This window comes from Gymnoscopelus microlampas, assembly GCF_963454915.1.
Source record: "Gymnoscopelus microlampas genome assembly, chromosome: 21".
Classification (NCBI taxonomy): domain Eukaryota; kingdom Metazoa; phylum Chordata; class Actinopteri; order Myctophiformes; family Myctophidae; genus Gymnoscopelus; species Gymnoscopelus microlampas.
This window is the reverse complement of record NC_139958.1, coordinates 43,905,236-43,977,324: the sequence shown is the minus strand read 5'-3', so window position 1 is coordinate 43,977,324 and position 72,089 is coordinate 43,905,236. Positions and strand designations below refer to the sequence as shown.

General features: G+C 41.9%; 1 protein-coding gene across 1 annotated transcript; it reads right to left on the bottom strand.

Annotated features, from left to right (window-relative positions):
* Positions 1-27,067: 27,067 nt before the first annotated feature.
* LOC311038258 (3-hydroxy-3-methylglutaryl-coenzyme A reductase-like) lies at positions 27,068-58,907 on the bottom strand. Its single transcript, XM_084047657.1, has 21 exons — positions 58,786-58,907; positions 55,739-55,932; positions 54,701-54,812; positions 54,291-54,378; positions 53,813-53,897; positions 52,094-52,199; positions 49,463-49,569; positions 48,571-48,690; positions 45,736-45,872; positions 44,753-44,886; positions 43,943-44,176; positions 42,947-43,053; positions 41,856-42,050; positions 40,716-40,874; positions 39,138-39,295; positions 37,109-37,214; positions 36,107-36,277; positions 35,054-35,194; positions 31,729-31,887; positions 30,201-30,355; positions 27,068-28,624 (listed from the first exon to the last, which is right to left on the bottom strand). Exons 2-21 carry the CDS (start codon positions 55,898-55,900, stop codon positions 28,588-28,590), a joined length of 2,673 nt encoding a protein of 890 aa, XP_083903783.1. The 5' UTR covers positions 55,901-55,932; positions 58,786-58,907; the 3' UTR covers positions 27,068-28,587.
* Positions 58,908-72,089: the final 13,182 nt, after the last annotated feature.

Sequence of the window (72,089 nt, the reverse complement as noted above, 5' to 3'; positions counted from 1 at the left end):
GTTTATATAGACATCTAATTCTATATTCATGACATCATAGTGATGTCATGAATAGTAACATAGTGATGTCATGAATAGTGACCAATCAGAACGTTGACGGACCTGACCAATCAGAACGTTGACGGACCTGACCAATCAGAACCTTGGCGAGCCTGACCAATCAGAACGTTGACGCAAAAGCCAGGTATACCTAAAGGTATAGAGCGGCTAGCGCCGCTAAAAAAACATTAAGTCCCCGAGGGCGTTTAGAGGTCATTCACTAAACAAACCCTATGACACAAGACTTGACCTTTTGTTTGACCTCGTCTCTCTGGTGATGACGTTGCACGTTGGCGATGACATCACATGTCGGTGATGACATTGCACGTCGATGCTGATGGAGGGACGAGGCAAACCGATTTTGTGTTTCGTGTTTGTATCTCTGCTAGAGTCGTCGCAGCGTAGTGAATTAGGTTTAATTGCTGCTGATACGATGCAGCATGAATAATGACATTTATTGACATGTATTTATAAGGTCAACATCCGTTTCACAAAAGCACCACTAGGGGGCCTGTGTCCACAGAAAGCATTGCTTTGCTGTGATCGGACATCTTGTCATCTGCGTTATTAGCACACGTAGCTTAAACAACATAAACATGGGACTTCTCATGGTTGTGGTAAAGATTGAATGGCGGTGAATGAGCGGGTTGTCAGACACAGCCAGGAGGATTGACATTGACGAGCAACGTTCCTCCAAAAGTTGAACCATTTTTCCGCTTGAAGCGTGCAGAGCTCTCTGTCAAAAAACACTGGACAATGACAGCGCTGAAATTAATCTTTACCAACACATGGCAGAAAGTCTTTGCCGTATCGTTGCTGTCTGGCAGAAACCTCCGTATATTAACTTTTCGTAAATTGACGCCTGACTTGATCATACTACGGCGTCACGCAAAAGCATCAAAAGTAGCAGATCTACAAGCTCGAAACGACGCCTTTTGAGCTTGTAGATCTGCTACTTTTGATGTTTTTGAATTTGACTCCTGAAAAGTCCCGACAGAGACGCTATTAGAAACGCATGGCAGAAAGGAGCCGGCAGCTCAAAGAAGCGCTTTCTGTGGACAATGTTCCGTTACAAATGCAAATAAATGGACCTCGTATGCCTTAACAACACTTCCGTGACTAAGCAATCAATGGGACCGATTTTGAGAATTGAAAGTGGCTTAACTTCTCTCAGGAAGCTCTGAGAAAGTTCCCCTTTCATGACTTTTCCTAAATATATGTTTCAAACCATCTCCGTTTTTTTTTTTTTTTTTTAACTCATTATAAATATGAAATACATACCATGTATCCCATCCCAGCCGTTTTATTTCGGCTAAATTGATCGCTCTCCCCCTCTCTCCCCCTCCCTAGAGCACTTTACACCTCGAGACCCCCCACAGAGAAGCCCGCCGAGCGGCCGTAGAGAGCAGACTCTGCTGTGGCTGCAAGTTGCCATGTTGCCATGTCTGCTTATTCTAAGCGACTTTGGGCTTGTTTTTCCACGTCTTTCTATTATTATTATAATGATATATATAATTACATTATAATGGTAATAATTTTCTACTCCACTACAGCTCAGAGGCAAATCTTGTACTTTTACTCCACTACAATTATTTGAAAACTTTAGTTACTTTGCAGATATAAATATATTTTCATACTTGTTTATATTAGAGCTCCATGTCCTTTCGTAATTTTTTTTTTATTAGGTGAATATTTATATAGAAAGGTCTAACCAGGGACTGGGGTTGCAAATTAGCCTCGGCTATAAACCCCACAATGGTTTCATGTCTCACTGTTTTGTCAGGGCACAACGCATGCAGTAACATTTTCATAGACCTGACTGCTTATTTCTCTCGCAAAATGTGGCAACCCAATGCTGCGCCAACAGATCCGATCTACAAGCAGAGGGCTCGTCAGCCAGCGACTGTTTTATGTTTGTAGATCAGATATTTAGCGCAGGAGTAGCAGGAATGAGCACATTTGTGGAACATAGCGATGTGTTCACTTGTTACGCTGACAGGCAGGAGGAGAGGAGACGTTTCTGTCAGCGTGGACAGCTGATAGAATGAGAGCTTTACGCTCAGACAATAATGTGAATATTATATAATATAATATTGGTTTGTCAAGAGATATCCATGTGTTTTGAACAATGGAGATAGTCACGTAATTAGACAGTGGCTTCAGCGTTCATATAGGCTCCATGTTTCACTGAAGAGTTTAATGTGACGCTACAGATTGCACTGTTTTATACGCTTTTTTAAAATAAAGATTTTACATACAGAATCTGCAGTTACCATTACATTTTATAATACTATTTTATATATATATATATACACTACATTACTATTTTATAATGTTTGTGTCTGCCTACAACAACAACATTATGTGGGTTCACTGACTGAGCAGAGTGCAATTGAGATGTTAATGGCTATTTAGAAGACAATGGAACCCCCCACGGTTTGGGGGAGAAGCTGTGAGCTAGTCTGGAGCACAGAGGTGAGACAGTAGCCAATAGGATAGCCTTATTTGGGGATCAAAATGATCGTATTTCAGGCTGTGTAGGGGGTAATGAAACCTCAGTCATGCTAGTGTTAAGCCCGCTATCTACTAAATGTTGCGCGACGTGTCAACCTTTTTTTCCTCTAACGCCGTGGCGCCTGTAAGATCCACCTGTTGAAGATCTCGCTAACCCGCTGGAATGTTTGAAATATTTACCTTTTTTTTTTATTTGACTTTTATAATGGAAGCAAATGGCAGTGGGATCGGTCTGACACCAATGACCAAATATGGAGTTATAGGTCACGGATGAATGATGTCACAGGCTGATCACATGACGTCCCAGATCGCCACGGAAACCACGTCGTTATCAAATCTTTTTTTTTGGTTGATTGACACCTCCCACGGCGATTTGTCGCCGAAGCACGAAGCCTCATTTATACTTTGTGGTACGACGGTGTCACTCGCCGAAAAACGAATTGATAGTTGAGTTACTTTTGGTGAGTGATACCGTTGTGCGCCAAAGTATAAACTCGTCTTCGTTCGGGCTTTTGAGACTAAAACAGGAAGAGAGAATTCTATTTTGGATTCATTGGGAGAATAATGTAAAAATGGTTAGGGAAGTGCCTAATGGCCTGGCTGCTAGCACATGTTCTTATTTGTTTGAGTTACTTTTACATGTTCCAATTCAAGCGGACGGTTCTATTGGCCGAGACTGTTGCCGGGTGCGTGCCTCTCGAATTATTTAGTGGCGCCGTATTCACTGTTTGTCTTTCAGGCTCTTGTATATCTTCGCTGTCGGGTGGAAACCTTGTATGTCCAAAACCTTACATTTTCAGGAAAAAAAGAAGAAAAAATCGCACCCTGTGTGAAGGAAGCGGTGCCTTTGATGAGTGGCCTCCTGGTGGCACTATAATAGGGCGGGGCGGGGCTTCAGCAATTAATGCTCGTCCCTATTGGTGGTGTAAGTCCACATACCAAATTTGGACTTGGTGGCATGCTGCAAACTGGAGTTATAGCTGTTTAAAGGCAGTGGCCTCCTGGTGGCGCTATAATAGGGCGGGCGGGGCTTCAGCAATCAATGCTCGTCCCTATTGGTGGTCTAAGTCCACATACCAAATTTGGACTTGCTGGCATGCTGCGAACTGGAGTTATAGCTGTTTAAAGCCCGTGCTGAAACGGACAAACAGACAAACGGACATACGGACATACGGACATACGGACGGACATAGTCAAAGGTAGAGCGGCTGGCACCGCTAAAAATAACCTATGTTCCAATGAATCCAATGCAGTTATTATTTAGTCACAAGCTGCTATTAATGCTTTTCACTGGTTCAATATTTATAATACGTATAGTCAAACTTAACCGCTTTAACTTTCAGAGCTAAAATAGCAGATCTATAATCTTGCAGATTTGCTGTTTCTGCTACGTTTTCTTGACCCTAAAAGTTGAGATATGGAGATACAAGGTTTCTGCATAACAGTGACAATATGATGTCAACATTAATATTAATGCATATCATTATAATGACATAATATTATGTCATTATAATACCATTATAATGTCATTATAGGTAAGCATTTTCAAACACAAAATGGCTGCTTTAAGCCAGATGATAAGTGGCAAGAGGCCAGGCCATTTCACCTAAATCAAACATGTTTACTAGAAAGTTGTTGTTTTTTTTGTTTGTTTAGCATATTCATTGGAACTGAATGTAAATCGATGTCATTAGACATTTTGTAAATAAGATGCTGAATGACAGTTCTTTTACCCTGTTCAGAAAGAAAATAAAATCAATTAATTTTAATTGGTCTGTCTTCCCCACACCAGTTACATTAAAAAAAAAACGTTCTTTCTAGAATCAGAATCAGAATCATGGACGTTTATTGTCACATCACAGGTTTACAAAGTAAAAAAGTCGGTGAAATTAGTTTTCTTACATTAGTTATTTCCATAGAAAGAAGGGGGGGGGGCAAGTGGGAAGGGAGATCAAACAAGAGAACAAAAAAAAGTTATCTACATATTTACACTAGTACCTGAGATAAGATGTGAAAAGCTGCGCAAGTATAGCAGCATTGTATACTGTGCATGATATACTTATGGACCTTAGTTGAGGTGCTTAGAAAAAAAACACATTAAAAGACAATGGGATTAAGGTGCAAAATGTCAGTGCGTGTCGACTGCATAATCCACATAAAGTAGACTGACACTGGTATAATCCGCAAGTAGTTCCATGAGGAACTACTTGCGAAGGAAAAGTCACTTGTACCTGGTGTAATCCACAGGTGGGTCCAAGGAAGAGCTAAATCCAAGTCATTTTGGCCCTGGTATAATCCACAGGTGTGTTCAAAGAAGAGCAAAAGGTCCGATACCAGCTACACAGTACCGCCTATCATCAGGCTGCTGAATGAGGCTCATGCCTAATTCAGCAGTCTGACAGCAGCCGGATTAAAACTGTTCCAGAACCTGGTGGTGCTGCGGTAGGCCCCCTTGCTCGGTCTTGGTCGTTGTAGGGGTTTGAACAGTTTGTGGCTTGGGTGGTGCTTGTCCTTGATGCGCTTGGCTTTGACTACACACCGCTTTTTGTACAGTTCCTGGAGCGCTGGGAGCTCGCCTCCCATTATGCGCTCTGCTGATCGTACTACTCGCTGTAGGCTGATCTTTTCTCGGGCAGTACAGTTCCCATACCAGGCCGTAACACAGCCTGATAGGACGCCTTCAACCGAGCTGTTGTAATACAGTCTGAGGATGCGGTGTCCTAGTCCGAACTTCTTCAGGCGGCGGAGGCAGTACAGTCGCTGCTGAGCCTTTCTACCAATTATTCACCCCATGAAGCCTTGAAATATTTATTTTTAAAATAAAAAATATGTTACATTCCTGATCCAAAATGTCTATTTCTCTACTATAATTGAAGCCTGGCCCCAGCCAACCTGTATGTATGCGTACTTCATTGAACAGCAGTTGTCCAATTCTCTTCAAACTTGCCACAAAAATCGCTCATGGCTCTGGCATGACAACCAGAGTGTTTCTACAAGCTCACAAGGCGTTGCATCGCAACACCTTGTAGATATCCTATGTTTTCTACTTTTGTGCAACACTACCTCATGACCAAGTAGGGCTTCATTTACAAAGACCAGCGCTGGTGTAGGGCTGGTGTAGCGCCCAGGATCACTTAAGAAATTGGCACCGGGTGAAAAAAATAAATAAAAATACTACATTTTTACATGAACTAGTGATTTACTATCTGATAGATGAGACAAAACACTATACATTAATATACCGGATCCCACACACCAAATAAACACTCCACATGTGTACAGACTATAAGAGTAAGTAAATAATAAAGAACCAGAAAGGAAAAAAATCACAAATATTACTGATGAATAAATGACGTGAATAAACATATCAAATAAATCAATGTTCTGACAATGATTATGTTTGATATCATCACTGTCAGGTGGAAACCTTGTATATCTAAAACTGTTGCTTTTCAAGAAATGTAAAAAAAAGAAAAAGAAAGAATGAACCTGTGTTCTAATCCAATGTAGTTATTATTTAGTCAGAGGCTTTTGTTAATACTTTTGGTTCAACATTTATTTTTCTTTTTTTCCCCAAAAATAGCCGCTCTACAAGCTCACAGCTTGTAGATCTACTATTTTTGCTACTTTTGTGTGATATAGTATGTTGAGGTCTAGAACCTCAATGTGACTCTCCTGGATAGAAGTTTACTGATTTAAGCATTAATATTGTGACATGTATTCATGACATGATTTGTATTTTTTTTAATGAATTCTTTCATTATTGTATTGTTTTATTTTCTGTCTCTTCTCTTATCTGTGAACATAAGCAGTCAAGTCTTTCAAGTTCTTGAATAATTACTTAATTATAATGACTTAATAATTAATTCCATAATGCTTATGTACATTTTAGCTACTTTTAATGAATATACTATTAGTAGTTTTATGAGATTGTTGGCAGTTATATAGTACATTTCATCATGATTGCATATGATTCTTGATTTGATAATTGGTGTTATTATTTGTGTTATTCATCTGACTTCAAATCTATGAATCATCTTCATCTCTCACACTCATCACATCAAGCTGGCTGGGAACTTCACTTCCATATCCTGAAGAGGAGGCTATTGGTCCATGACGTCCCTTAAGCAACCAATCATAGACATTGTCAGGTGACCAGAAGTATGAACTTGCTTCAGATGGTGTTCCACCACTCACTGCATCACAAGACAACACACAACAAGATACGTATTATTAGTAGTAGTAATAAGGGTAACAATAATAATAATAATAATAATAATAATAATAATAGTGCGTGCATGCGTGTGTGCGTGTGTGTGTTTGTAATTTAATAGGGAGGTAATTCAATATGCAATATTACTGAAATTAATCTTTATTAAAGTCTAGGTCACTATTTTTCAAGTGTCTTTTTATGAGTTTATCTGATGAAGTAATATTACATTTAGAAAAGTCACTGTAAAACAACGATCACATTGTAAGTGTGTTATCAGATCAATTATATTTTATATACTCACTACTTGGAGGAGTCCAGTCATTGCTCTTTCTTCTTCTCTTGACAGCTGGCAGGGTTGGTTCTTCTGGCTCCTTCACCACAAACTCCAACACCTTCTCTATCATCTCCTCCTCTCTCCTCCTCCATTCCTCCTCTCTCCTCCTCCCTTCCTCCTCTCTCCTCCTCCCTTCCTCCTCTGTCTTCTTGAATTCTTCTTCTCGTCGGTTCCATTCTTCAGCAGTAAATGCTGGCTCTCCAGACAGTCTTTCTAACAGTGTCTTCTGTCTTGTCTCATGTCCCTCCCTGAGGCGTCCTGTGTCTCTGACAGACCCGTCTTCTCTTGAGTCTGAAGGTACAAAATGTCCTCTGTTCCTCGTCACCATGTCTTCTACTTTCTCCATCAGCTCTTTTACTTCTGAGATGTCCCGGTTGAAGCAGTGCAGAACATGGTACCTGTACCCACATTTCTCCAGGATCCACCTCAGAGGTTCTCCTTCAGACTCTATGTACTCCTCAACACGTCTCTCTCCCAGCCAGTATCCCATTGTGAACAGAACCAGAGTGTGTCTCCAGACTCTGTCCCCCAGCAGCTCCATGTGTTCCTCCACTGATCTCCTGTCAGCTTCAGAGAAACTGGACATGACAGGAACATTCAACAGGACAGCATGGGGTCCAGGATAACACAGAGTCACACCGTGTAGAAGGACATCTTTGATCTTCTGTGATGGAGGTGTAGTAGACCAGTCTGGACAGATCACCACACTGACATTTCTGTCAGCAACTCGTCTCTCTTGTCTGACACATTCTGTCTGTTTAGTATTTAAAATTAGGTTAGTTACAATAATCAATACATGTGACTTAGGAGGTTTTAAGCTAAACCATGATTTAAACGACAATTCTCTCCAAATAAAGACCCCCCCTCCTCCCCCAAACTTTGTCTAATAGCACCACAGTAACATGAATTAAATAAACTCTATTGAACTATATAGACTTATTAAACCTAACTATATCTGAAGATGTTTAATAATTATGACCAGTGTAGAGCTAAAATATGGAAGTAAGACCACGGACAGGGACGTGCAGAGGGTGTTGAAAAGGGGCACTTTTGGACGTATTTTTACTATTTTTTTTTTACATTTCTAAACCAAAAAAATAGTAGATCTACAAGTTCACAACGCCGAACGTTGTGAGCTTGTAGATCGGCTATTTTCTTAAAAAAAAAAAAAAAAAAATCATAATTTTTATCCCGCGATTTTTGTAACCCATTTTTTTCACCCGGTGCCAATTTCCTAAGTGATCCTGGGCGCTACACCAGCGCTACACCAGTCCCCCATAGCCAGGGAGGCCAGGGCCGAGCTCATGCTTCCTTCAGTGCATGAGAGCCAACTGACCTTCTTGTCACCTGACAGGGGGGAGTTTCCCTGGTTGGACGTAGCGCGTGGAAGGAACACGTTATTCCAACCAGTTCCCTTCCCCTCCATCAGGCGCCCCGGCTGTCATGGGGGAGGCGGTATAGCGACCTGGATTACTACATGATTTTGTGAGGGTATTAACTACCCTAGGAGACACGGGGAGAACATGCAAACTCCACACAGAGTAGGCCCTTTTGACAACCCCACCCTGGGTATGGGCGCTGATGACGCGGAGGAGAAGACACGCCCCCAGCGCCCACAGTGTCCCTGGCGGGAATCGAACCCAGGACCTTCTAGCTGTGAGGCGACAGCGCTACCGACTGCGCCACCGTGCCCCCAGATCGGCTATTTTCATGTGTGACACAGCACTCAACTATGTATAATCTCATCAAGCCTTTACTGGAGATATGGCATATGGCATTGACATCTGCTTACACAGAGGACAATTCTTTCAACAAACAATGCTGCATTCAAGTTCAGGAGAGTTTGGAAAAGGCAATTCTCTTGAATGCTGCCTTTGAGTACGGCATGGAGAGAGAGGGTGTTTATTTCACCAAATGTTAACTGTCTACCATATATAACATGAAATCCATATAATATTACTCACCATGCTTCCTCTAAACACATTCTCCTGCAGTATTACACCTCCAGCAAAGGTCCTCGTACCCTGGTCTCCTCCAACCAACATCAGCTCCACATCTGGTAGACTCTGATTTTCTCCTGACACACAAACTCTACATTAGTTCACTATTTCACTATTTAAGGACTGGATTCAGAGATTAAGCTACAGTATATTAATTATTACATTAATTCTGGCTGAATTGACCACAGTATAACTAACGTATTGCTCACATGGTATTATATTGTATGTTCTCATATGATCAATTATGTAAATGTGTTAAAAAATAAGTAATTAATGCCTGGAATATGTAAATCGTTTTGTCATTAAATCAGTTATAACATCAAACTTAAATTTTACAGCAGCCTTCATATCGCTGCTGTCGGGCAGAAACGTTTTATCTCCATATTTCAGATTTTTCATGTATTTTTCCATAAATGTAATGCCCTACTTCATACAAGAGTATCGCAACCAAGTACCAAAAATAGCCGATCTACAAGCTCAGAACGTGTCTTATCGTGACACGTTGTGAGCTTTTAAAGGTAGGTGTCGCCCATTATTGACGGACACAGGTACTCACTATAAACAAACCTACACAACACCTACAGAACTACCATTTGTGGTGTCAGGTTACACATTATGGGTGGGCCGATATAAACACACAGATATTTCATCTCCATATATACAGTACGCTCTATACCAGGTGTTATGCCCGGTTTGCATCAGTAATGATTAATGATTATGATTGATAACTAATGATTAATGTCTGACCATGTGACTTTTGCTACACTGTGACCTTTTTACCCCCTGTATGTACTTGGCCGTCCTAGCCTCCTTATTCATTTATTTTTTTTAGCTTTTTTATATGAACTTACCTTTATGTAACTTAATTACATTTTTCCCTCAAGCTCTCAACTCCTTGCACTGCAAGGCGTTGTGAGCTTGAAGATCGGTTTGATTACTGTTGAGTGAGAAAACAATGTTACACATTAAGCTAATAATCTGGGGACCCCCACACATAATTTGGGGACCGGCCTCCAATTTGGGAACCACTGCTCTAATCTACAAGTGTTGTTATTTTATCAGTTTAATAATTTACCAGCCAGACTGACTGACTGACTGACTGACTGACTGACTGACTGACTGACTGACTGATTTTATAATCATCACCTTCAAACAGAGCTTTCAGAACAGTTCTCTGTCTGTGTGTCTTGGTCATCAATGCCTCTATGTTCCTCTTCCTCTCTGACAACTTCTCTGCAACATCGCCATCAACTTCATAGTGTCCACCTCTGTTTCCTGTCACCATCTGTTCTATCTTCTCCAGCAGCTGTGTGACCTGAGTGTCATCTCTCTTATTGTTGAAGACATGATACCTGTTGCCACATTTGTCAACAAGCCAGCGGAGGTCTTCCCCTCCAGCCTCAATGTGCTGCTCAATGCTTCTGTCTCCCAGACGGTCTCCATGGGTGAACAGTACTATAGTGTGACTCCACACGCTCTGTGACAGAAGTGACATGTGTTCCTCTACTGCTACTCGCTGTGCTTTGGTGAATGCTTTATGAAGAGGAACTGTCAGAAGAACAGCATGTGGTCCAGGAGGACAGAGACACACACTGTTCTGGATATCCAGTTTGTCCATCTCTGGAGTGTCCTGTAGTGATCTATATATCCAGCCTGGTGAGTCCACCACTGTCAGATGTGTCCCTGCTACTTCACCATGTCTTATCTCGCACTGCGCTGACTTTGGAAATCCAGTTTTAAAAACACTTCCTCCCAGAATGGTGTTTCCTGCTGAACTCTTTCCAGACCAAAACCCTCCCAACAACACAATCCTGAGGTAAGCCATTCCTGTCACATTGAAAACATTGTTTAGTCACAACAACAACAACAACAACAATTATAATTGTAATATTATTATTATTATTATTATTTTTTTTTTTTTTTTTCTTTTTTTTTTCTTTCAGAAATCTTGGTCTGGCCTTGGCCTGGCTATAGGAGTAGAAACTGTTCCAGAGTCCACTGGTTCGAGACCTGATGATTTTGTACTGGTTAACAGTCCATTGTACAATACAGTAATCTGTACTTCCATCATTTACTATAATCTCATATGATCTACCTATAAAACACATCTGTCATTTCATTGAATTAGATTTCTAATATAGTTGCTGTTAGGCAGAAACCTTGTACTGTATCTACGTATTTCAACTTGTATGTTCCCTTTTTATGCCCTTCCTCATGATACAAGATGCACATCATGCAACATTAGCGAAAATATCCGCTCTACAAGCTCACAAAGCATTGCATTGTGACAATTTGTGAGCTTAGATCTGCTATTTTAGCCACATTTGACAAACCTGAAAGTGGTGACATCTGCCTGTGGGTTTTATAAATATTGAACAAATGAAAAGTATTAACAAGAGCTTGTGACTAAATAATAATTACATTGGATCCATTTGGAACATAGGTTCTGTTTTCGTTTTTTCGTTCTTTTTTTTTTTTTACATACAAGGTTTCCACCAACAGCGACAATAGTATAGTCAGATCAGTGCTTACCTTATTAGTGTTTAGTTTGTCTTTGAAGAAACAAGTCCAGACTCTATAAGCTTCGTCCTCCAGTGTCAACATGTACGACTGACAAGTGATTCCTGTAAATGAACAACATTGTGTAATCATTAACCTGCTGTAAGGAAGGATTCTGGACTAAAGTCCACAGACTTTATTGTTTTATATCAGAGAGCTGGAGAGAGGCTGATATCACAAAACCATAACGCACTTAAAAAGAGAAGTGCATTCTTCCTGCATTTGGATTGTATGCTTATTTTTATTGACCTTTCTTTAGTCAGGGAAGACCGTTGAGAGCAACTCAGGTCACCCTGATCACAACATTCAAAACAATATAATTTAAAATAAACTAGAAAAAGTGCTCCTCGGAGCACAGGTCTCCGCCAGGTCAGGTACGTTATTGTGGCCTCCTGGTGGCGCTATAATAAGATTAGACCTGCTGGTGGCGCTATAACTGGTCAATGTGAAAAGGGTGGCATTTCTTCCTCTGCCTAGTGGGAATGTGCGTGTGAAATTTCACGAAAATCGCACACTGTGTTCATGATTTGAGACATTTTGTTCAAAACGGACCAATCCTGCAAACTTTGGCCAACCTTAGCCAATGAGGATGGAATATGGAAAATCGGACAGATCCATGTTGATCACATGACTATAGAGATAATGTGTACCGATTTGCATGACGTTGGGATAAAATCTGTAGGCGGAGTAAATGGATTTTGCACAAATCAGCCTCCTGGTGGCGCTATAGCAGGGCTATGTGAAAAATTTGGGGCAGAGGTTCTGAATTGGCATCCAGGGAGTGTGTGTGCACAGTTTAGGAGCGAGCAGGCCAACGGTGCCGGAGATTAGCTGGTCACAGACAGATGGACGGACGGACGGACGGACAGGACAGGACAGGACGGACATACTCTCTCGCCATGCCTTACGGCCTGGCGGAGACAATAAATAAAGTGCAATACATATAAAGAACAAGATTAGAAAAAACATCACAAATGCAGATGAATAAGGGCTACGCAAAGCATATACAGTTCTTATGTAATGCATATATATATTAGGCCTGTCAAAGTTTCAAATTCCTTTTAACGCAACTCTTTTGGGGCTCCACTAGGTCGCATCATGCATTGACTGTTATGAAGATAGAGGAGAGGCACTTCGCCCACACGCGCGCGGAGCACTTCATGCAAGTAACCAGAGAGTGGAACATTGAACATAAAGTCAGCACGCTGACAACCGACATGATCACAGCGGCCAGGGTATATTATGGGTATATTATGCCTTGCACCGCACATAACCTCCGATGAGCCATCACAGCAGGGACGTGCACAGCTAGACTCTAGGTGGACTCTAGGTCTAGAGCACCTGCCCTTTTCCCTCTTGACCAGAAGTGCCCTTGACCTCAGAGTTACTACAGGGGGTCTGCCAAATCGTTATGTGAAATGATTTTTCTTTTTACCATAACCACTCGAAACCTAGCATCCTATTTCTGAGGAGAACTTTAGCCAAAAATAGCAGATCTACAAGCTCACAACGCCTCGCGCTGTGGGCTTGTAGATCGGCTATTTTTGGCAAAGAGGTATAGGCGTAGAGGGAAAAAAAAGCAGACCAAGTAAACAAAAATATATATAATCTTAGACACAATTTTATACAATATAGAAGTGGTCCCTGCTTCATCTCTCTCTCAGCTAGGGGGTCCTTGGCCTGAAAACGTTGAAGACCCCTTGTTTACAGTATGTAGCCCATGGTGACATCGATCAATTCTGGATTACGTAAAAGCTTCTAATAACAATTCCCCAAAGTGTGCGTTGCAATTTTCTTCTATAAATCTCACACTACTAAGGCAGCCGGCGGTTCCGCGCGCCGCGCAAGGTGCCCTTTTTTTTTACTTGAGCACCTGCCCCTCAAAACGTCTGTGCACGCCACTGCATCACATGTCTCTACAAAGCAGTCCATTTGATAACGCATTGGCCAAATGCAGAAAGGTAGTGGGCCAAGCACAGCCCACCAAATGCAGCAGAGCTGAGCAGCAGCAAGTTGCACTTAGAAAAAAGAACGAGTCACTCACACAGGACGTGTCAACTATGGAACAGCACCCTGGAGATGATCAGGCGTGTTCTGAGAGATCAAGAACCACTGAGAGATGCCCTGGCCCTACATGCAACCAAGGTCACTATGCCGACAACGGCTGAGAAAGGGGGGTGGGAGTGTGTGTGTGTGTGTGTGTGTGTGTGTGTGTGTGTGTGTGTGTGTGTGTGTGCGTGTGCGTGTGCGTGTGCGTGTGCGTGCGTGTGCGCGTGCGTGCGTGCGTGCGTGCGTGCGAGCGAGTGGGTGGGTGGGTGAGTCCTCAGCCCTTAAATGGGTGAATGCAACAAGTTCCTAACTTGAATGTTTGTAAGGTGTGTGTTTGTAATTTCAAGGAGGTAATGTAATGTATTATTACTGAAATGAATCTTTATTAGAGTCTAGGTCAATATTTTTCAAGTCTTTATCTGATGAAGTAATGTTACATTTATGGAGCGTTCACACGGGCAGATTAAAAGATACAAAGATACAAAAATACACTGCATCTTTGTCGCTGTGTTGCTTTGTATCTGTGTTGCTCAGCGCGGTCGCTGACGTCATCAAACGTGCGGACATAGGAGCTACAGTTGTAGCTTTGTATCTTTGTATCTGGAAGTTGAACCCCGCTCAACTTGAATTTGTAGCTTTGCATCTTTGTCGCTAGAGCTACAGCTACAAACGTCGGATGTATCTTTACATCTTCATGTCGCTGGTTTCCATTGAAAATGAATGGTACCACCTATCTTTTAATCTGCCCGTGTGAACGCACCATTAGAAAAGTCACTGTAAGAAAAACGATCACATTGAAATGTTATTTTTAGTTTTATCAGATATCAATTACATATATTTATACTCACTGCTTGGAGGTGAGAGTGTGAGAGAGAGTGGGTGGGCGAGTCCTCAGCCCTTAAATGGCTGAATTATTGCAGGAATTATTACATACTGTAACTGAACTTCTAGTATGAGAGAAGTTTGTTTGCTGCTCAGTGGTGCTGCCAGCCTTGTGTCATCTATCGCGAGTCATGGAGGTCTCTGAGGATTAAGTATGCCAGAGCCCCTGCAACTAACACGGCTTATCAGACCATGTGGAGCGTGTTTAGTGTGTGCTGCGTCAGCCATGATGCCATTCCAGAGTTTTCCATTTTTTTTGCAGTCATTGTTGGATGCAGGTGCTTCTACTCGCAAATACTGTACTTTTACTCCACTACAATTATTTGAAAAATAGTTACTAGTTACTTGCAGATATACATTATTACATTATAAAACATATATTAACTACGTTAGCCCTTATACCTAGGGTATTTGAAAATAGACGATCTACAAGCTCAAAACGTGAGTACTTTTTACACCACTTTTACACCACCGCCATCTTTGCGCGTCATGATGATGGGCCAGAGGGTGGTTCCCACTTGGGACCTCGGCTTGGTGCTGTCGGCGCTTTTTCAGCCGCCCTTTGAGCCCCTGGACTCTATTTCCCTTGGGCATCTTTCATAGAAGGTGGCCTTCCTGTTGGCTATCACCTCACTAAGAGGGTCAGTGAACTTCATGCGCTCTCTGTGAGTGCAGAGTGTTTTCGGATGGGTCCTGACAGGATGTGTGTCAACCCGCGGCGCGGGTGGGTCAAGTCAGACCCCTCTTTTCTGCCAAAGGTTCTGTCCTCCGAACATGTGAACCGGCCTTTGCACTTATCGGCCTACATCCCTCCCTCGGGTGAGGGTGATGTAGGTGGTGCCCGCAGTGACTTGTGCCCTGTAAGGGCCTTGGACACTTATGTCTCACGGACGCAAGCGATCAGGCAGGCTGATTGGCTTTTTGTCTGCTGTGGTGAAACGGTTCTGGGTCAGAAACTTTCTGCACAGAGACTCTTGCATTGGCTTGTTGATTCCAGCGACGCCCCCAGCCGTGGTACACCCCTGCATACGGAGTAATCTGCATCGGAGTCTACATCGGATGCCTCCTCCGCGGAGAGATATAACATATTGGAGTGATCCAATCACTCACATAACCGTGGTTACATACCGTCACCTTCCTAAACTAATGGCCTAAGTCATTTTTTGAGGAAAATTATATTTTTGCCTAAGTCAGCTCATGACACTGGCCACTAGTGTTGCGCGGGTTGACCCATAACCCGCGGGACCCGCGGGTCAACCCGCGGCGCGGGTGGGTCAAGTCAGAATTTCGGAGGCAATTATGCGGGCTGCGGGTGAGCGGGTCAGCCGCTCTCTCACGCAAAAAAAAAAAAAAAAAATCACATGCTCTTGTTTTGTCTTTATTCCTAATAAGAATAAGAATAATGACAATAAACAGTTTGAATACACTTGGGGATTATTTTCGAACCATGATTTTACAGAATAAAAAAAAAATTGCGGGTCGCGGGGCGGGTTGAGCCATAGATTTATATATGGGTTCGTGGGGCAGGTTGAGGCGGGTTGGGTTCCGTTGCGGGTTGGGGCGGGGCGGGTCATGGAAAAACCCGACCCGCGCATCACTACTGGCCACCTCTGGTAAAATCGCCTATCTCCTAATTGAAAAGGATCATGCTGTTCCTTCCCCTTTTAGTAAAATGGCCTATCTCCCTAGTTTGACTTAGGCCAAAATAGGCTTTATTTTTTAGCCTAAGTCGCATGGTTTTGTGACTTAGGCCCAAAACATTGCCAAATGATTTTGACTTAGGCCAAAATCCTTAACACATATACACTACACCAAATATACACGTAGCATAAATAAGCAGTAGGTACGTACATGACACGAGGTTAGGTGCAACAAGTAGCAGCACAACAGCTGCTAGTGGTCATAAACAAACAGGAGAGATAAAGTCTTGTGAAGAAGTGAGAGGATTCATAGTTTCCTCAGATGCATAAGCGGCGGGTGAGCCTGACAATAGGCTCTATGCACAGCAAGCAACCATATTGGAAAGAAATTGGGCCTCTTCTTACTTCCTTCACAGGTGTTACCAATGATACTAATGAAGGCTCTGTTCCATTTTGGTCATGGTGCTGATATTGTGCATGTTAGCTCACTAGAAACTCCATTTTGGTTCCCAAATGGCCCCTTATGGTGGGTGTGTAACTCTGAGAGTGTACAAATGGAACCAAATGGACCCGTAAGGGTCCATTTGGTTCCATGTGTACACTCTCAGAGTTATGGGGGTCCTTGAAAATAAGACAACCACTATGCCACACTAAATGGAACTGAGCCTTAATTAGTATCATTGGTAACACCTGTAAAGGAAGTAAGGAAGGGGCCCAATTCATTCCCAATATGGCTGCTGTGCATCGAGCCTATTGGGAAGGCTAGGAGATCTGGTTTGAGTCCGGGGGGGTCGGCCGCGCACGGGCGCCGAAATAGTGCAATTTTTCGTTTTTTGGTTAATTCATTTCGGTTTTAGGGTTAGGATTAGGTTAGGGATATGTTATTTAATTCTTATGTTTGCCTGATTTTACTGATTTATTGAAATTAACTAAATAATGCTGCGCACATGTATTATAATATATCATTTGCACAATTCCCAGAATTTCCCAGCATAACATTTGGGAAGGTTTAGCCTACCCTAGCCTTCATTACCCTCCGCCTATGCTCAGATGGAAGACTCAGGGTCCATTCTCTGCATTCTTTCACAACATACACACAACGTAGTATGACGTTTCTCTTAGCTATGTTTATTTTTGTCTCCGCCAGGAGACATTGTTTTCCCTTTCCGTCAGCCAAGCTAACATTGGTCAAGCCTCACGTGACACGTGACAATACGGTGAAATAGTGTGATCTGATTGGCTAGTGACGTATAGTGGCCTATAAATACATGTGTCACTTTGAAAGAGTCTTAGCCACTTTCAAAGTGAGGTAAGACAGGAATAATCATGAAATGGCTGAGAAATGGCGGATACTGTAACAATTGGATAGGACACTTACACAGACAGGACAGATAGGACACTTACACAGACAGGACGGATAGGACACTTACATAGACAGGACGGATACGACACTTATACAGACAGGACGGATAGGACACTTATACAGACAGGACGGATAGGACACTTATATAGACAGGACGGATATGACAATTATACAGACGGATAGGACACTTGTGTCATGGTAAATGGTGCATTTTATATAGCGCTTCTATCCGACGCGCTTTACATTGATTTTGCCATTAACCCATTCACACACACAGTCATACACCGATGGCGGAGGAAACCATGCAAGGCACCAACCTGCTCACCGGGAGCAATTAGGGGTTCAGCGTCTTCCTCAAGGACACATCGACACTAACTCTAGGGGAGCACCCCAGCCCGGGATCGAACTGGGAACCTTGCGGTTTTCCAGTTCACTCTACCCGGCCACTCTACCCTTGAGCCACTGCCGCCCCGTCATGTTACTATGACACAGTAACATGTTCTATTTTTTTGTAAGAATTAGAACATAAGAATTAGAACATTCCCAACATAAGTCTGCTGGCGCGGAGACTTGTGCTCCGAGGAGCACTTTTTCTAGTTTTCTTATTTTTTTTACTCCACTGCTATGTCTGTAAAGTATTATCATTTTTAACATATTGTGCTTTTAACTGTCCTGGATATTCTTGGGGATTGAGGGTGGGGGGATAGTGGAAGGGGATTTTATCTATTTGATAGAATCAGAATCAGTGATGTCATTACTGCTTTGGATCTGTTTTGGCCTTTAAGTGTATCCTTTATGTGCAGTATTATTGGTTGAACTCAGATCACTCAGATGTGAAGGCTTTTTCATTAATTTGCTTTACAATTGTATTTTAACTATTGAAATAATAATTTGAGACACCACTATGTATGCTCGTCCATGGCTTTTGTTTGTTATTGAAAATCTGAATACAAATAAATTCATACATTGAAGTTTGTGACTGTTTTGAAATTAACCTGGGCAGATACACTATTTCTCAGTAAAACTGGTCAGCATTCCTGCTTGTTGTCTCCGCCAGGCCAAAAGGCATGGGGAGAGTACGTTTTACCCCCTGTCCGTCCGTGTGTCTGTCCGTCCGTCAGTGGCGTTCCCAGGATTAAAATTTAGGTCAGGAGAGATTCCCCCCCCCCCCTCTATTACCCCCCCAAAAAAAATTAAACTCAATCGAAAACCGGCGAAAGTGGCCGTTTTCAAGATGTTTTGGCCATTATCTCTGGAACAGAAGGTCCAATCTGCTCAGTTCAAAGCTTGTTGGATGCGTGACTTTGAGGACAAAGCATGCAATGACACCTTTTCGGGTTATTAGGGTTTTTTAGGTGAGGCGAGATCTTAGTTGGGCAGGCGACCGCCTGCCCTGCCTCTACAGTGGGTACACCACTGCCGTCCGTCCGTCCGTCCGAGGAAGAAATGCCACCCTTTTCACATTGGACTATTATAGCGCCACCAGGAGGCCACAATAACCTACCTGACCTGGCGGAGACCTGTGCTCCGAGGAGCACTTTTTCTAGTTCCTTGTGTTGTTTCATTGTCAAGATGTGAAAGAAAGGATATTTTACACTGCCAACAAAAGACTATGTTGCTCTGTAGTAAAAATGTGATGCATTTGTATGTAACATTGTTATGATCAAGAAAGGCACATTATGATGCAGTCAGCCCTAAGCTTTTGTCATAATATATATAAAATATGGTCCCCTTTGAACAGTTTGGACATCCCTGTTGTAAATGAAGAACATTGTGTAATCATTAAACTGTTGTAAGGAATGATTGTGGACTAAAGTCCACATCCTTTATTGTTTTATATCAGAGAGCTGTCAGTAGAAAATTACCATGTGGTTACATCGGAATCAGAATCTTATTGTTTTCAGGTATAAATCAGTGGGTGAAACTAGTTTTTGTGCAAGCTCCATGTTTTGTTGTTTTCAGTAAAGAAAGAAAGGGGGGCAGAGAGAGGGAGATTGAGGAAGGGAAAAACTGAATAAGAAATGTAGTTGTCAAGAAAAGAAAAGAAAAGATGTCTACATATAGCATAAATAAACAGGGTATGGGGTGGACATAAGGTACAAAAAGTAGCAGCACAAGAGCAGCCAGTGGTCATAGATACAGAGAAAGTCTTGTGAAGAAGTGAGAGGATTCATAGTTTCCTCAGAAGTTCTGGTCAGGTTCATGTTGATGGTTTTCAACATTTTCGATATTTTTCAAAAACGTTCAAAAATAGCAGATGTATAAGCTGTACAAGATGTACAAGCTCGCAGCGCGTCACTTCTTGCCGCGCTGCGAGCTTGTAGATCTGCTACTTTTTAATAGCCAACATAATATAAATGGATAAAAGTAAATACATGATTGTGACGCTATATATACTTTTGCCAGGTTTATGGCAAGAAAATCCACATCCACCTGAACTTTTATAGATATCTATTGTTGGCACTAATGTTCAATGACAACTGAAAGAATAGTCACATATATTACTGTTTAGAGTAAGACCTTTTACAGTGATCTGTAAAAAGTTGTGTTTCAGCTAAATGTTTATAAAGGCCAAAAAATGTACATAAGTGGTAGATAAGTGGCAAGAGGCCATTTCACCTAAATCAATGTTTTTTGTCACCATATTTCCTCTGAACTGAATGTAATGTCATTAGACAGTTTGTAAACAACATGCAGACACGTTCTTTTACCCCGCTTAGAAAGAAAAATAATATTTCCCCCACTTCAGATACATAGACGAGACTCATACATGTGAAAGTCATAAGGATTTATTAAATAGAATAGGAATATCATATATGGACTTAAATAGTTTCCAGTATTTATTTAAGGCCACTTGTGAGCTATCTCGGCTAGTTCAGTTAAGTCATTAATATGGCTTTGATTTTCCATTTGCAATCACAGAAGCAGCAGCACACAATGTGAAATCTCTGATAGCTTGGCCAACGTTGAGTTACTATAAATTAGTGTTTCTCAACCTGTGGGTTCATTTTACATCAATAATGTTGAAAACATTTCATGGTATGGTTGTCATTGTGATACCAATGAGGCGCAGTTTACGGAGCTAGTTCAGGCCAGGCAACTCAGGGATTGGGCCATCCGACCAGGTGACTAGTCACATGCATTTTTCTCCTGGTCGGTGGGTTATAAGCATTGCTCTGCCTACCTGTTCATTCTAGTTGCGCTCTTCTGCTGGGCTGACGTGCCGACGCTGCTGCTGCTCTGTTGCTGAGATCTGCTGGATCTGCTGCCTTTGCTTGCTACGTATGCTGCTACCATGAATAGTCTCATCCCACCACCTCCCCGGCATCCACCTGTAGGTTCTGTTTCTAGATCCCCGTGGGGGTCTTTATTCACTCCCTGTAAATGCTATTTGGCATGTAACATTTATTAAAATGTTATTCTTACAGGGAGTGAATGGATTCAGAGACCTGACGCCAAACTATGCTTCTTCATGCTTCCTATATCTATGCTCAAGCTTGCTTAATAAATATATATTCTAATCCAATCCAATTGTTGTCTGACTGAAATAAATTAAAGTATGTTAGTTCCACTCATTCAAGCCGGCAATAGAAATCAAATAAAAATGCTCTGAAAATGCCCGCGAACGCTTTTGAGACGTTCAAGTGGGCCCTGATCCAGAAAAGGTCGAGAAACACTGCTATAAAATTAAATGAAAAAATAAACAACGCCATGTTAATAAGAGTTAAGATGACAGGTACCTGAAACATCAGATTTTTAAACCCCAAAACAAACAAACACATCACAGTAGTTTGATATGAGTTGTAGACTGATCTCCTTCAGTGCATTGATGCTGTGACAATGACATTGATATGATAAAATACATTCCGGAGTGAATCATCATCATATCCGTCTCACAGTTACACAAATGTAGCAGTTTTACGTCTCAAACGGGTCTGAAAAGTTTAAAACTCCTTCCTCTTTTGACAGAATAACAAACACATGGTCTGCAGGAGTAGCGTTTATATCTACTGGACGTGCTAACCACTTTCAAAATGGCGTCTCTATTCTGGGCATGTCATTATAGGCAAAACAAAAATAGTGAAAATAGCCGATGTCACAAGCACGAAACGCTTCACGACGCTTTGTGAGCTTGTAGATTGGCTGTTTTTAACATTTCTTTGAAAATAGGGCGGTGAGTGGTTAAAAGGCTTTTGTTATTGGTCTTAAATAGGCTCTATGCACAGCAGCCATATTTGAAAGAAATTGGGCCTCTTCTTACTTCCTTCACAGGTGTTACCAATGATGCTAAATAATGAAGGCACAGTTCGATTCTGCTCAGCGTGCTGATATCGTGCATGTTGGCTCACTAGAAACACTCCATTTTGGTTCCCAAATGGCCCCTTATGGTGAGTGTGTAACTCTGAGAGTGTACAAATGGAACCAAATGGTTCCGGGTCCATTTGGTTCCATTTGTACACTCTCAGAGTTATGGGGGTCCTTTGAAATAAGGCAACCACTATGCCACACTAGATGGAACAGAGCCTTAATTAGTATCATTGGTAACACCTGTGAAGGAAGTAATTCATTCCCAATATGGCTGCTGCATAGAGCCCATTAACCCCTTCCTGGTGGATTCGTAGTTCAAGACACAATTATGACAGAACATTTTCTAAATGTTGTCCTAATCATCGTGACATTACCTTGATGTCACGGTGCAGACTCATTGCAACGATTATGCGACGAAAACAAACGACTCACGCCGACAAAGAAACCATGAGTTTGAATATTTTCAACCCATTAAGACCGGGAACGCATCTGTGTAACCACTTTATCCACATTTTATACTTTGGCTATTCAAAAATAGCAGATCTACAAGCTCATGTAGCTATGAGCTTTTAGTTTTGTTCCAGGGACCCCCCAGAAGCAAAAATTTGACTTATAATTGTTCTGTTTAAAAATACATGTATTCAAAGATTTGCACTCATTTTCACTTTTTCAAAAATAGCAGATCTACAAGCTCATAGCTATGAGCTTGTAGATCTGCTATTTTTTGAATAGCCAAAGACATTTAAAAATGACACAGATTCTTTCCCGGTCTTAAAGGGTTAACCATCATATTTCTTGGCAAGGTTTTCTCCAGCCAAGCAGCTCTGCTGTCCTTTCAAAATGTCTGTGAACCAAAAACATTTCAGCCTCCCTGACCCAGTCACTGGATTCTGCTGTTGTAGTTAGGGGACTGCCATGGTTCACTGTTGTATCCTGTAGCCTGATGTTCAGAACACACCAATACATTTCAAGGACCCCCATGAAGTTATAGACCTGTAATGGTCCATGTGGAACCCACCCACTCCTCCCTTTGAGAACCACTGGAATACACCATACGCTGTATCCTGATGTTTGGTACGGTACGGCAGGACTGAAAGCCGGTTTAAACTCCCAGGATGCATCACTGTCACGTCTTGGATGTTTCCGGCAGGTTGACTTTAGATCTGACAGGAAAAAAATAAAGGTGAAACTCACTGCGTAATCATGTACATTGAACAAAAGGATTGCTTTAAATGGGGTCTATGTGACTTTTTTTGTTATTTATTTCGTTTTGATAGAATAAATGTTGCATATCTCTATATTCTGATGGTAATCATTAATTAAGACCGGGAACGCATCTATGTCATTTTAAGATTTATTTTTTGCTATTCAACAAATAGCAGATCTACAAGCTCATAGAGCTTGTATATCTTGTATAGCTTGTATTTTCTCCCTAATTTCAGTGGTTATGTCACTCTATATCACCTCCCCGTCCAGCTTCCCTCGCCCCGAACACGGGACAATTGTGTTCATATACTAGACACTCGTCAAAGCCGGATACACCGCGGTGGATTTGAACCCAAGACCTCTGCGGTGATGGGCAGCTACTTCACCACTGCACCACCCCTTGAAGAAAAATACATTGTCACGTCGGGATACCAATTTCAAGATAGAAGTGAAATTGGAAGTGATGGTAAAGAAATGAATGAAACCGACGAATGATCTTTGTGGGGTTCTCTCTTCCTATTGGATCAAATTGGTATCCCGACTTACAAATGTATTTTCCGTTTACTAAAGCGCCGTCTCTCCAGCACTTTAGTAACAGTTACTGAACAAACACTGTATAGCAATGATTACTATCACAATATAAAGCTTTACCTTTTAACCCATTTAGACCGGGAACGCATCTGTGTCATTTTATGATGTCTTTGGGCTGTTTTTCGAAAAGAATCTTGAAAGTGTGTGCAAAATCTAAATACTGAATCAAGCAACTTAAAAACTGTCCAGGGTGTTCTCAAAAGCTAGAGTAGACGTTAAAATGACCCCAAACATGTTTGAAAGTGAAATATCAATGTGTATGGTAGAGGAGGACACCTACTGGTTGATAAGTAGTACTGCCTCAAGCTCATAGTACCCAATAATAACTCCCCCTGGCCAAGCGTATGTTTTATATAAAAAACATACAGAGTACAGCTTTAGAGCAGCATATAGTTGTATTGTTGTGTAGTCTTGTACCTCTTTGACCACACTGGCAGGTATGGTGGCCTCACACACCACAGACCTCCCGCGGCCCAGAATCCAGTTCATGGCTGTAGGCTTCTTATCCGTACAGTAATTCCCACTGACTGATAGGACCTCCATGACTGGGAAACGCTCCTTCAGTGTCGACACAGCCTTCTCTGTTCACAGCCTTCTCACAGCCTTCTCTGTTCCCTGGAACACACAAGGTATATATATATATATATATATATATATATATATATATATATATATATATATTTGGACGAATGTTCAAGATTTTTATAAAGAATAGCAGATCTACAAGCTCATAGTGCGGCACTCGGTGCCGCGCTATGAGCTTGTATATCTGCTATTTTTGAATAGCCCAAAGAAATCTTAAAATGACACAAATGCATTCCCAGTTTTAATGGGTTATTGTATTGGAAATACAGACCCAACAGACCACACGTGACAGAAACACAAGATTCCGGGTTTTCATAAAACACTAGCAGGCTTAACACTGGGCTCAGATTACAGCACGTTTAAAATATTAAACGATATGGAAATCTGGTTGCATCACACATTACAGAGTAATCTTATAGATCATCTTAAACATGCACTACAATCATTCAAAAATAATGGGGCATCATCACACACTTGTATTCAAGTAGCACTTCACCCATTTTCAACCTTATCTTGATCAGATATAAACCAGTGGTTTTCAACCTTTTTCATGCCAAAGACCCCTAAATTGATATAAATTTGGCCGCAGACCCCCATCTGAAAATGTTTTGTGCCAGGGACCCCCATAAGGGAAGATGTGTGATCAAAATTCTACAAAATTCTTCAAACACTTTCAAGATTTTTCGTAAAATGTTCAAAAATAGCAGATCTACAAGCGCGCAGCCCTTAAGGACCACTCGTGGTCCCCGGACCACTGGTTGAAAACCACTGACATAAACTGTTCCGTTGGGGACCCCCTGTATCCCTCTCAAGGACATTGAAAAACCACTGATGTAGAATGGGTGCAGTGCAGGTTGCTTTGTGAAAGGCCTGATTTATCCTGGGATGCACTGTGTCTCTCTGTGCACAACTGTAGTCCCCGGGTTTGATTGGCTCGGCAGCAGAATTGAAACAGGAATCTGACGTTTCTCGTTCAAATCTGCTACCGAGCCAATCAAAACAAAGCTATGGGGAAATGAACCGGAACACAAAAAAAACAGGACAGTTATGCACAATCTATAGCAGATCTACAAGCTTTCCTTAGAGTCTGTAGCAGATCTGCACGCTCACAGGCTTACCTTAGAGAACATGGTCATGCCTATGAGTTGGGAGGAGCCATCACATTTCCATGAGGTTCCGTCACATCTGAGAAGTGATTCCTGTAAATGAAGAACACTCCTCTTTCTGGCTGCTGCTCTGAAGAAGGACGTCACAGCATGTCAGAGTGTTTGGTCTCTGTTCACCTGTTTATTGTGAGCAACTGGTGGGGAGAGGCAACAACACGTGCATGTCAAACTCTGCAGAGGAACAGAAACAACATATCGTTGCTCAACCAGTCCAACAGGAAGGAAGAGCAACATCACATGCACACATCTTAACCACAAGGCAGCATAGTTCCCCCAGAGGAGAGAGTTGTTGTTCAACAAAAGTGTTACTACGAAAATAAGAGAATAAAACAATATATCTCAACAGTACATTATGATCAATTATCTATTTTGATAAACTTCATATAAAAGAAAATATTGTCGCTGTCGGGCAGAAACCAGCTAACTCAATTGTACAGCTTTTATTATTTTTTTCATAAATCAACGTGATTGAACACCCTTTACGTCTGTGTGTTGGTTAAAACAAAATTGAACCAATGAAAAGTATTAAAAAGCACTTCTGATAAAACTGTCAACCAAACCAGCTAACTCCACTCATTCAAGCCGGAACACAATCGATTGATCAATACAAATAAAATAAAAATGCACTGAAAATGCACGCATGCACGGCCCACGTCCATGTTGACGCTTTTTGTTAAAACAAATTGAAAAATAAACAAGGCCGTGTTGATAGAGTTGAGATGACAGGTACCTGAAACATCAGATTTTAACCCATTAAGACCGATAAAGAATCTGTGTCATTTTTTTTATTTCTTTGGGCTATTAAAAAAATGGCAGATATACAAGCTCATAGCACGGCACTATGAGCTTGTAGATCTGCTATTTTTTGAAAAAATCTTTGAATATATATATTTTTAAAGCAAACATTTGTAACTCAAATCTTTGCTTCTGGGGGGTCCCTGGGACAACATATCTCTGCTGTCCGGCAGCAACCAGCTAACTCCAAAATGTTCATTTTTCAGGAAATGACAAAAAAAAAAGTGGAGTTAGGAGGTTTTGTTCATCATAGATAAGAACAGCTGAATGGACCTCCAAGCTCACAATGAGGTTGGAGGTCAAAAGGGGGTGGAGCCTTGAGTCAGCTAAACCAGCTAACTTAATGGCCCTGATTTATGGAAAAAATGCAAAAGCGGAAAAATGGAGTTAGCTGGTTCCTGCCGGACAGCAACGATTTGAGATGGGGGTCGTCGGCCAAATATATATAGCATAATTTTGGGGGTCCTTGACATGAAAAGGTTTGAGAACCACTGATATCAACTACTTTTTCTGGGGTTATGGCAAGAAAATCCACATCCACCTGAAGTTTAAAAGATAGCTAATGATGCCACTAATGTTCAATGACAACTGAAAGAATAGTCACATAGACCAAGTCATCTTTTAAAGAACAGACATGTAGATAAGTAGCAAGAGAGCATTTCACCTAAATCAATGTTTTTTTGTCACCATATTCCCTCTGAACGGAATGTATGTCATTAGACGGTATATAAATAACATGCTGACACGTTCTTTTACCCCGTTTAGAAAGAAAAATATTTCCCCCACTTGAGATACATAGACGAGACTCATACATGTGAAAGTCATAAGGATTTATTAAATAGAATAAGAACATCATTAGACATTGACTTAAATAGTTTCCAGTATTTATTTAAGGCCACTTGTGAGCTATCTCCTTAATGGAAAACACAGGACTTTGTACATTTTAATGTCATAGTTCAGTTAAGTCATTGATATGGCTTTGATTTTCCATTTGCACTCACAGAAGCAGCAGCACACAATGTGAAATCTCTGATAGCTTGGCCAACGTTGAGTTACTATAAATCAGTGTTTCTCAACCTGTGGGTTCATTTTACATAAATAATGTTGAAAACATTTCATGGTATTTTTTCATTGTGATACCAATAAATTAAAGTATTCTATGTTAGTTCCACTCATTCAAGCCGGAACACAATCAAGAAGAAATAAAAATAAAAATAATAAAAATGCTCTGAAAATGCCCGCGAACGCTTTTGAGAACGTTCAAGTGGGCCCTGATCCAGAAAAGGTTGAGAAACACTGCTTTAAATGAAATTAAAAAATAAACAAGGCCATGTTAATAAGAGTTAAGATGACAGGTACCTGAAATATCAGATTTTAAACCCCAAAACAAACAAACAAACGCATCACAGTAGTTTGATATGAGTTGTAGACTGATCTCCTTCAGTGCATTGATGCTGTGACAATGACATTGATATGATAAAATACATTCCGGAGTAAATCATCATCATATCCCTCTCAAGAGTTACACAAATGTAGCAGTTTCGCGTCTCAAACGGGTCTGAAAAGTTCCTCCTTCCTCTTTTGACAGAATAACAAACACACGGTCTGCAGGAGTAGCGTTTATATCTACTGGACGTGCTAACCACTTTCAAAATGGCGTCTCTATTTTGGGCATGTCATTATAACAAAAATAGTGAAACTAGCCGATGTTACAAGCACGCAACGCTTCACGTCGCTTTGTGAGCTTGTAGATTGGCTGTTTTTAACATTTCTTTGAAAATAGGGCTTAAGTGGTTAAAAGGCTCTTTGATGTTGGTCTTAAATTATCCCCTTCCTGGTGGATTCGTAGTTCAAGACACAATTATGACAGAACATTTTCAAAATGTTGTCCTAATCATCATGACATTACCTTGATGTCACGGTGCAGACACATTGCAACGATTATGCAACGAAAACAAATGACTCACGCCGACAAAGAAACCATAAATTTGAATATTTTTAACCATCATATTTCTTGGCAGGGTTTCCTCAAGCCAAGCAGCTCTGCTGTCCTTTCAAAATGTCTGTGAACCAAAAACATTTCAGCCTCCCTGACCCAGTCACTGGATTCTGCTGTAGTTAGGGGACTGCCATGGTTCACTGTTTTATCCTGTATCCTGATGTTCAGAATACACCAATACATTTCAAGGACCCCCATAAAGTTATAGACCTGTAATGGTCCATGTGGAACCCACCCCACCCCCCTTTGAGAACCACTGGAATACACCATACGCTGTATCCTGATGTTCGGTACGGTACGGCAGGACTGAAAGCCGTTCAAACTCCCAGGATGCATCACTGTCGTCACGTCTTGGTTGTTTCCGGCAGGTTGACTTTAGATCTGACAGGGGGAAAAAAAGGTGAAACTCACTGCATAATCATGCACATTGAACAAAAGGATTGCTTTAAATGGGGTCTAAGTGACTTTTTTGTTATTTATTTAGTTCTGATAAAATAAGTGTTACATTTCTCTTTCTGATAGGGTCTCCCTGCCCCCAGCCCGTAGGAGTATGTGCAGTGACAAGTATCACCCTCCCCCCAGCTTCCCTCCCCTGAACTCGGGCCCAATTGTGTTCATATTATGACACTCGTCTAATAGAGACACACGGCCGGAAGCGGAAGGCCTACAAATTCACGCCCACTTTTGAGACAGCGCCGCTACTCGAAGTTCGTTAGAACGATGAACTGCAGCTGCCAATGCAATCTTTATGAGAGGCATTGTAAAATACCGTAATTTCACTGGTTAACTACTGAGGCTGTAGCGATTTTTTTTGTGTTCTAATAAACTGTCCCATTTGTTTAATTTATCCTTTTTAATGTCCCATATCTGTCATCTCGATATACTACCCACAATATACTATAATATACTCCATCAGTGTGTCAAAAGTTCTAGCTTCTGAAATCTAGAGTTTAAGTGGTCGCATGGTATATACACTACGTCACGGACGCGTCCCTTGAGGTTTTCAATACCCAGAAAACCGGCGAAAGTAGCCGTTTTCAATATGTTTTGGTTATTATCTCTGGAACAAAAGGTCCAATCTGCTCGGTCCAAAGATTGTTGGATGGCGTTGAGGACATTAAGCACGCAATGAGCATGCATTTTCGGGTTGTTAGGGGAGGCAAGATCTTGGTTGGGCAGGCGACCGCCTGTCCTACCTCTACAGTGGGTACGCCACTGGTCGGCGCTCGGCGCTCGTAAAGACAGTGCTGTCACTGAAATGTGACAACTTGTCTGTCTGCCGTTTACCCTCTGCTGTGTTAACATTATGGATAACTCGTTAAAGTGGCAAATTAAATGTGAAACACATCAACTATTAAGAAAAAAAGAAGATATGTTGACAAAGACACTCCATACATTTGGAAACATATTTTTATTTAAATCAATATCGTCTCCAGTTAATGTAGGAATATTTTAAAAGTAGCCTAACTCTCATATCCTCTCATAGGGAATGCATTGGCAGCTGCAGTTCATAGTTCTCACGGACCTCGAGTAGCGGCGCTGTCTCAAAAGTGGGTGTGCAATTTGTAGTTCCCGTGTCTATGGATGCGTCTAACTTCCAATACCAACCAAGTCCTCTGCGGTGGTGGGCAGCTACTTTACCACTGCGCCACCCGAGCAACCCTTGTAGAAAATACATCGTCACGTTGGGATACCAATTTCCAGATGAACAAGTGACATTGAATAATCTTTGTGGGGCTCTCTCTTCTGATTGGATCAAATTGGTATCCCAACTTACACATGTATTTTCCGTTTACCAAAGTGCTGTCTCTATCGGCACTTTAGTAAGAGTTACTGAACAAACACTATAGCAATGATTACTACCACAATATAGAGCTTTAGCATTTAAACAAAGACACGTTTCTGTCCTAGTTTACAAATATTATCACTGTGATGTCATTCTAATAAGACTACATACCTGTTATGGGTCATGTGACTCTGCACCAGGTGACCGGCCGCCAGAGCAGCCATGAGTGACAGCTCTCCTGCAAGCACCGCCCCACAGACCACGCTGGCCAATCGCCTGGCATTCCTGCCTGGGTGATCCTGGACGCTGCCCTGGACACCCAGCATCTAAATACACACAATCAAAGGTCTTATTTGTAGGGCTGGGATCCGGAAACCGGAAGGAACCGGATCCAACAGTGAGGAGGAACCGGAATCGGTTCCGTCACATTTTGGAACCGTTTCCAGAACCTGGTTTTATCACACCGTCAGAGCTGGTGTGTGGACTTCATGTCTGTTATACAATTACAATTATTTTTTATTTCAATGACCACCATAATTCTTAGCCCCTACGTAACCTCTCCCTCCGCTGTATAGAGTACTGAAGTCCTGACGTGACTCGCTCATCCCCTGGGTTGCAGAAGTAATTTCTCTATGGAGATTAACATTGGGTCATCTTAGAATCGTCTCATATAAGAATTGTGGTCCAAAAATAAACACACTGTCCCAGCGATATTGTCAGGGAGGAGGTTCTGTATCATTTATGATAGTCAGTCACTCATATTTGATAAAGTCTATTTCTGGCGAAAATGTAACTAATTCAGCCGCAGTAACATTACCACTTTCTCACCGTCAGTTGATGCTTCATATCCATAAGAGTCAAACTCATTTGCTTATTTTTGGAGCACAGTTCTTATTTGACGCGATATTAAACAAGTCTATGGGGATTCTGAATGGGGGAAATAAACCGCAACCCAGGTAGGATGAGTAAATTACGTCAGACTTCCGTGGTCTATAGCTCCGAGATGAGGTTCCTCGTTTCCCTCTGCCGTTTGAGCAGGACATTGTCGCACATTTTCCACTTTATTGTTTCTTACCCCTTTCTGCACATCGTATCCAAAAAGTAAAGCTTTTCCGCCATTCTCTCAGATGTTTTAAGTTCTAGCGCGCCATAAAAGCTATCAAACGAGTTGAAGAAAGTATTTAATTTGTCTCAGTCCTCATCCGTTTACATGTTTTTAAGACATTGCGCAAGAGTTGCGCCCGTAGAGATAACATTACTGATTCCCCTACTGGTCAAATGTTGAATTGCATCTTCTAATGCAAAATATTATGGAACCGACTGAGGACCGAGGCAAATTAAATACTTTCTTCAACTCGTTGGATAGATTTTATGGTGCGCTAGAACTTAAAACATCTGAGAGAATGGCGGAAAAGCTTTACTTTTTGGATACGATGTGCAGAAAGGGGTAAGAAACATGTAAAGTGGAAAAGGTGCGACAATGTCCTGCTGAAACGGCAGAGGGAAACGAGGAACCTCATCTCTGAGCTATACAGCGGAGAGAGAGGTTCCGTCGGAGCTACATAACTCTGAGAGTGTACAAATGGAACCAAATGGTGCCAGATGCTGGCTTCTATTGAATCCAAATGACTTAAATCAGTCGTGGTGACCGAGAACTGTAATCCATAGGGAGTAGCAGTAGTAGTAGTAGTAGTAGTACCCGTAGACAGGCTTGTTGAGGTGGTAGATTAGTTCCTCCTCCCACAGTTCCCAGTTCTATAGAAGGCATGGTACAGCTGATGTATAGATCCTCTCCCTGAGGACCTGTGGCTTCCATCTGCGTGATGCAGTTAGAAGATCCTACCGTCTGAGCGGCATCCTGGATGACAAACACACAATATGATTCATTATCAATAGATGTTTACATCTAAGTTCTACGCAGTGGTGGAAGAAGTACTCAGATATCTTTACTTGAGTAAAAGTAGCAATACCACAATATGAACATACTCTGTTACAAGTAAAAGGCCTGTGTTCAAAATGTAAAAGTACAAAAGTATTGGCATCAAAATGTACTTAAAGTACCAAAAGTAAAAGTACTAATGTTTGAAAATAGCAGCTCACAACGTGTCGCGATACGACGCGTTGTGAGTTTGTAGATCGGCTATTTTCAAATAGCCTTGGTATAAAATAGGGCTAAAGTGGTTAATGTATGTTTTATAATATAGTCATTTATATCTACAAAGTAAAGTACAAAGCTAAAACAAATCCTCTCCATCCCCTCCGTGTCCCAGGGGAGATACATTTCTGGCCCTCAACACATTTCTATATCGCCTGAACAACGGGACGCTCAAGCCCCGATAGCTGTACTGTGTATTATTGAGTATTTGAATAATAGGCTCTATGCACAGCAGCCATATTATCACTTCCTTCACAGGTGTTACCAATGATACTAATGAAGGCTCTGTTCCATTTAGTGTAGCACAGTGGTCCTCAGATATTTCAATTTCCAAGACCCCCATAACTCTGAGAGTGTACAAGTGGAACCAAATGGACCCGTACACTCTCAGAGTTACACACCCGTAAGGGGCCATTTGGAAACCCCTTAAGGAACTATGAGGGTCCCTGGACACAAATTTTAGACCCACTCACTGGTGTAGCAGAGTGTTTCCAGTGAGCCAACATGCACAATATCAGCACCCTGACTCTGTTTGACCAGAATGGAACAGAGCCTTCATTAGTATCATTGGTAACACCTGTGAATGTCTTCACAATATGGCTGCTGTGCATAGAGCCTATTGAAAACAACCTCGGTCCTAAGCCCACTAGTTCCAAACCTTAAACCCACTGTTAGAAACCTAGGTGTCACTTTTGACCCAGACCTCAACATCCAACACCACGTCAAGAAGGTCGTTCAATCCTCATTCTATCACCTCAGCAATCTATCAAAAATTCAATCATTCCTGATCATCTCCGATCTGACAAATGTTGTTCATGCCTTCATCTTCTCGCGCCTAGACCAGGGGTCTTCAACGTTTTCAGAAGAAGGACCCCCTAGCTGAGAGAGCGATGAAGCAGGGACCCCCTACTCTATATTGTATAAAATTGTGTTTCAGATTAAAGTTATTTTTTTACTTAGTCTGTTCTTTTTTCCCTCTACACCTATACCTCTTAGATAGCCGATCTACAAGCTCTCAACGCCTCGCAGCGTGAGGCGTTGAGAGCTTGTAGATCTGCTATTTTTGGCTAATTTTCCCCTCAGAAAAGGAATTCTATGGTTCAAGTGGTTAATGTAAAAAACTAAATACTATCACACAAAGATTTGGCAGACCCCCTATAGTAGGCCTGAGGCCCGGACCCCCTGTTGAAGACCCCTGGCCTAGACTATTGTAATTCTCTGTACACCTGCCTCTCAAAAAAAAAATACATCCACTTCAACTGGTTCAGAATGCGGCGGCCCGTCTTTTAACAACACATTGAGTGCCAGAGGTTTTTTAAAACAGGGTTCAGCCAGTGCCAGTGTTTTTTTTTACAGTTTATTGGCTATCTTTTTAGAGCTGTAGAAGCCTCCACGAGGACCCGGATGTGAACAAACAGTGTCTGGGCGATGGCCAAGGGTCCCATCTAACGACTGGAACAATAACATTTCTAACGCAATCCACCATTGCAGAGAGATCGCCCGTCAAAAATGGCTTGTTTTGACCACAAAAAAATATATTATTATTTTTTTTGTTGAAAAAACGTAATATTACATTTATGGCACTTCAGGGGTGTATTTGCAAAAACGTAATATTACATTTTTGGCACTCAATGTGTTGTAAACTTGTAAAGATTTGTATCATATCACACCCATTTTAGCATCCCTCCATTGGCTGCCAGTTGAGTTTAGAATCAGTTTTAAAATTGTACTCATTACATGTAAGCCCAGGCTAGGTTGCCACTGTCGCAAAATTGCTTGCTCAGGGTGGGACTGTCGGGTCTCTTCTCTACATGTAAAGTGTCTTGAGACAACTTGTTGTGATTTGAAACTTTAATAAAATTGAATTGGTCTAGCCCCAACCTATATCTCGGACCTACTCCTCCACTACGTGCCTGCACAGCACGTAGTCTGAGATCCTCAAACAAAGAACTTCTGGCCATTCCAAAAGATCAGTTAAATACAAAAGGTCGCATGGCCTTTGCCTTCAGAGCCCCTACCCTTTGGAATGCCCTGCCCCTGGAGATCAGGCTCACTGAGTCTGTGGCAGTGTTGATTTCGTCTATGACTATGACGAAAAATGTTCGTCGACTACCTTTTTTCACCGATCAAAACAAAATAAAAACGAAGCTACGATGACTAAAACTAAGACTACATATATTGACAATTTCGTCAACAAATAAAAACTAGACTGAAATGTTAGTGAGGGATCTAGTGGAGAAGAGATCCAGTAGAACTAAAAGACAAGTCATTTTATGTTTGGTTGCGCTAGGGTGTTGCGCTCTGAAAATAGCAGATCGGCTATTTTCAGCACGCAACCAAGTGTAAAATCATCCATTACGACGACATCAAGGCACCGCCAAAATACATTTCAGTTGACTAAATCAACTGTAGATTTAGTCGACTAAAATGTTATGTAATTTAGTCGACTATAACTAGACAAAAACTAAAACATTTCTGTTGACAAAAATTTGACTAAAACTAAAATGGAAATTTATTCAAAAAATTAAATCAAAATTTGCTGTCAAAATCAACACAGGTGACTCTGTCCCCTGGTTTAAAACCCACTTTTGAAGATTAGCTTTTAATGCCCATTCCTAGTCAATGATTCTAGTAATCTAGTCCATCTCCGCTGGTCCTGCACCGGTATGAAAGTGGCATGTACGTGTATGCATTTCTCCATTGTTTTCTGCATTGTTTTGAATCTTTCTTTTGTACTATTTTGAGTGTTATCTTTTGCCGTTTTCTTTGTAAAGCACTTTGTAACCCAGTTTTGAGAGGAGAGGTTTTATCATCATCATCATTATATTTTGAGTACCTGCATAGTTGTATCATAGAATCATTTCAGTACCTGTCCACAGGCGATGTAAATGGCAGCTACGATGTTAGCGGCGTGAGCGTTGAATCCTCCGATGCTTCCAGCCATGGCCGAACCCACCAGGTTCTTATTGATGTTCAACTCAACCAGTGCTGCTGTTCTGCTCTTCAATACCTGAAAAATAATCATTATGCACGGAATATGTTATGTTATTACCATATATGTATACAAGCCTGGAAACCAGATGAAGCTGATCAACAAAACAAAGACAGATTACAGTATGTGTATGTGTCACACAAATAGGAGGCGGGTGAGCTTGACAATTGGGAAGGCTGGGGGTCGGCTGCGCGCAAAGCCGAAAAATTGCGGTTTCTGGGCGGATTATGTTAGTTTCTTTTTGGTTTTTGGTTACTTTATTTCGGTTGTAGGGCTAGGGTTAGGGTTAGGTTAGTGTTATGTTATTTAATTCTTATTTTTGCCAGATTTTACTGATTTATTATCAAAGAATTAACAAAATAATGCTGCGCACATATATTATATATAATTTGCACAATTCCCATAATTTCCCAGCATAACATTTGGGAAGGCTTAGCCCACCCTAGCCTTCATTACCCGCCACCTATGGTCACACATACTGAAGGTGACTAACGACTGGACAATACATTTACACAGTTTTGATCAATTCAAGATTAAAGCTGTAATCTGGAATTTATTGACTTGACCGAGAAAGCAACTGTGCCATTTCAGGTTTTAGCAACATAGATTTTTGTACACCTGCTATTTTTGAAGAAGAAAAAAAAATCTTTAAAGTGTTTGAAAAATGTTGAAAAATTGTGCATTTCTTAACACAAATCTTCTCTTCTGGGGGTTTCTGACACTAAACCTTTTCAGATGGGAGTCCGCAGCCATATCAATTTGGGGGTCCTTGACATGAAAAAGTTTGAGGACCAATGTGGTAAAGGAGGACACCTACTGGTTGATAGGTTGTACTGCCTCAAGCTCATAGGCCCAATAATATCTCCCCCTGGCCAAGCGTATGTTTTACATAAGAGCAGCATATAGTTGTATTGTTGTGTAGTCTTGTACCGTTTTGACCACACTGGCAGGTATGGTGGCCTCACACACCACAGACTTCCCGCGGCCCAGAATCCAGTTCATGGCTGCAGGCTTCTTATCCGTACAGTAATTCCCACTGACTGATAGAACCTCCATGTCTGGGAAACGCTCCTTCAGTTTCGACACAGCCTTCTCCGTTCCCTGGAACACACACACAATAAATACCATTCCACACGTTCAGCCTTTATTGTAATGGACATGGTAATTTAACGATTCAGGTCATCTTACACATGCAAGATTCAAGATTTTAAAATAACGGGCGATCAGACACTATAAGATTGTAAAATAATGGGGAATCACACACTGTAAGATTGTAAAATAATGGGGAATCACACACTGTAAGATTGTAAAATAATGGGGAATCACACACTGTAAGATTGTAAAATAATGGGGAATCACAAGATTGTAAAATAATGGGGAATCACACACTGTAAGATTGTAAAATAATGGGGAATCACACACTGTAAGATTGTAAAATAATGGGGAATCACACACTGTAAGATTGTAAAATAATGGGGAATCACACACTGTAAGATTGTAAAATAACAGGGCATCACACACTGTAAGATTGTACAATAACGGGGCATCACACACTATAAGATTTGTATTGAGGGTTTGTTGTATATATTGAGGGGTTGTCAATCTATGAACCGGAACACAAAACCAGGACTACAGTTATGCACTACAGTCTATAGCAGATCTACAAGCTCACAAGCTTTCCTTAAGAGTCTATAGCAGATCTACAAGCTCACAGGCTTACCTTAGTGAATGACAATACCGGTGGTTCTCAAACGGTTTAATTTCAAGGACCTCCATAACTCTGTGAGTGTACAAATGGACCCGTAAGGGTCCATTTGGTTCCATTTGTACACTCTCAAGAGTTACAGGCCTGTAAGGACCCCCATTTGGAACCCACTTAAGTAACCCAGAGGGTCCATAGCAGTCAGATCTACAAGCTCACACAAAGCTTACCTTAGAGAGCATGTTCATGCCCATAGCGTCTCCTGTGTGCGACTGGAAGCGGATGTACAGATTCCTCCCTGCTAGACCGACCAGCAGCTTCTCTAGACGGGCATACCTGGAACACACACACATTTCACTTTAAAAGGCCTGATGCTCAGCGTTGACAAACTTTATCAGCATCTTTGTTAACAGTACAGGTAGTACAGTCAAAGGTTATGCTAAAAAGGATAACACAAAAAGCCCCATGGGGAATTGTTTCCATTGTGGTCCCTAGATACCAGAATTTTTAGTCCGATCCCGTTCCCAATTTTTTGAGAGTCCTCGACCACCAATTACTGACTTTGACCGATATTTGGTCAAAAAGTGCAACATTTTCTACTCCATTTGAAAAACCGGGCATTACATTCACCCATTCACACACACATTCATACACCGATGGCAGAGCACGCGAGCGGAGCGGGTGGAAATGCCGGCAGGCGGTCCTCGCTCTGAGTAGCGCTCCAACCTTTTTATAAACCAGCTCCGCGCTCACGTCAAAAATCGCGTTGCTCCGCTCACATGCTCTGACCGATGGCCGGAGGAAACCATGCAAGGCACAGACCTGCTCATCGGGAGCAATTAGGGGTTCAGCGTCTAACTCTGGGGGAGCCCGGGATCGAACCTCGCGGTTCTCATCCGGCCAGCTCTACCGAGCACTCTACCCCCGAGCCACTGCCGCCCATATATAGTGACCGATATATCGCCCTGGCTCTAACTTTCATTCATGAAAGCTTATTTTGTTATTGCATCATTCCATGTTTTTGATTGATTTGATTGTCTGAATACTTTATTAGTCATAAATGTAAACATCATGAGGCACAGTCAGACATTTGGGCTAAACGGATGTTTACTATGTATTCAATTCGGCCTACTCTGTGTGGAGTTTGCATGTTCTCCCCGTGTCTCCTAGGGTAGTTAATGCCCTCACAAAAACATGTAGTAATCCTGGTCGCTAAACCGCCTCCCCCATGACAGCCAGGGCGCCTGATGGAGGGGAAAGGAACTGGTTGGAATAACGTGTTCCTTCCACGCGCTACGTCCAATCGGGGAAACTCCCCCCTGTCAGGTGACAAGAAGGTCAGTTGGCTCTCATGCATTGAAGGAAGCATGAGCTCGGCCCTGGCCTCCCTAGGCTGTGGGGGACTGGTGTAGTGCTGGTGTAGGGCTGGTGTAGCGCCCAGGATCACTTAGGAAATTGCCACCGGGTGAAAAAAATGGGTTACAAAAATCGTGGGATAAAAATTTAGAAAAAAAAAACTATGTATTCAATTCATCAACATAGCATATAAAGTTAACACAATAATACAGTACACGTCATTAACACAATAATACAGTACACGTCATCAACTAATACAAACACTACCATGTATGTAAAGAGATGGGAAATTGACATTTATCTCCCCTCGTGATCTCCTTATAGATGCTTTTTTCAGGCCAATATTGAAAGAATCCAGTGATTCATGTACTCAAGTACTGTACTTAACTACAATGTTGAGGTACTTTTACTTTACCATAGTATTTCCAATTTTCTGTAGTTTTAGTTCCCCACTACATCTCAGAGGCAAATACTTTTACTCCACTACAATTATTTGAAAACTTTAGTTACTAGTTACTTTGTAGATTTTTATTATTACAAAACATTGCCCACTTCAGCACTATATACATTTTGGCCATTTGAAAATAGCCGATCTACAAGCTCACAGTGTGTCGCGATGCGCCGCATTGTGAGCTTGTAGATCTGCTATTTTCAAACGATTTTTACACATTTTACACATTTGAAAACTTGTGAAACGGGACCTTCTGCATAACGAGTACTTTTACTTTTGCACTTTAAGTATATTTTGTGGGCTTAAGGCCCGAGAAGCAATCATATCAGTTTGTTTTGGGAGGGTCTTTGAAGCTTAGCTTTTCAGTGACGTCGAGATGTCGAGAGAACCAAGAGGTGCACACACAATCAAAATGGCATCGAATGAGGGTTTTTCTGTCTGTTTGCACTGACCTGCTGGTCTGGTCGAAGGTCTGTTTGAGCAGAACGAACCCGTCCTGGGTCTCCAGCCAGCCTTTGACCTCGGCGGCCCGGCACGCCGAGGGCAGCCGAACCACAGGACCCCTGGTCATGCTGTCCGCCAGGACCCTGCTGACGCAGCCTCCACTCAACTGGAACGGAATGCAAACGTCATGTCAGTGCACAGTGCACACACACACACACACACACACACACACACACACACACAGACACACACACACACACACACACACACACACACTTTACAGGCCGCTACTTAAGCCTGACTTATGATTAGTTGTATGGCGGTGACATCCAAAATAGTCGATCTACAAGCACTATTTTCAGCAATGCAATATGACATAGTACAGTATTAACCCATTAAGACCGGGAAAGCATCTATCATTTTAATCATTATCTTATACTTTGGCTATTTTTTTTTAAATCATGAAAAATGTGTACAAATCTTTGAATATATATTTTTAAAGCGAACATTTTTAACTCAAATCTTTGCTTCTGGAGATTCTACAAATGTCTTCTAAATCCTAACATGTTGCTATAATCAGTGGTTCTCAAACATGTCAAGGACTCCCAAAATGATATGTATTTGGCCGCAGACCCCCATCCCAAAATATTTAGTTCCAGGGACCCCCCAGAAGTTGTAAAAGAGTTAAAAATGTTCGCAAAAAATATATATATTCAAAGATTTGCACAAAGTTTCACGATTAAAAAAAAATAGCAGATCTACAAGCAGATCTACAAGGTATGAGCAGGGGTGCACATAACTGGTGCGCAGGTGCGCATGCGCACCCAAAAATAAATAATGCTCGGCACATCAGACGACGCAGGGCGCTTTTGCGTACCAACAGCTGGGACAGGAATTTCCAAGCCTTTTATTGACCATTTATTTGGCGCGCACCAAGTAACAACTCCAGGTGCTCTTCTGAGGACTAGACCAAAAAAGTTATGTGCACCCCTGGGTATGAGGTCCTTCTGTGCGATTAATTCAATTCAAAATGTTGTTTGTGTCCTTAGTGCATCCACACAGAACGAGAATAGGCTCTATGCACAGCAGCCATATTGGACAGAAATTGGGCCTCTTCCTTGCTTCCTTCACAGGTGTTACCAATGATACTAATGAAGGCTCTGTTCCATTTAGTGTAGCACAGTGGTTCTCAAACTTTTTAATTTCAAGGACCCCTATAACTCTGAGAGTGTACAAATGGAACCAAATGGACCCTCCCGGGTCCATTTGGTTCCATTTGTACACTCTCAGAGTTACACCCCCTCCAGGAACCATGAGGGTCCCTGGACCACACTTTGAGACCCACTAGTGTTTCCAGTGAGCCAACATGCAACAATATCAGCACCCTGACTCTGTTTGACCAGAATGGAACAGAGCCTTCATTAGTATCATTGGTAACACCTGTGAAGGAAGTAAGGAAGAGGCCCAATTTCTTTCCAATATGGCTGCTGTGCATAGTGCCTATAGCAAGCGGCGATAAAGCGACACAATTTCTAGTCGGACCAAGGGTGGATTTTTCACCATGTTTATGTACATGTTGTACTCACAGCCACCGCACTGCAGCCTCGGTTGGTGCTCGCCACCAGGGTGCCCTCTGTGGTCGCCATGGGAACTTGGAACTGCATCCCGTCCAGTAGGAGAGGCCCGGCCACGCCCACGGGAACAGGCATGTAGCCAATGACGTTCTCGCAGCAGGCGCCCATCACCTATAGGAAAACACATCGACATCCTGTCAGTCAACATCCTACACAATATACTGTAACATACCATGATAATTGACTTCCATTATTCATTATAAAATGGAAGTATGAGAACGTATGTGTAGTTCTATGGCCTACTATTAGTGTGCACAAGAAAATAAACTTGGCTTTGATTGGTCCAGCTGTGCCTATTTGTAGAGCTCTGGACAGACAGACAGACAGACAGACAGACAGACAGACAGACAGACAGACAGACAGACAGACAGACAGACAGACAGACAGACAGGCAGGCAGGCAGGCAGGCAGGCAGACAGGCCGACAGGCCGACAGACAGACCAGACACACACACACACACACGCACAAACACGCACGCACGCACACGCACACACACACACACACACACTCACGCACGTGTAGATGGCGAGCCACGCTGTAAACATACTGTATCTATCAATGTGTGTGAAGTATAAAACAAGAGGCGTAAACATTTGAACAAGAATAAGGTAAATGACTATAAAGCAGGGGTTCTCAAACTTTTTCACGTCAAGGACCCTTATATCAATATGCATTTGGCCGCGGACCACCCATCTGAAAAGATGTTGTGCCAAGGACTCCATACAAGATTTGTGGGGTTAAACATTTTCAAAAAATATTCAAACATTTTCAAAAACTGTTTTTAATATGTATCTTTTTTTTTTTAAATAGCTGACGTATATAGGACCCTGGCGTCCGCAAACCCTACTTTGAGAACCCCTGCATTAGACCACGGACCACCATAACTCTTGAGAGTGTACAAATGGAACCAAATGGACCCGGAAGGGTCCATTTGGTTCCATTTTGTACACTCTCAGAGTTACATCCCCATAAGGGTCCATTTGGTTCCTAACTATCCATTATTCATCTGGGGACCCCCTTTGAACCCCCTCAAGGACCCCTGGGGGTCCCCGGACCCCCACTGGTCCCCGGAGAACCAACGGTATAAAGTACCTTTGAATAATCGTAGTCCTTATAAGGCAAAAGGTTTAAGGCCGAAGGGTGGGGCAGCTTGGACGACAGCATTTCTCTCCTTATGGCCACGGCCCTCTCTTCCGTTTCCATGACGACCTCCAGATTACGGGCCAGGATGTTACGCGTCGTCACCAGGCTCACCACTTCGGCGTCGCTAAGGTAACGGGCGCCCCTCTGGAGAGACACGAGACAAAAACGTCATAGATCTAAAAAAAAACATCTTGAAAGAATCATCACGGATCCACAAACACGCATCAAACTAACAACATTGGTGGTGTTATAAAAGTGACACCCGGCTCATATGTCACTTTTAAGCCCCCCTTAACCCATTAAGAACGGGAAAGCGTCTGGCATTTGGCTATTCAAAAATAGCAGATATAGATCTGCTTTTTTTGAAGAAAAGAAATCGTGAAAATGTGTGCAAATCTTTGAATATATAATATCATTTTTTAACTCAAATCTATGCTTCTTCCCTGGAACACAATATTTTGAGATGGGGGGCCGTCCGCGGACAAACACATATCCTTTTGGGGGTCCTTGACATGAAAGTTTGAGTTTTTTTAACTGTTAGGATTTAGGGGGTGCTCCTTCCATTTCGACATCTCACCACTCCGACTAGTGGCTTCCGCGTGCGGTTAAGGTTAGGGTTAGGGTTAGGTATAGGGTTCGTCAACGTCGGAAAGGCGATATGTCGGAAAGGAGAAATGCACCCAGGATTTAGAAGACATTTGTAAAATCCCCCAGAAGCAAAGATTTGAGTTAAAAATGTTCGCTTATATATATATATTCAGAGATTTGCACACATTTTCACGATTTAAAAAATAAATCACACCCTGTGTGAAGGAAGCGGTGCCTTTGATGAGCCCCGTATTGATGTTGTCATCAATATTTGTTTATGGGACAGACACACACCCGGACAGACACACGGACACACGGACAAAGTCAGATATAGAGCGGTTGGCACCGCTAAAAATAGCAGATCCACAAGCTCATAGCACGGCACTCGGTGCCGCGCTATGAGCTTGTAGATCTGCTGGAGTGAGCGCGAACGAGCGTGTATAAACATCTACCTGTGGATCCATGAGGATGGATAAACACTGGTCCACGGTTCGAGGCTCCGAGGGGGGGTGAAGTCGAGAAGAGGAGGGGCTCTCTGTCACCGGGGTATCAGTCACCTCTGAAATATAAAGAAAAATAAAGACGTAAAGGAATAGTTCAACATGACAGCCATAAACTAATAAATGCTAAAAACTGAAAAACTAAAATTCAACAGGGTGTTATTTTTTGTTAAACTAAGTGTGAGATAGCTCAATATTGTGATAGTAATCACTGCTATATGGAGTGTTTGTTCAGTAACAGGGGTCTCCCCATCTCTCCACAGAACATAGATTGTAGATCGGCTATTTTCAAATAGCCTAGGTATAAACTTAATGTATGTTTTATAATATAATAATGTATATCTGCAAAGTAACTAGTAAATAAAGTTCTCAAATAATTGTAGTGGAGTAAAAGTACAATATTTGCCTCTGAGATGTAGTGGAGTAGAAGTAAAAGCACTGAAAATTGAAAATACTCCAGTAAAGTAAAAAAAACACCATCAAAATGGTACAGTACTTGAGTAAATGTACTTAGTTACTTTACACCACACTGTGAATAGGATCTATTCACAGCAGCCATATTATGAAGAAATTCACAGGTGTTACCAATGATACTAATGAAGGCTCTGTTCCATTCTGGTCAAACAGAGTCAGGGTGCTGATATTGTGCATGTTGGCTCACTGGAAACACTGCTACACCAGTGGGTCTACAGTTGGGGTCCAGGGACCCTCATGGGCTTCCAAATGGCCCCTTACAGGTGTGTAACTCTGAGAGTGTACAAATGGAACCAAATGGACCCGTAAGGGTCCATTTGGTTCCATTTGTACACTCTCAGAGTTATGGGGGTCGTGGAAACCACTGTGCTGCACTAAATGGAACAGAGCCTTCATTAGCATCATTGGTAACACCTGTGAAGGAAGTGATAATATGGCTGCTGTGCGTAGAGCCTATCAGGGCTGAAGTCTCACCGGTCGTGCGTTTGGAGAGCGTGTCGGGCTCAGGTGCAGCGGTAGCGCAGCAGGCCGCGGTGGCGGCGCCGGCCGGCGGTTTGGGCGACCGCGACTCCGTCGTCCCACAGCTTTCCGTCTCCGTCCCTCCTCCTCCTCTGTGTCTCACGGTCTGAGTGGGACAGCCGGTGGCGGGACTACTCTTCAGAGACTGAGAGGACTCCGACGTGGTTCTGGTTCTGCAGCATTCCATCTCTGTCATAGGGACGCGCCATTAAATATCGGCATCATATCGGTATCGGTCATTTTTAGATTCCTTTGGCTATTCAAAAATAGCAGATCTACAAGCTCATAGCACGGCACAGAGTGCCGTGCGCTATGAGCTTGTAGATCTGCTATTTTTTTTTTTTACTCGTGAAAACAATTTTTGCAAATCTTTGAATGTATATATCTTTTCTTTTAACTGAAATCTTTGAATATATATATATATATATATATATATATATATATATATATATATATATATATATATATATATATATATATATATATATATATATATATATATATATATATACTCAAATCTTTGCTTCTGGGGGGGTCCCTGGAACAAAATATTTTGAGATTTGGGTTGAGAACCACTGATTTACACTTAGCAGTGTGCCAAAAAATAGCCGATCTACAAGCTCACAACGCGTCGCAGGCGCGTTGTGAGCGTGTAGAGCACAACGAGCTTGTAGATCACAGTAGAAATCTACTGATTTAGAAGGCATTTTATAGAATGGGCCTCAGGGTCTTCACGGTTTTTTTTAACAGTGCAAATGGACCAACCTGTCCCTCTGTGGGAGCTGATGGTTGGACTCTTCAGGGAGAGGGAAGACTCGGCCTCCGTCTGCTCAAAGAAGACGTACTTCACAGCCAGGAGCAACGCCAGGCCCAGGGTGATCACCTGCTCTAGATCCATGCTGAAAACAACACCAACACCAACACACACACACACACACACTTAGATCCATTTAACCCATTGAGACCTGAAGCCGATTCTACACGTCTCCTAAATCCCAACAGTATTCTGAAAAACTTGTGTTTCTATATAATATCAGTGGTGCTCAATCTTTTTCATGTCAAGGACCCCCAAAATTATATGTATTTGGCCGCGGACCCACATCAAAATATTTTGTTCCAGGGACCCCCCAGAAGCAAAGATTTGAGTTAAAAATGTTCGCTTTAAAATATATATATATTCAAAGATTTGCACACATTTTCACGATTTTTCAAAAATAGCAGATCTACAAGCTCGTAGCGCGGCACTCGGTGCCGCGCTATGAGCTTGTATATCTGCTATTTTTGAATAGACCAAAGTGTAAAATAATGCTTTTTAGCTCAAATCTAAAAATGACGCAGTTCCAGGTCATAATGGGTTAAGAAAAAGAAGACATGACACGTCAGGTATACCAGCTAGCTGCATGCTTTGTTTTGCTCCTATCCAAACTTGTGTGTGTGTGCGTGCGTGTGCCGTGTATGCGCGGCTTGTTCAAAGTATGGGATGTCTCCCATTGGCTTAAAGGACAGCCGACGATCGAAAACATATCAAGAATATGTTGACTAGTGCTCCGTCTCTTCAGAGACCAGCTAGCTGATAAAAAAAACTGTTAGGATTTAGAAGACATTTGTAGAATCTCCAGAAGCAAAGATTTGAGTTAAAAATGTGCGCTTTAAAAGCTCGTATATATCTGCTATTTTTGAATAGCCAAAGTATAAATAACATATTTTCAAAAAATAGTGTGCGTGGCGACGTGACACTCCAGGCTTACCTGGAGATGTGCAGGGGCCACACGGAGCTGGTTGAGTCCAGCCTCTGGGCGATGGGACCCTCCTCTGATGTGCGATTGTGACCCGGCTCCTCCGCAGCTAAACGACTGTGAGCGTGGACCAGAACCAAGCCTAGAGACTGTAGAGAGAGAACAACATGGATTATATGAACTAGAACCAAGCCTAGAGACTGTGGAGATTCAATTCAATTCAAACTTTATTCCAGACACTCAGGGAGTCCATATACAGATAAGACATACAAATATAAGAAAGTAAAAAAATAAAAATAGATAAAAACACATCATACAAACAAGAACATACTATTACATACAAATAACACATAGAGACTGTTTCTCCAGTGAATCCGTAGCCTGGACGAGTACCGGAGACAGCTTTTTCCAGGATTGACCATATCCTCAATAATACTATTCCTGGACTCATCCAGGCGTGTCATGAAACCATACATGGAGTTCTTTAAGAGAGCCTCACAAGTGTGTATACCACATGTCACAAATAAGTGACTGGCACTATGCCATCTGGGGACCTTAAGTAGAATCCTCAAGGCATCATTGTATGCTACCTTGAGCCTCCGCATACTACCCTTCTTGTATGAGCACCACAAGAAGGCTGTATACATGGGAGTACAAAATGCTTTAAAGAGAGCACATTTAACAGGATCAGAGCACATGCTGAACCTTCGAAGCAGCATATTGGCCTGGGCGTATAGTATGCGGCACTGCCTGGAGATATCTCTATCATCTTGTAGGTTGTCAGTAAAGATGTGGCCCAGATACTTAATTTCCTGACATAATGATAAAGGACTGTTACTTAAAGAAAAGGCTGGAAACACCAATTTCTTGTCATCCTTACTTCTCACAATCATGACACTACTTTTATTTGCATTATATATAATGTCATGGTCAGTGCCATATTCATGTCAGTAGCTGTTGTAACCCTCCACTGTACGGACTTAGTACAACCAGGTCATCAGCATACATCAGATGATTGATGATAGAGTTACCAATCATACATCCCGTATTGCACTTATTTAGTTCAACTGATAGATCATTCATATAAACATTAAATAAAACAGGAGACAAAATCCCCCCTTGGCGTACCCCATTGCTAACAGAGAATTGGGCGGATAATGCATTACCCCATTTGACATGCATTTTCCGATTTGCATACCAAAACACCAGTATACGTACAATGAGTCTTGGTGTGCCTCTATCGAGCAGTTTCTGAAACAGTTTGACGTGGTTGATCCTATCAAAAGCTCGAGATGCATCAATGAAGCATAGGAAAACAGTGGAATTATGGTTACTGTAGTTGGCAATTAGTTCTTTATGTGCAAAGATGCATAAGTCTGTTCCGTGTTTCTTTTTAAATTCAAACTGGTTATCTGCAGTCAGGACATACAGTTCCAGGCGCTCAAGCAGTATTCTCTCCAAGACTTTGGAGAGGATGCTTGCCAGAGCGATAGGTCTGTAGTTGTCAATGCTGTTAAGTTTCCCTGCCTTGTCTTTAATGACAGGTACTAATTGCATAGAAGTAATTGCTTCTGGTAGTACACCATGACCCATCAGTCCTGTGAAGCACAGGGCCAATATATATCACATTTTGTTGCTAGCAAATTTTAAATGTTCTGCTGTTATGTGATCCATGCCACAAGCCTTATTGTTGTCTAACAACCTAATGGCATCAACCACATCATCAGACCTGATCAGTACTTTTTCTAAAGGACCAACCTGGCCTACTGTCACAGTGCCACTTCTTACACAGTTAAATAATTTGTGATAGTGTTTCCTCCACACTTCAGCAATTTCAACCGGGCCACAGGCACCCTCTATGTTAGAGGGTAAGGAAGTTTTACTGTTGTTCATAACTTTAACCTCTTTCCAGAAATCATAGAGGTCTTTACTTTGTAGTTAACTAGCCAATGAGTCTGCTCTCCGAGTGCTCTCCTGTCTTTTTACAGATCAAACGGCATATTTAAATTTTGCATTGGTGAGTTTTTTCTCCTCAAACACAGAACCTTGTCTGGGCCTACCAGAATCATTCCAGCATTTAAAAGCTGTCCTGGCCGCCAAATGATGCTCAGCCACAAAAGTATGCCAACCAGGCTAATGTTGTGCACCTTTTTTTCCCCTTTTTACAGAATTGCCTACCCGAGGCTATAAGAGCATCTACAATGTTATCATACATGACACACAATTGAGTGCCATGCTGCACGTTATTGCAGTTTGGGTTATCACAGTATAGTGCCTCCTTGTTGATAGAGGAGGGAATATTGTCAATATTAATATTCATTACCATCGGCATGTGATCTGAGATGGCCAACCCATAACACACCTCCACACTGTCTATGCATGCATGTGCATCAGCTGTGCTTAAACAATGGTCAAGCCATGACGTAGTGTGCCATGCATCACTAATGAAAGTAAAGGTAGTGTCTGGTAACATAGAACAAAGCATTATTATCTGATAAATCAGCATTAAAATCACCAATGGTAAACACACAAGTGGAACCCACTTACATCCGCGTCCTCGTGGAGGCTTCTACAGCTCTAAACATATCAGCTTAAGCGGTAAAAACGCTGGCACTGGATGTACCCTGTTTTAAAACACCCTCTTGAACTTGATGTGTTAAATGCTTTTAAAATCAACTAAATGGTTCTTTAGTGTATTGTTTTTTTTATGTGTATGTGTGTGTGTGTGTGTGTGTGTGTGTGTGTGTGTGTGTGTGTGTGTGTGTGTGTGTGTGTGTGTGTGTGTGTGTGTGTGTGTGTGTGTGTGTGTGTGCGTGCGTGTTCATATCAAACGGAGGTTCTTCTCACCATGATAATTTTAACCCTTTGGGTGACAGGGTTGGGCTTGTTGTCTTCTTCTTCAGCCAGGACTGAGGCAAAGTGGCTCAGCTGCCAGATGGGACGACCTTCACGGCTTTCCCTGGATAACTGTAGACACAGTACAAATACACTATTACTGTATGAATATATGATTATGAATATTGCTGCTACTGCTGCTGCTCTGCCACTATCATTATTATGTTTAATCTATTAAGACCAGGAACACATCTCTGTCATCTTTGGCTATTCAAAAATAGCAGATATACAAGCTCCTTGTAGATCTGCCATTTTTTTGAAAAACCGTGGAGAATGTGTGCAAATCTTTGAATATATATATATATTTTAAAGCAAACATTTGTAACTCAAATCTTTACTTCTGGGGGGTCCCTGGAACAACATATTCTGAGACGGGTCCGCGGCCAAATACATATCTAGAAATGTTTTCTAAATCCTAATAGTAATGTTAGGACAGTGGTGCTCCAACTTTTCCATGTCAAGGACCACCCAAAATTGTATGTATTTGGCCACGGACCCCCGCATCTCAAAATATGTTGTTCCAGGGACCCCCAGAAGCCCAGATTGGAGTTAAAAATGTTCGCTTTAAAACATACATACGCGCGCGCGCACACACACACACACACACACACACACACACACACACACACACACACACACACACACACACACACACACACACACACACACACACACACACACACACACACACACACACACACACACACACACACACACACACACACACACACACACACACACACACCAAAGAAATCTTGACATGACACAGACGTGTTCCCGGGTCTTAAAGGGCTAATACACAAACACACACACATCTTGTCTTATCTCGTCTTATCTTATTTACCTCCAGCACCAGTGAGACGCAGGCAGGGAAGAACGTCATGAAGACAAAGTAGTTTGCCAACACCGACATGCAGCCAAAACAACACATGATCTCTAGTTGAGGAACACCTGTAGGAAAACAAACGAGAGGTCATCATTATTGATTATTGATTATGGATCTGTCCATTTTCAGAGAGACACATACAGAACGAGAATGTGTCTTGATTTGTGATTGTAATAGGCTCTATGCACAGACAGCAGCCATATTGGAAGGAAATTGGGCCTCTTCCTTACTTCCTTAACAGATGTTACCAATGATACTAATGAAGGCTCTGTTCCATTTCATGTAGCACAGTGGGTCTCAAACATTTTAATTTCAAGAACCCCCTTTAACTCTGAGAGTGTAAAAATGGAACCAAATGGATTTGCACACTCTCAGAGTTACACACCTGTAAGGGGCCATTTGGAAGCCCATGAGGGTCCCTGGACCCCAACTGTAGACCCACTGGTGTAACAGAGTGTTTCCAGTGAGCCAACATGCACAATATCAGCACCCTGACTCTGTTTGACCAGAATGGAACAGAGCCTTCATTGTATCATTGGTAACACCTGTGAATGTCTTCATAATATGGCTGCTGTGCATAGAGCGTATTGCAAGTTTGGAATTGTAACAGCTGAAATCAATAATGTGTCAGTATTCCGATGTTAACCTAAGGGCCGCATTAAGTGAAGGAGGGGGCCGCATGTCGCCCCCCGGGCCACCAGTTGCCCATGTATGATGTAACCTGTTGTAATAGTGTGATTAGTGAGTAACAAGTAATAAAAAAAAAACGAATCCTAACCCATGGAATGGTGCTTGAACCCCCCAACACTATTGCGTGGGGTGAGTATATATGATGGACCCACCCGACACAATAGTGGTGGTCCCCAGGTTGCTCTTAGGGCTTTCACCAACTAGTCGACTAGTACAGGGGTCTTCAACGTTTTCAGGCCAAGGACCCCCTAGCTGAGAGAGAGATGAAGCAGGGACCCCCTGTATGTATAAGATTGTGTTGTAGATTACACTGTTTTTTAACTTGGTCTGCTCTTTTTTCCCCCTACACCAAACATTTTAAGTAGACTAGTCGACTACCACTGGGTCAAATAGACCAATTATTTGTTTACTAACATTGAGCCTGGACGCACAGGCGATTGTTTCACGCAATCAATTCCCAACCTGTTTCGGGGTGCACTGGTTTCAGCACACCCCAACCCCCTCTTGTGTGTGTTGGCTAGTGAAACGCGTCCTAACGAGACCTGATATAATGGGTTTCGTTGCGCGCATACTGGCTGCGTGCAGCCAGTGTGACGTCGTCTGTTAAGGGGTCTATGAGCCGACCAGTAATAATCTCTAGTCGTGAAAGCCCTATCTTAGTCAGGATGGTGGTCCCTGGGTCAAAAAAAAAAAAAGCAACGCACCTGGGGTGACAGGGCTTTCTCAGTTGCAGCCCCTCTCCCTTTGGAAGCCACTCCCACCTCACATCGAAGCCGCCCCACCCTTGCCCTGTTCAAAGCCTCCCTCAAAACCCACCTTTTCATCAGACTCTCTTTCCCCGCCTAATTCAAAACTCCATTTCTGCCTTTTAGTTTTAGCTTGATATTTTCTTTTCTTTGCTCAGTTTTCTTCTTTTAACCAGTTTTCTCTTAATAAAGTTGTTTAATTTGTTTTGTTGTAAAGCGACTTTGAGTACCAGTATTTTTTATTATCCTACATATAATTTAAAGAATGTCAGTCTGTCTGAAGTGCTTGGTTCTCCTCAGTGGCTGTGGAAGCAATTGCTCTGCACTTGCACATGGCCATTCATCATTAGCACATGCCCACCGGTGAGGAAGCCTGTTTTTCACCCAAATTCAAGCTGTTTATTTGCCTTTTTTGAAAACACTGTCTAAAGCTCCTTACACACCGGGGGCGATTTTTTCATGCGAATAATATGTTTTTTTTAAAAACCTTATAAAGTCAATGCAAGCTTCCACAGAGCGGAAAAGCGAAGCGAAAAAGCGTCTTTTATTTATTCGGAACAAGTCTGAATTTTGCGTATATTCACATAATGGCCGGTGTGTAATGACCTTAACTCTGCGACCGCAGTTTGCGCCGTTACTGCACATGCCCGATGGGAACAAGCAACCAGGTCTATGAAAACAAGCCCAAACCAAGAGAGCCCAAGTCGCTTATAATAAGCGGTGTGTGTTCTCTGCGGCTCCACGACGCGGCAACGGGATGCGCACGTGCGCGTGTCTTGTAGCACACAGTTACAGAATACAAAGTCACTTTCCATCCCTGATATACTGTCTGTGCACAGCGCATAACCCAAACCGCACACTTTGGGTGCTCATATCCCCCGACGGGTATGGTCTAGTTCTTATTATTAGAATGTGTTGTTGAAGATGGATTGGTTGGAGATGGATGGATGGATAGTTGTTTGATACAGATTGGACTTTTCTGTCTCAGGAACAGGGCTGTATGGGTACCCTCCAAGTTCCTTGCGGCTGACTTAGGCACTATGTCATACTTTGTTGTATGCTGGTGTTATGCTGTGAAGGTAGCAGATCTACAAGCTGAAAACCTTTGATGACATGTTTGACCTATAATGCCATCAAGTGGAGGTGTACTAACCTGACATGGTTCCCACGCCGATGACCAGACACTCGACCATAGCGTCTAGCGTGAATGTTGGACCCAGGATGGCCATGCCCTGGGAGATGTTCTCCCTTACCTCCTCCTGCGTGTATACACACACACACACATTTTAACAATGTATTCATATCCACATAAAGGAGAGCATACAAGGACACAGTAGCAACAATGAAAACGAAGCATTCTTCAAATTGCAAGTCAGTTCCACTCTTATTTTGAATTTCTCTGACCGAAAGTAAACGATTACTTTCCTAGGAAATATGCTCTTATTTTGAAGGCCGACCGTCCGGAAGTGAAGTGTTTTCTCTCGTTTGACTTGACGGACATTCTAAGTGAAAGACAAGTCACGACAAATCAGGGGGCGCCGGAATGGAATATGACCTGGGGGGACACATCAGGGACGCGCGCGTGCATATTTCGGGTGGTTTTGTTGATCTTTGGGGGCAGGCACGGACTGGCACAGAAAATCGGCCCTGGCATTTGGGATCTTCACCGGCCCATAGCGGGGGTCGAAGCGCGCGGGCGCCGACATTTTTTTAGGGTTGGCCGCGGCCCCAGACTGCCCGGCCCTTCTGGCATCTGCCAGAAGTGCCAGACCGTCGGCCTGTTTGGGGGGGATAATTCGGTTATTTCGGTTAATTCGGTTCACCTCGCGCTCGCGGTGATCGCGAGGTGCGGGGGACTGGACTGATTTTATTATTTATAAAAAAAAAAAAAAAAAATTAAAGTTTGTTTTTTTTTTTTTTTTGGCTGGACTGAATAGTGGGGGGACACAGCGTCCTTTAACTAAACTGCGACAAATCACTGAGTTCAATAAAACAAACGTCAATCCGACAAGTTGACATAAACAGTCAAGCTTTTCATACAGAAGGCTTTAGGCAGCTTGCTACATTAAGGACATTTCAGACGATGCCTAGTAATTCATTTTCAAAGAAAGCCGAGTGCAGGTCTTGCTCTATGAAGCAGGTAGGAGCAGTCGGACACATGCATGTATGCTCGTCACACAAACACAGCGCGCACACACACACACACACACGCTCGTCCCGTGCCAGAGTTGAGCTGGCACGCGACTTGCAGAGAAACAGAGCGTCTCTGTTTCAGTTTCCGCAGCCCCTCGCACGCACGCACGAAAGAGAGGGAGAAACGGAGGGGTGGTTTATTTACTGTCTAAAACAAAGGGATGTTTCTCGATTTAACAGTGGACGCGCGGGGGGGGATTCATATCGGCTATATTGTTGCCTTTTGCGATACTGAAATCACGATAACGATACAATAACGATATATCGTGCAGCACTAGCCGAGACAGCACAGCACAGCCTTCTTGGGCATCCCAAGTTGTTGAAACCCTCTACCAACCAGTCTGTGGGTATGTCCTAGTCTACCAAATATGAAAACATATAGTCTGCACCTATAGCCAAGCTCTGAGATGATATTTAGGAGTGGTTGGTATTTAATGACCGTGGTCATAAAGGCTTCCTCTAGGCTAGGGTCACACACACACACACACACACACACACACACACACACACACACACACACACACACACACACACACACACACACACACACACACACACACACACACACACACACACACACACACACACACACGTTTAATGACACGTCAAGAATACCCACACTCTATAAATATAAATAGGTGGGTGTTGTATTTGATGGGGGTCAGGGGTGAAATGTTACCTGAGAGTTTGAGCTGAGGGCGAACTTGGCCAACGTACAGGCCTTGGAAAGGTCAATGAGGAGGAGGAAGAATGGCAGAGCTTCACTGCAATGAAAACACACACAAGACAACCCTGCATTATATCACAATGATGGGATATTTTCAAAAAGAGAATTGAAAACTCTATAAATTTGTAATGTTAACAATATTAGGGAGAGACATTTGTGCCTTTTATGTAAACTTTTTTCTATGTGAACAAAATATTGTATGATGAACAATTATAGATAGTATATATTTATTTATGCCATTAATATTCGTTTTTTTGACTCGATTTTGGTTAATTTCGGTTATTTAGTCCTAAACGGTTAGTGACACACATTTTGGTTAACTGTCCCATCCCTAATAACTATAAATATTCTTCTTCCCTGGCGCAAATGGGGGTCCTTGACATGAAAATGTATGATAAACACCGATCTCTATGCAAATGCAATGACTTACTTGAGGCCGGTCAATTCTTTCCCAAAGAAGTGAATGACCACGGTACTGAAAATGAAACTGGAGAACACTGTGAAGAGCCCGGCAATACCTGCAGAGATAGAAGAAATACCACATTATTGCTGCACACAATACAGTGTTGATGTGTGGATTCTACATAAGATCGTGTTGAATACTGTACCTCATTGCTTTTTTTTGCCAATGAAAAGTATTAACAAGAGCTTGTGACTACATTGGATCCATTGGAACCACAGGTTCCTTTTTTACATTTCCAGAACAGTTTTGAACAAACCACCCGATGCAGCCACGAAATGCAACAACACATGGTACTGACCCAGGATGTACTCGGATACATTTACATGGTACTGTACTGACCCAGGATATACTCGGATACATTTTAACATGGTACTGACCCAGGATGTACTTGGAGCCCAGCTGTCGGAGGTTTTTGAACTGGAAGTAGATGTAGACGATGGCCATGCAGCGTGTGACCGTCAGGATGATGACGTCACTGCTCAGGACTTTCTGTAGAGATAGATTCATGTTCATGGTTACGTGTAGGCCAGTGGTGTAAAGTAACTAAAGTACAATTACAATTTTGAGGTATTTTTTTTTTACTTTGCTGGAGTATTACTTCTACTCCACTGCATCTCAGAGGCAAATATTTTACTTTTACTACACTACAACTATTTGAAACCTTTTGTTACTAGTTACTTTGTAGATATAAACTATTATATTATAGAACATACATTAACCACTTTAGCAACATTTTATACAGTACATAGGCTATTTGAAAATAGCTGATCTACAAGCTTGTGAGCTTGTAGATCAGCTATTTTTAAACAAGTACATTTCGAAATAAAATAAGGACTTTTACTTGTAACAGTACTTCTACATTGCAGGTATTGATACTTTCACTTAACTCTTTGACTGCCACAGTATTTTCATAATGTACTCATCCAGTGCCAAGCGATTTTTAGTAGTTTTAAAGTTGTCATAAAAGTTTAGATCCATATTTATCGATCGATTCACTGTGTGTTTCCGGAGCAGGAGTCTCTGACTATTGCATCCGGAGCTAGTGTCCCCTTCGCTACAGGCCGTTGGAAACACGCGTCTCCTCGGAAAAATGGATAAAAAAAAAAGAACCGAGATACAGGTGAAAGAAAAAAACTACAAACATGGAGTCGACGGGAACGGAATGACATTAAATCCTTTATTTCCGTATCCGTCTGTGCTACAGTTTTACTGCTCACTTCGGATTCAAGATCAGACCGTGACGGTCTATAAAACAACATTAAGTAAAAACTCGGGATTTCTCGTTCTGGCACTGAGGGCATTCAGAAAAAACTCGGGATAATTCGGGACTTGCCACTGAGAGAGTTAAGTAAAAAAAAATGTGAGTACTTTTTCCACCAGTACTGTTCCTACCCTAGCTCCCATAGTAAACTGACCTCTTGGACTTTAGGACACTCGTCCCAGCTGCACACTTGCTGGCTGACAGCCAGGCCGCTCATGGACATGAGGCAGACGGTTAGAGCGATGGTCCCCACGATCACCTCCCATGGGTGGGAGGCCACCAGCAGGCCGTAGCGCCTGAACACCCCCGCCAGCATGGTGTGGTCCCTGATGATGCTCACTGAGTCACCTGTATGGAGAAAGGTTCAAATAACACCTCGTTAGTACCGCAATACACCGCAATATACCACTTTATCAGTGGTGGGAAGAGTACTCAAATGTTTTACTTAAGTAAAATTATCGAAAAAAAGAGCAGACCAGGTACAGAGCCAAAGGTCAAGTTGACTAAGCACCGAGGGTTTAAGTGGTTAAATGTCTGAAAATACATGTTAACATGAATCCAACATGTTAATTGATAATATCATATTCACACACACACACACACACACACACACACACACACACACACACACACACACACACACACACACACACACACACACACACTAGTTCTGTCAAACAAGTCTATAAAGCTATTTATGAAATCTATGAAAAGGTTTAATCTGCAACACAATGCTATACAATATGTAGTGGGGGGTCCCTGCTTCATCTCTCCCTCGGCTAAGGGGTCCTTGGTCAGAAAAAGGAGACCCCTGAACACTTAACCCTATTTCTAATGTAGCTAAAACAGCAGATCTACAAGCTCACAACAAGCAAATGTTTTACTTGAGTAAAAGTATCAACGCTGCAATGTGGAAATACTTTAGTTACAAGTAAAAGTCTGGAATTCAAACTGTACTTGAGTAAAAGTACCGGTATCAAAATGTACTTTTAAAAAAACACACGTAGAAACTACTCATTATGCAGCATGTCCCATTTCACAGGTTATCATTATGTCTAAAATTGATACAAACACTTTTGAAAATAGCAGATCTACAAGCTCACAAGTGTGAGCTTGTAGATTGGCTATTTTCAAATAGCCAAAGTTTAAATAGGGCTGAAATGGTATGTTTTGTAATGATACTCAAAATCTACATAGTAACTAATAACTTTTAGGCTCTATGCACAGCAGCCATATTGGGGATGAATTGGGCCCCTTCCTTACTTCCTTTACAGGTGTTACCATAATACTAATTAAGGTTCTGTTCCATTTAGTGTGGCATAGTGGTTGTCTTATTTTCAAGGACCCCCATAACTCTGAGAGTGTACAAATGGAACCAAATGGACCCGTAAGGGTCCATTTGGTTCCATTTGTACACTCTCAGAGTTACGCACCCACCATAAGGGGCCATTTGGGAACCAACATGGAGTGTTTCTAGTGAGCCAACATGCATGATATTAGCACCCTGACACAGAATGGAACAGAGCCTTCATAGTCCAGGGGCCAACACTGATATTTTCACAAATTGGTACCACCTGAGGTGGCCGTAAAGTTTTTGTATTTTTGTATTCCTACATGTCTCTAGTTTATATTTTGGTATGATACATCTTCCAATTCAGTAGCTTAATGGCAGTTATCACTATCTACCGGCTAATGTATCCGGTAGGAGACACAAAGTAGAATCTTTGTGTCTCCTACCGGAAATACACCCGGGCATCAAATTATTGCGACAAAAAACAAAATATATCCATGTATTCAAGGCTTCATGGGGTGTGCAATTGATAACTTCTCGGATTTTTGGTGTTTGCAAAAAGACTGCTTTCCATAAGCTTGTAAAAGTTGACCCTCCTTCGGTCTAGGGTGGTCATAGCTGAATGGGTAGAGAGTCCCCCTGGGAAACTTAAAGGAGGAGTTCACCCAAAAAAAGTATTTATTTTCTATCAATTGCACACCCCATGTAGCCTTGAATACATGGATATATTTTGTTTTTTGTCGCAATAATTTGATGCCCAAGTGTATTTCCGGTAGGAGACACAAAGATTCTACTTTGTGTCTCCTACCGGATACATTAGCCGGTTTAGAGTGATTACTGTCATTAAGCTACTGAAATGGAAGATGTATCATACCAAAATGTAAACTAGAGACATGTAGGAATACAAAAATACCAAAAATGTACGGCCACCTTAGGTGGTACCAAAATCTGGCTTGGCCCCTGGACTATCATTAGTATCATTGGTAACACCTGTGAAGGAAGTGAGAAGAAGCCCAATTTATTTCCAATATCAATATGGCTGCTGTGCATAGAGCATAGACTGTATAAATGAGACATAGAGTCTATTGTAGTGGAGTAAAAGCATAATATTTGCCTCTGAGATGTAGTGGAGTTAGCCATGGTTCACATGAAACAAAATGTATCCATTTACAACCCGTACATCTATATAAACGTTTAGATTTAAAATATAAAGTGCTGACCCCACACCCTGGATGTAACAAGTTAAAACGCCCGGGTCTAAGTACCCCCGTATCGTTCAATAAAAAGCATTTTAATCCGATCGGTGGCTATTTTTCTCAAAATTTCCTTCATATGCTTTCAACTACGCGACCCTATCGGTTGGGACGTGTACTGCACTCTTGATACGTTACGACTCTATGAGAAAATGGCCGCCAATAGGTTTAAAAAGCTTTTTTATTGAATATGGAAGATACGGGTACTTAAGACCCGGGCGTTTTAACTTGTTACATCCGTGGCCGTGGGGTCAGCACTTTATATTTGAAATCTGAACGTTTAAGTAGATGTACGGGCTGTAAATGGAGACATGTCAAAACCAGGAGCAAGTTGCGCCATGACTGTCGTGATATGACACTCATGTTTCAGGACTATTGAAGTAAAAGTATAACAAACTAGAAATACTCCAGTAAAGTAAAATACTCAAAATTGTACTTAAGTATAGTACTTGTAAATGTACGGTAAATGTACTTAGTTACTTTACACCACTGCATTCTCGTTAGCACTGCGTTACATTATGTTAGCATTATGCTAGCCTAGTGATGCTAACCGTCACATTACATCATAATAACGTCGTTAACGCGGCGCCACAAAGCGCCGTTAAACGTCTTTCCTGTCGTTGTGAACGTTAATGAAACAACGTGTTAGAATCTCACCGTTAATCAATGGGTCATTTAACCTTCATTTGCTACAGCTGCGCGACCCCAGAACCCTGATGACACAACACAGCCATGGAGTTAGAATGATAGATATCTAGAGAACGGACAGAGTGCCCTGCCCCCACCTATTAAACGTTTCGCTGAAAGTTGCTCACAAGCGCGTGAAGCACCCGGAAGTACCTCCACGTCCTGTATTGGCTCCAATGTCGGAGCCAATAGAGCATGCGCACTAGCGTTTCAGACGATAGAAGCGGGCGCAGTAGGGTTTCAAATGTGAAAAAAAAGTGTTGCAATCCCAGATGTGACCACCAGGCGACGGCAGCTTCACCGTTACACCGCGTTCTGGAGGCTTGAACATCGTCCACATTACAGTAGGTGACGTCACGGAGACGACGACCAGGAGGACGGTGTTGCCAGATTTTGTGAGAATTAAGCAACCAGGTCTATGAAAACAGGTATATGAAAACAAGCCTAAAAGAAGCATTGATACTGAGAGCACTTTAAATATAAATAATAATGATGTAATTATAATAATATAATTTATATACACCGGCTGATCCACAAGCTCCACAAGCTCACTATGTGAGCTTTTAGATCTGCTATTTTCCCAAAAGAAATATTGGGAAACAAGAATGACCAAAGTCATAATAAAGCCGCATGCGGCAGGCTTTTTTGGGCCCAATCTTTTCATAGACCTGATTACTTGTTTTTTGGATTGCTTGTTTCTCTCGCCAAACCTGGCAACATTTAGCGTCGCAGATTAACGCTGTAATGTTTTTTATATAAGTGGTGGCAACATTTTGTGACACCACACGGGTCTTCCCAACATAGCTAAGATTGAAGTCAGTGTGAACATGGCCAAATAATAACTTAATAGCCAAACTGGGTCTAATGAAGCACGCTAGCATTTAGGCCAGGGGTGTCGAACTCATTTTGGGGTCCGGGCCACATTGGTCAAATGGTGACTTGATGTGGGCCGAAACCAGTTGCGGAAGCGCATGTGCGCTCACACGCATTCAGTTATACAGCATTGTTTTTCAGTCTGTTGTCTCAGTCACTGCTACTAACTACAGTATATCACCTTTAAAAACATGTTATTATGAAGAAGAATAGCTACTTTAATTATTGACATTAAAAACAAAATGCAATTTGTAAGGAGCATTCAATCCAGAAACGCATGTGTCTTATATATATATATATATATATATATATATATATATATATATATATATATATATATATATATATATATATATATATATATATATATATATATATATATAAAACATAAAACATTTGGAGAACCACATATTATATCAGGATTTAGAAGACATTTGTGAAGACTTGCACAAATTTCCATGATTTTTCAAAAATAGCAGATCTACAAGCTCATGTATATCTGCTATTTTTGAATAGCTAAATAAATCGTAAAATGACAGATGCTTTCCCAGATTGAATGTTAAATACGCTCTGAGTTCAAGAGAGAGAGAGATGAGACACACACACACACACACACACACACACACACACACACACACACACACACACACACACACACACAGACAGACAGACAGACAGACAGACAGACAGACAGACAGACAGACAGACACACAGACACACAGACACACAGAGAGAGAGAGAACATGTCCGTGCTAGGCTGACTTCTGCGTGAGGATCAAAGAGTATAGCCATTACTACTCGACTAGCAGTTGAATAGACTGTTAACGAGCCAATCAGCCAGAACATGCCACAGCTGGGAAGAGACAATAGCCGGCCATCAGAGGTACTCGCTGCAGCGAGTGGTGGAAGGGGGAGAGCTGCTTGGACGCAACGCAAAGTGCGACTCTATGTCTGTTACATGTAGTATCAATTTACTATTTTTAAAAGTATTTTGCGGGCCGCCATGGACCTTTCCGCGGGCCGCAAAACGCCCCAGGGCCGCCAGTTTGACAACGCTGATTTAGGCTAACCCTCCGGCCTGAAGCTCTCTTGTTGTGATTCAACTTCGTCCATGCTGGCCCTTAATATGGTCTGCTTCCGGGTGGATCAACCAAACTAACAATGAGGATCGTTCTGATTGGTTCCCTTCTCAACTAGTCCCTCAAAAAGAGTAATTCTGATTGGATCTCATCTCCATTCGTCCCGCCCTAACATTTTCGTCTCGTCTAATTCGTTGACTAACGTGTCCATTACATTTTCGTCTCCCCATTGGCTTAAAAGGGGGGCTCAATGACACTTAGGTGTCACAAAATGTCACTCGGGTGTCGACACTTTTCACTCGGGTGGCGGACTAACGGTGCGTTTTAACAGCGGGCAACTCTGGGCGATGCCGGGCGATATCGCCCAAAAAGATAAAGAAAATCCATCTTTCATCGCCCCCCCGCCCACTTCGCCCGATCGCCGGCTCTCATAGACTTTCATTATATTTTGGGCGATGTTGCCCGGCATCGCCCAAGAGTTGCCCGCTGTTAAAACGCAGGGTCAGACTAGTGCTGTTTATAGAGCCGCGCTAGCGCATGCGGCTAAAAAGTGGAATGTTTTTTAACTTTTTAACAACACAAATCTGGTACGGGGGTCCCTGGCACAACGTATTTGTAGATGGGGGCGGGGGGTCCGTGTACAAATTGGGGGTCCTTGACATGAAAACCACTGGTTTAAACAACATTTAAGAAACAAGCCCAAATAAACAACTACAGAAAAATAATCCCAACCTCGTTTATAATAAGCAGACATGGCAACGCTGGGACGCAGTTGCAGTTAGAGTTTACTTATCTCTCAAGAACAGATTCAGAGCTGCAGCAGAGGATGCTGTTTTTCCTTTTTTTGATGATGGGTTCCCAGATTGGAGTTTACTTTACACTTTACACTTGTGCACCTTTTATTTTGTAGTATTGTGTCCTGGTTTCCTCTGTTGCTGACCTGTATCTGTTTAGTCCGGTTTCACCAGTCCTGTGATTTGTCAAACGTTTCATATTCTATACTATATGGTTAAGATTGGCTTCCAAAGTTTGTGGGAGGGCCCCCGTTTGCACAAAATGCCACAAATGATGAACGCAATGTCCGATTGCAATGAAACCATGCATGCACACTCACAGCAGGCTAAGAAAGAAATGCCACCTAAATTGTTTTAAATCACCCTCATGGTGGTGCTATAACTGGCCTATAACAGGCACCATTTTGTAGTTAGGTATTTATGCAGTAAGTGGTTATGTGTTAAATAGCTCTATATTCTGATCGCAATCATTGCTATAGAGTGCTTGTTCAGTAACAGTTGTCTCCCTGTCTTTCAGGCCAGGATACCAATTTTCTGGATTATTTTATGATCATGATTTGGTTTTCTTGTACCACATGGGGGCAGTAGAATCACACTGTAACAAGGTATGTCCTCCCCACCAGTAGTTCTCAAAGTGGGGTTCAGGGACCCCCAGGGGTCCTTGGGGGGTTCCAGGGGGTCCCCAGATAAAGTAGTTAATATAGCATCACAATCATTTTAACCACCCTATCCACTTATATGTTGGATATTCAAAAATAGCAGATCGACAAGCTCACAGCACATCACTTTGTACCGCGCCGCTGCTTGTACATCTGCTAATTATTTTTGACAAATATCTATCATCTTCTCTTCTGGCGATCCCTGGCTCAAAACCTTTTCAGATGGGGGTCCACGGCCAAATACATATCAATTTGACATTAAAAGGTTTGAGAACCACAGCACCACACGGTCCAGAGATATTCTGGTCTGTTTCTGCTGTTCAACTACTTACTTATTACTAATAATAATAATATGATATACATGCAATTTATATAGCGCTTTTCTAAATACTCAGTCACCTAACAATTGAACAAGGTCCAAACCTCAAGGAACCCAGACCCCACACACTGCAGTAGAGAGTGTCAAACCCATTTAAAATAATAATGAAGCAACATGTGAAAGATTAGTTTATGGTATTCTGTAGAGACTGCCAAAAAACCCGTTTTAAATGCATGACACATGGTCTGGTGACATAAGACATGTGAAGAGTTTACACAACATTTGCACAATTAAGATCACCAGTTATCATCAATTATCATTAATAAGATCACAAGCACAATGGAAGAGAATGGAATGTTATTGTTGTTGTTGTTGTTGTTGTTGTTGTTGATGATGATGATGATGATGATGATGATGATGATGATGATGACGACGGTTGCTGTAAAAGACATGACAGAGACACAGATGAAAAGGTGAGCTGTGCATGGAGAAGAAACAAAGCAACAAATGGACCAGTGCAAATCAGTACAATTTGACCAAAATGCCCCAATGATTTGTTGAAGGCTGGGTTAGGGTTACACATGCACACATGCACACATGCACGCGCACGCAGTGTGGCCAGCAGAAAATTGTGTGATTTTTTGTGTTTTTTTATACTTTTTTTGCGGGTTTGTGACGGATTTCGGATACCTATAGATATACACTGTTATCAAAATGGCTAGTCCTATCTGATTGTATTAAACGACGTTAAACGCGCCAACATGGCAGCTGTAGCCTACGGAAAGCTTGAATTATCCTCTTTCTATCTGCAAAGTTTTTGTTTCATAAAAATCCACCGTAGACATGTTATGAGCTACTTTCTGTCAATAAATTCTGTGCAAGTGATTATTTTTCTAAGTATATCAGCACCCTGACTCTGTTTGACCCGACTGGAACAGAGCCTTCATTAGTATCATTGGCAACACCTGTGAATGTCTTCACAATATGGCCGCTGTGCATAGAGGCGTGATAGTGATCCGTAACAACATTCTACCAAGACCCGCCCCAGACCCGAAAAGTCGCGCTGTGATTGGCCAGTGGTCACTTTGAGTGACAGTTGGGGCAAACGCAGTCCCCACAACATCATTTACTATTCTGTGCCTATCGGTACATAACTCGGACGGGGCTGAGTAGGCTCAAAGCGAACTTCGCAACGTTCGGCACGGCAACTCGCGCACTTTAGCGCGCGAGTTGCCGTGCCGAGCTCTGTGCTTATGCTTTAGCGTGCGAGGTGGTGCCTCTCGTGGCTCAAGTTCGCTTGAGACTGCGCCCCTCCGTCGCGGTCCGGTCCAAAACTATACTTTATTAGCCAAAAAAAAGTTGTCTGCAGTTGTTGGAAAAAACGTGCCTCCGGCAGGAGTCGAACTCGAGCCTGGGGGTCGGCAGCCTAACGCCTAGTGAGGCACGCCACGAATCCTGTTGCAATAGTAGGGTTTTGGTCTGTATTAGACCAGTGGTTCTCAAACTTTTTCATGTCAAGGACCCCCAAATAGACGCTTATTACCCCACGGACCCCCATTTGAAGAGATAAGCCAGGGACCCCAATAAGAGAAGGTTTTTATGGCTCTCTAGCAGTGATTCTCAACCATTTTAATTTCAAGGACCCCCAGTTTAACATGCATTAGGCTACGGACCCCCATTTAATGGCATTTATACCTCTGGGACCCCAATTCATATTGTAAAATCAATGTTAATTTAACTCTCAGAGTTACAGAACCATAAGGGTCCATTTGGTTCCTGTCCATCATTTAGCTGGGGACCCCCTGGAACCCCCTCAAGTACCCCTAGGGGTCCCCGGACCCCACTTTGAGAACCAATGTATTAGACTGTAAATGCCCCCACCGTTCCCTCTGGGGGCGGAGTCCTTGTTCTCTCGTTTTTGTATTCAGCCAATCGCAGGACGGGGTTTGGTCGAATGTTGTTATGGAACAATATTACGCTGCATGGAGCCTATTCACCACAAATGATGTCTTGCTTACCTCATGATAACTGGCATCACTCACTGGTCAACTTCCATGTCACTGAAAAAAAGACAATGTAACACAATACCTATAAATACATAGGTAAGATATGTTTTGGATTTATTTTTGTTTTAATTAGTGTGGTATACAGTGTGTTTGTGGTCATGTTGTCTTATGGTGATCTCTATGTGTTCTATGGGTCAGATGGACTGAATGATGTTAGCTATAGCAAAATGTATCATGTAATCTCTCATCACAGACATGTTGGCTTCAGACATGTTTTAATAGTTTATAGAGGGACATAAATGAACAAGACGTCTTGCTGCTGTGCAGGGTGTAAATCAGAGAAGTGTGTGGTGTGAGGTGAGTTGACACTCACTCTGTGTGTGAATGATCTCCATCTCCAGTGTCCGGTGGATCCACCTCCATGGGAACATCTTCATGTTGGAACGGTCTACAATACATGCATGATCATATATTGAAAGCACCACCTGTACAGCACAACTCCTATACTATACTGTGTGGTATGCGGTTTGATTTTGTTTTGTTTGGTTCAATTGTATTGTTTTGTATTGTATTGTAAAACATGTTGAATTACTCTTTTTTTCTCTCTTTTCCTTAAAAAGTAATACATATAATTGCAAGAAGTAATACAGTGGTACAAATCTACTAACCTTGGATGGCCTCGTCCATCACCAAAGACGATGCCACTGACGTCCTAGTTGGTAAACACACAAAATACACCCCAAATTAAATGCAAACGCACGCACGCACGCACGCACGCACGCACGCACGCACGCACGCACACACACACACACACACACACACACACACACACACACACACACACACACACACACAGACACACAGACACACACACACACACACACACACAAACACACACGCGCGCACACGAACACACACACAGGCTGATTGTGTATTTTATGTACTATATGTGTGTGTATTTTAAACCAGTGGTTCTCAACTTTTTCAGGCTGCTACTCCCGAAAATAATCATATTTGAACTTTGACCCCCCCCCCCCCCCCCCGCTGGAAGCGAACGCAGCTCGAAAATATTGTGTATTTACGGAGTGTGTGTGTGTGTGTGTGTGTGTGTGTGTGTGTGTGTGTTTTGACTGTAGCTGCACTCTGGCGCACTCTGTGGGTTGCACACAGGCAGTGCACACATACTGCACACACACAGACAGACAGACAGAGCCACAAGCCGAGCAGAGTTTCATAGTAGGCTCCACTTGGGCGGAGGCGCGGCTTCCGCGTTCGCAACAATGTGGCCAATGTTTGACCAGTTTTTATAGTATAGTATAGTTTCTTGATAACTTTTGATGTAGTAATGGTCTCTTTTCATTTATTTTCGTTTTTCTTTTTAGGTATTAAAAGGTCTTAAAAGTCCTTAAGTTATCACTTTACTCATCTGGGACCCCCACCTCCCCCCACTATCTTAAATTATTTGACAGGTAACTCACCACAGACAGGGGAAACGTTTTCTCTTCATTCACTACAACACCAGGATATCCACATGGGTTGTCAACACACTGGATTGAGCGCTGCAGAAACATAAAACATATGTTTTTGTATTAAATCCTTGTAGACATTTCCTACTTGTGTTCACAGTCAACAATCTTTAATTCTGTACACATTGTGATGTGATGTGTTGTGGAGCATGTCGATCTGTTCGCTTGGTGTGAGCTCGTTGATAGGTTTGTAGATCCGCTACACTTGTATCATGTTAGCCTAGCATGTAGCGTCGCAATTCAATGAGATGCTGAATATACTTTAGTACGACTGTAATCGATTACATAATGTCACAGGATCGATGCAGGATCGATTGCAGAGTCGCAATCTGCATTGTGATGCATCTTAGAATCAATGAATTTACATTAGTCCTGCATTGTCCCACAAAAAAAATACCTTTAAATCAGTATTCACTCGGTAAGCGGCCATTTTTGTTGGTATTTTTTTGGGTATTTTACAGTGTGTGGCGTGTCACGGATTCATGCTGATGTGTACCGTAATACACTGTATAAAAGGGGGTGCTCCTTCCATTCCGACATCTCGCCACTCCGACTAGTGGCTTCCGCGTGCGGTTAGGGTTAGGGTTAGGTATAGGGTTCGTTAACGTCGGAAAGGCGACATGTCGGAAAGGCGAAATGCACCCGTATAAGAGTAATGTGTCTGAAATAACATGACGTGTCATAGCCATCTCTATATGTCTTTCACTATATGACTTCAATTCAGATGTGTTGGCCTGGTTATGGCTTTCAGCCACTAGAGTGTGCTGTTAGTTAAGGAGTGTAACCTACAACCTGTGGAGATGGGCAGCTATGTTTTCTTGATCAACCAGACAGATGGGGCTATTGAGTCGATGTCAAATAATCTTGAAACTTGATAACTGAGAAAACTTTCTTTAGTAATTATGTATTTTAAAACCAAGTGGCCAAAATGTAGCCAAAATAATTATATGATCTCATTAGTATTTTTAAAGTCCTGTCAATTATTTTTTGATATAAACACTTTTCTACCCAGATAGTCAGAATTGATCTAACCTTTATAATTCATATTAAACCATTGTCTCATTCTTTGTTAAGTTTTTCTAATTATTGATTTAAAATAAATATTATGAGTGTACTATTTGCTATTATTATATCATGCTTGTATGATCACCCAGTGCTGATCATGACAGCATTGGAAAGTGGCCATCTTGTGTCTGAAAATCTCTCCCACCTTTTCGTCAACGGTGTCAACCAAGGCTTTGAATCTACTTTAAATTACATCAACCGTAATGTATTTTGAAGACCTGATCCCGTTGATAACTTTTACAACTGCCCACCTCTTTCCCTTCTTTCAAATCAAAATGATTTGCACTTCTGTCCATCCATATTTGAGATAGTGTCCATCATCGCTTAAGACCATCAGCAAAGCGATGCTGAGATGATAGTCATCTTGGAGACTCCTCCTGACATGATTGTCACTCTACCACTCTATTGTCACTCTACCACTCAAGTGACAAATATGAATATGAACAGCAGTTTGTCCCATCTGTGTCGTCAACATCTTGTGGGAGGGTGCAAATCTTGCAATCTTCTGACAAGGAAATTCAGTAACTTGCCAATTTCCTAGGTGCAGTTTTTATGTAAAGTGACCTTGGTAGAAAAGCCTTACCGTTATACCAATCTGAGCAATTATTATTATATTGACTTAGTTTGTAAATAATGTTATTATTTACAAGTCGTGAAACTAACTGAATAATGGCCAGCGCCTACATGAGAATCAAAGCACTGTACTCAATGGGTCAATAATTGCATTTTCTTTATCTTATCTCACCAAGTCAAATTATTTTATGAGCACACTGTACGAATATACAGTATTTGTAATACATTATTCAGAATCACCTGCAATTCATGATAATTAATAATTAATGTTTCAACATACAAATCTTCAATTCTTTATCATTGATATTAAACATACATGCCTCTGATTAATTTAGATCACAGGTTCTCAAACTCTTTTTCGACACGATTTTAGGGGGGAAATTGTTTGGCAACACTTTATTTATACTGCAATTGCAAAGTGGAAATTAATAATATCTTAAAACAAAAACATACATTGTTGGCCTTGAATGGGAATATTTATTAGAAAATGAAACTAGAGCACTGATTCCTGCTAATTTGTAGGCCTACAACCGTATCAATAAATGAATGAATAATATCAATAAAAACGAACTAAAACAAGACTTAATGGAAAGGATGTGCTTGTATGTACATCTGAACACAGTTCATGATACTGCATGTGGCTGTGTTGAGCTGAGCAAGAGGTGAAGATCCACTTCCACTCTCAGGCGAGATCTGTATTTATTTGTAATTAAGGTCAATGCCGAAAAGCGGGACTGACAAATGTATGTTGAAGCAAAGGGGACAAGCTTTCTCAGCACAGACAGCATTAGACAAATCTGGGTGCTTGTTCCGGACTGATTCATGGGTGCGTTCGGATATGCGCACCAGGATCGCACTCACGTATTGGTTTGTATTGGACCAGTACGCTCAGTGTCTTATATCTGAACGCACCCATTATCATTGCGTTATAAAAGGAGTGTGGAACCAATGTGCTCTCTGTTTCTGTTCAATGAGCCCATGTGACTAGATCACACATGGGCAATATACGGCCCAAGGGCCGGACCCGGCCCTTTGACCGTCTCAATCCGGCCCGCAAAATCCTCAAAGAAAAAATTAAGACGACCCCAGCCCCCCCATCTACATTCTAAAAGGCAGCATTTTGTTAATCGTTTTTGGGGAAATGAATTTAACTTTACTCCAATTAATAGTGATTCAAATTGACCTGTTAGCCTGCATGCCATATTCCATCTGTATACACTCAAATCTTAAATGTTTATAATGTAATGCTGTGAAACAGTCTGCCGTGGGTCCATATTTATAATATCATTTGAGTGATACAGTGCAGCAAAAAAAAAAGAGACCAAATTCACACGTAACTGGAGACGTAACATGTCACCGCGAGTTGCAACGTCCCCTGTCAGGTGACAAGAAGGTCAGTTGGCTCTCATGCATTGAAGGAGGCATGAGCTTGGCTCTGGGCTCCCTCGATAGCGCCCAGGATCACTTATATAATTGGCACCGGGTGAAAAAGGGTTACAAAATCGTGGGATAAAAAAAAAAAAGAAGACAAAAAGAAAGAAGATTCTAAAGTTTTTTTTAAATGATTATTACGCCTTAATCATACCATTGTGACTCAGGTCTCTCTAATTCAGGACCCCCAAATTGATATGTATTTGTCCGCAGACCCCCATCTGAAAAATGTTTGTGCCAGGGATCCCCATAAGAATAGAGTTGTGTTAAACATTTTCAAATCTACATATTTTTTTCAAAAGTAGCCGATCTACAAGCTCCCAACGCGTTACATTGCGGTGCGCTGTGTGCCTTGTAGATCTTTTATTTTTGATTAGCCAAATTATAAAATATGGTTAAAGTGCGTCTTTCCAGACTCACTGAAAACGGCTGTAGTCAGGCCGTTACTCAAGAAACACAACCTTGATCCATTGGTGCTGGGTAATTATAGACCAATCTCTAATCTGCCATTTCTGGGCAAGGTCTTAGAAAAAACTATCTTTCATCAACTGGATGTGTTCCTACAGAACAATAAGGTTCATAACAAATTCCAATCTGGCTTCAGGAAAGGTCATAGCACAGAAACAGCACTTGTAAAAGTAATTAATGATCTTAGGGTGTCCGCTGACAACAAAAATGTATCTGTTCTCCTACTCCTTGATTTAACCACTGCTTTTGACACGATTGATCACAAAATTCTACTACAACGCATGGAGTACTGGATTGGTTTGTCAGGCACAGCCTTGTCTTGGTTTTACTCTTACCTAACAGGCAGAAGCTATTTTGTCAGCCTAGCTAACTTTGACTCAGACAAACACGACATCTGCTCTGGTATTCCACAGGGCTCAATTCTGGGTCCCTTATTGTTCTCCCTGTATATACTACCGCTGGGAGAACTCATCGCCGATCACGGAGTGAACTTCCATTTCTATGCTGATGATACCCAGCTGTATCTTTCGGTAGCTCCAGACGACCCCTGCGCTCTAGACCCATTGTTGACCTGTCTGTCCAGTATAAAATGCTGGATGAGTGAGAACTTTCTTAAGCTAAATGAGGATAAAACAGAAGTTCTCATAATTGGCTCCAGTGAGCAGAGAGAATCAATAATAAGTAGACTTTGTAACCTGGCTGTAGAAATTAACACCACAGTAAAGAACCTTGGGGTTATTATCGATTCTGAATTGAATTTTAATACACACATTAATCATGTCACCAAGATTGCTTTCTTTCATCTTAGAAATATTGCGCGAGAGACTATCTGTCGTTAGACGATGCAAAAAACGTTGATCCACGCTTTTGTTTTCTCTCGGCTTGACTACAACGCACTCTACTCTGGCCTGCCAAAGAAAACAACTGACAGATTACAACTTGTTCAAAATGCGGCAGCCAGAATTTTAACTAAAACTAGGATGAGAGAACATATCACTCCAGTTCTAGCTTCACTACACTGGCTCCCGGTTGTTTTTAGGATTGATTTTAAAATTCTTTTAATAGTTTATAAAGCTCTAAATGGTCTGGCACCTTCCTACCTCTATGACTGCCTAGAGAGATATGTTCCAAACCGGCCCCTCAGGTCTTCAAGTGCTGACCTGCTCGAGGTGCCTACAATGACATATAAAAAATACGGTGAAGCAGCATTCTGCTTTTACGGACCGACAGTGTGGAATAAACTCCCATTACACCTAAGACAGGCAGCCTCTGTCGATAGCTTTAAAGCACAGCTCAAGACCTATTTCTTCACTCTTGCTTTTAGCTGATTCATTGGTTGATTTTTAAGTCCTCACAGTATTGCCTATTTTAATGTTGTTTTATGCTTTTGCTTTTATCTTAGTTTATTTTTATTATTATTATTTTTATTTTTTTTGCCTTATTGTTAAATTGGTTGTAACTGTATTTGTATTCTTGCTCTGTAAAGCACTTTGCGCTGCATTTCATGTCATGAAAGGTGCTATACAAATAAAGTTTATTATTATTATTATTAAGCAGATTCTGCTGCTATTAAACTAATTTGGCTGTAGACTCCCTGGAACCCCTCAAAGACCCCTGGGACCCCACATTACGAAAACCACTGCTCTATGTCAGTAACGTCAACACTTGACATTTGCGGTTGGAAAGTTTTATGTCTGTTCTAAACATGTTGACATGAAGTGTGAAAGGCGTGTGCTTTAGTTGAGCAGTGTGGTTTTAACACCTTTGTTTTCTTAGAAGAGACAAAGTGAAGGGACCAACGTGACTTTATGTAGCCTGACATTGTGGTAAGCTAAGCCCTAACACACACACACACACACACACACACACACACACACACACACACACACACACACACACACACACACACACACACACACACACAGTTTTAGTGTTGCTCTGTGGCACAGTGAGAGAAAAGATCATTCTAGAAGTTGTCATTATGACATGTAGTGGAATAATCTATCATTTTTCTGCACTGTAGTGGCCCTGCTTTCACTGGTATTTTTGCTTATTAGTTCTCTAATAGGTCTCGATTTCGCAAACCTTTGGGAAAGTGGATAAATCAAGCAGTGTTGAGGCCAAAATCGACCACCCAAAAACGTTTCGAGTTAGATGATAAAAATAAAAGAAATCTCAACATTAGCAATGTTGAGAATTTGAACTTGTAACTTCAGAGGATATTTGACTTAATTTTCACAAGGGCCAATGAATGACACAATTCTACCACTGAGACTAGATTGGATTAAAGAGTAGACCTATAATATACATGGTAAAATGAGCCAGGTACAGGAACCAACATTCGTGTCAAACCAGAAACAGGATGGTGTCAAAGGTCGTGTCCAACCGTAGACACAGGATCTAAATGTCTCAATAGAAGCAGGGAGACCAAATACAACCACCCCAATTGTATGTTTTAACATATCTAACGTATAGATTGGA

Coding starts and splice junctions, on each gene's coding strand:
- LOC311038258 (XM_084047657.1), bottom strand. CDS start 55,900: ATGCTGGCGGGGGTGTTCAGGCGCTACGGCCTGCTGGTGGCCTCCCAC. Junction 42,051..42,946: donor CCATCCTCATGGATCCACAG/GTAGATGTTTAT, acceptor GTGTCTCTCCAG/AGGGGCGCCCGTTACCTTAG. Junction 39,296..40,715: donor GAGGCTGCAGTGCGGTGGCT/GTGAGTACAACA, acceptor ATTCCGTTCCAG/TTGAGTGGAGGCTGCGTCAG.